This window comes from Quercus lobata, chromosome 4 (assembly GCF_001633185.2).
Source record: "Quercus lobata isolate SW786 chromosome 4, ValleyOak3.0 Primary Assembly, whole genome shotgun sequence".
Taxonomy (NCBI): domain Eukaryota; kingdom Viridiplantae; phylum Streptophyta; class Magnoliopsida; order Fagales; family Fagaceae; genus Quercus; species Quercus lobata.
In genome coordinates, this window is record NC_044907.1 from 52,781,843 (window position 1) to 52,853,931 (window position 72,089).

A 72,089-nucleotide genomic window follows, 5' to 3' on the forward strand; every position below is an offset into this window, starting at 1 on the left:
ACAAAGAATGTGATCATATAATCAATCTCATAAGGGATTTTTTAAAATTATTCATTGAGTTTTGTTTTTATTTATTTATTTATTTGGGTTTGGTTATTTTAAGTTTGGGTAAGACTTAAACACAGTACTTTGATACTGTTTCTTAGGTTTCATTTTTTAGATTCTGCCATGTGAATTTTTTCTTATGAGATAGAAGTGTATTTTTCAGTTAAATAGCCAAATGACTGAATCTTAAGAGAGAAATCTAAGGAACAACACTTAAAGTATTGTACCGAAGTTTTGTACTTTATGTTTTAATTCACATATTTGTAATATTTTATGAATAATGTAGGGAAAAAGGTTAGGTTGTGGATATAAATGGTATATAAGAGATATAAATGGTTTTAATTCACATGAAGTTTATTTTTTAATGCTTGCGAATCATTGTATACACAAAACCCCCATCTAATTAAAAAAACAAAAATACACACACACAATCATCTCCCCTAAACGACATCATTTAAAACATTAGCTTACATACACAATCATCTCCCCAGACATCATTTAAAGCGTTAGCTTCCATCCCTATGCTCACTAGTCACTATAATGCTCCATGGCGGCCTCACCCTTTCATCTCTTCACTTGATCCATTTTGCATGTAATATATATTTCAGGAAACCCTCTGTTTTGCTTCCTCAATGTCTTTATCTTCCAACTTTTTGGTTCCTCTCCATTGAGGCCTTAATGCTCCACAACTCGAAAATAATTACAAATCGTCAAAAGAAAATTGGATTCTTATTCTCGGATTAGAATATTTGTGTATTTTTCTCTATAGCCACTCAAAGCATTGGGCAACAGACTTGGGTTCATCTATATTCCATTTTTTTTCCCTTCAATTTCAGTGAATATATATGATATTTGTAATTAGATAGTTATTATGTTGCTCTGAACAGTACTAAAAATGCGGGTTAGAGCCATGTTTTTAAGAAATGTAGCTATAGACTTAACCAAAATTGCTGCTATAAGCCACGCTTTAAAATGGAGTTATAGACCAAATGGACCTATAGCCGCGTTTTTAGGAGCTACAGTCATGTTTTAAAAATGTGGCTATAACCTGCGTTTTTAGTAGTGGAAAATTGAAATTGAAGGTTAGTAGTGGTAACCAGAAGAGCTTCAACATTTGAGGGGGGGGGGGGGGGGGGAATCATGAGTGAGCAATGAAGCTATTCATAGACGTATTGAGATATCAATCCCAAAAATATGGAAAATGCAATCTGTGTCTCTCCATTCACACATGTACACTCTCCTTGTTATGTTAGGAGTATATGCTTACTAATAAGAAAGGGTTTGACTTATCTACAGTACTTTTTTAATTGGAGGTCTCTTTTTATTTTAAATACACAATGACAAGTGGTAGTTGGTTTAATCTCCATCTTTTATTTAGTTAGTGGGTGATGTGTCAGTTTCTCATTAAAACAAAAAGAGATTTTAGTTAAAAAAATATTGAAAGTAAGCCAAACCCACTAAGAAGTAATGTCTACATTTTTTGCATTTAAATACATAGTTCTAAATAGAGAATGTGCTTTACATTTACAGAATTTTTCAAAGATAAATTATTATTTATACTAATTTTGAAATAAAATAGTGATGAAAATATTTAATTAAGAGGTACCCGTAGGTTATAAGCTAGTAATATAGTACTAGCCTCTAAGCACGCATTCATGCGCATGCTCATAGATTTTTTTTTTTGGGTAAAATTTAATAATTTGCATAAATTATAATTTAATATTTGGTACAAACGCATAACACTTATCATACTCCTAAGTTTTTTTTTTTGTGATTGGAAAATATTATAATCTCAAATTAAAATTGATACAAATTATTAAATTTTACCAAAATAAAAAAATAGTAACCTTTTAACGTGGGTTTCTAAAATAAAAAAAATAAAAAAATTTAACGTTGGTTAAAAAAAAAAAATTTCGGCCAATTAAAAAAATAAAGAAAGAGAAAAGTTTAAACTTGAAGTTTGTTTTTGAATAAGTGGGTTAGTGGGAGATTGATTTTATTTTGTAAGTAATGTTTTAGTGGAAGTTAAAAGTGTATTTTTACTTTGTTGTCCTTTAATTCTGTCTCTACTTAAATCTAAGAAAATATGGGGTATTTTGGAAAAAAAAAAATTGATCCAAACAGGAGAAGTCTTTTAAATAATAGTATAGATAATAAAAACTTTTGAGAATTTGAGGTTTTAAAACTCAAAAAGTCTTTATTTTAAAAGTATGAGTTTAATAAGAACTTGCTATAAAAGCTTAGTTTTAACTTTACAATAAAATAATGATAAATAATGTATTTTTAAATAAAAGAGTAGGCACTGATATGCACCCAGTTATAATCAAATTAAAAACTCTATCACCCAAATATTTATAAAAAAAAGAAAAAAATTAGAACCCCAACCAAACTTCTTCCCCTATATGATGCCGGTGATGCCACTAGACCGAAAAACCTCCGTCAGTGAAGTCAGAGTCTGAAATAGATAGCCGGAGCTGTTGTAGACATGTTGATCTATGCTGAATCTTGAAGCTTTGATATCAACACTATTCATTAGAGGAGGGCAAAGAGATACTCCATAGAAATTGAAATCAATGTGAACCAACATCCTTTCCTCGAAACAAAAGGAATACAATAAACAATAAGAGAGAATAAATTAAATTACTTGTATTCCTTCCCAGCAAAAGAAAATAGAATGACATTTAAGTTCCGCTCGCGTACAAAGTTTGAATTGACTGACATTGATTTTTTTCTTGGAAGTGTGATTGTTAACGCATCTAATTTTTTATATAAAAATATAGGAAAAATTACGACTTACCTATTTGTGGTTTTGTCGAAATTTAAGTTTTTGATCTTGTATTTTTATGTTTTTTGTGTTTTTGAAGGAGTGAAACATAAAAATGAAGCAAAATCACATATTTAATCATGTTTTTAACAGATGTGGGTTAAAGAAATCTAATTGAACTAGTATTAAGTGGGTAAAGTGTCAAATTTCAAATTATAAGTAAACAATTTAAATTTCAGCCAAATCACGAGTGAGTAAATTGTAATTGCCCAAAAATATATGAGGTGCCATAATATTATTGGGGTTAAAAGTAGGCTTTTACATCGTGTGCTTATTAAACATAATCTCTTACTCCCTCCATCTTAAATTGTTTGGCCTTGTTAGAAAAATCTACTAATTATTTAGAAAAACATCATTAACTGTCTTATCTTTTAAAAAAAAAAAAAGTTAAAAATTTTCTAAATTACCCTTAGAAAAATTTATCAAAAAATTATTTTAAAACATTTTTTTTTAATAATTTGAATAAAGATGGCATGTATAGTGGATTTCAAAATTTAGGTTTTTAATTTAAAAAAAGCTCCCACAAATAAATTAAGGGCATAAATAAAATGTTAATAAATTAATGTTATTTGACTTTTCAAATAGGAATTCTTGTTTGCTATGCAAATTATGGAAAACTCATCCATAAGCTCCATAATGATCCATATATTATTGAATTTTGACAATGATCAAATATAATCATATATATAACAAAGAGAGAAAAATGAGGAAGGCAACCAAATTATATTGTCCTTTTAAGTCTTTAAGGCTATTTATTTCAATGATATAAATTATTCAAATAAATTGTGCTTCAAGTAAATGAAAATAATATTTGATGTGAGAGATAAATGATCGAGTGTTATGCAAATCAATTTCTTAAAGCAAGAATATATATGTATATAGGTTCTGCCATGTCATATGGTAACCCTCGTTTCTTATCCTTTTTTTTTTTTTAGAGAAAGCCTCGTTTCTTATCTTTGTTTTCTAATTTTCATTCTCTCTCGCTTTAGAGAGACAATAATAATTAAGGTCACACATAAAGTAATTTAGTCACATACTTTGGAGTATTCTTACATCATATTGAGTGGCAACTTATCGTCTGATTAGCATTTTTTAAATTATTCATTTTGTTAGAATATGACAAAGGTCATCACATTAGATGATAGTGACAAAGGCAAAATCTTTTTCCCGTTGGGTACAAAATCTAACCAAAGAAAAGAGATTGTTCAGAACAAGTTGTGTATTTATTCTTCGTTTATCACAATCATTTAAACGGTAATCTTGATTCTCACCACTACGCACTCTTGATGCGGTGGTCAAGTTTTCAGGAGGAAGTTTCACACACATATATACTAAGATTAGGCTAGAATAAAAGTTTTATCCTTGTATAAAAAAAAAATAATAATAATAAAAATCTTGATTCTCAATAAATAAATGGTTATATAAAACTGTTGCATTCAATACGGTAATTAAAATTTAAAAAGGAACGTAGATTAAAACAAATTTATTTTAGGGATTAATAGAGAAGTAGTATTGGCATTTTAACTTATTTCTATTTTTATAAACGGTCACTCTCGAATAATTTTGTCACATACTTTGTAGTCTTACCTCATATTGACAGAAGTCACGGAACCACGATTTTAGTTTAGGGGCAAAATTAAAAGGAAAAAATTAAAAGCAAAATTAATGAGAAAAAATCAATTGAAATTGACAAAAACAAATATAAAATTTATATACTCCTTTGTCAATACAATTTAATTTTCATACAACCTAAAGTTTTATCTAGAACCAATTCATAACTAATAACAATTAATTTAAAAGATTAATTTAAGTACATAATTTCAAGTATGTATTTTGATTACCCAAAATAAATAAAAAAGAGTAAAATGATTAAAAATATAGCAATATACCTAAAAAATTGTATATCACCTCATTGCCTTAATTGCTTTTAAAAAAATATTTCGAATTTAACTTTTTTTCTTTATTTGTCTTAATATTTAAATTTTGAGTTTCTAGCAAAAACTTAGGGCTCGAAATTACGTAAGAGCTCATAGAATAACTAGAAAAAAAAAAAAAAATCAGTGGAGGAATAGGGGCAATACGATGCTCTGTTTGTTTTAGTGGAAAACTTTGTGTAAAAATAGTTTTCCATGTTTTCCAATGTTTGGTAGTATAAAAAAAATGAGTCAATGAAAAACTATTTTTGATTAACTGAAAAAATATGGTTTATTTTTAGAGATTGTTCTCTACTAATATTTTTTGAAAAACAACTTTATCTTACATCAAACTAAATAAGGAAAGTTTGGAGATTATTTCTCATTTAATTTAAGGTTGCTACTAAACATAAAAAATAATATAATTTTATAGAAAATACTTTTTTGGAAAATAACTAATTTTCTAGAAAAAATGATTACCGAAACAAACAAAATGTGAGTGTCTGTTTTCTTTTTTAAGTTTTTTTAAAAAAAAAGTTTTTTGGAGTTATTTTTGTTAAAATATTGGTCCACTGCACCAACTTGATCTTTGGGTTATAGTATAACGAGAAAGACGATTTTTTTTTTTTTTTTTGGTGTGTGTGTGTGTGTTGTTTCCAGAAAGATGAATTTGATTTGGATTTAAAAGCTGTAGCGGCAGAGGAAAGTTGAGTTGAATTTCAACAAGTTTCTTTTAATTTTTTTAAATAATACATCATATTTATCTTCTTGTATTTTCCACATATATCATTTCTTTCATTCTTTTGTTGAATACATATCTATCATTCTATTTTTGAATAAATCTATCATATATGTATGTAACTTATCTTATATTTTTTCCATATGTGTCATACATATCTTTCATTCTTTTTTTGAATAAATCTATCATATATATGTAACTTATCTTTTATTTTTTCCAATTTTTTTTTTTTGAGAACTTATTTTTTTCCATATCTAATTATCTATCATACATATTTTTCATTCTATTTTTGAATAAATCTATCATATGTACGTAACTTATCTTTTATTTTTTCCATATCTATCATAACTATCTTTCATTCTTTTTCTGAATAAATCTATCATATTTATGTAACTTATTTTAATTTTTTTCATATATATATATATATATATCATACATATCTTTCATTCATTTTTTTGAAGAAATCTATCGTATGTATGTAACTTTTCTTTTAGAGAGGGGGGGGAGAGGAGGAGAACAAACTTATCTCCGCTAGTAATTTTTATCATAATTTTTTTTTTTGGGTCTTATTATCATTTTTAAAATTATTCTTTATGTTAGAAACTTAGAACATGACATGCTCATCACATTGGTCGAAGGATTGTCTTTTTCCCAATGGGTACAAATTACAAAATCTGACTAAATAAATGAGATTGATAATTATGATTTGTGTATATAACTCTTCTTTTAACGCGATCATTTAAATAGTAGGCCTCTTTTTATTTATTTATTTATTTTATCTTTTGAGAAATATATGAATGTTAATCTAAAATGATAAGTTGTTACCCAGTATGATATTTTCCCATTATATGCCCTTATTTATTTATCTATCTATATTGAGAACAATAGCCATAGTGGTCTAAGTCTAGACAAGTGACAGATTCCTTGAGAAGGAAAGAGAAATCTCTTTATTTTTTCTTCCGCCTTATTAAATCTTTGCATTTATGTTAATGCATTAATGAAAAATGTTACAAACACAACAAATTTCACAACTCCTTTTGTAACTTATTAGGTTTTTCCATTTTTGTCCCTAAAAAAAAAAAAAAAAAAAAACTTATTAAGTTTATTTTGTTATTTTTTTCACAACTTATTAAGTTGGTTGAATATAATTGGTGGTGATATCATTCTCATTTGGACCAACACTATCATTACTTTATAGCACACCATTTACAGATTGTCTCCTTAACAAGTGTGAAATTTGTTGTCAAAGTCTGTGTACTTAGACTTTGTATCAATTAACATCATTCTTATCTAGTTACCATTATCATCACTTTATGGCATACTAATTATAAATTGTCACCTCAATAGATGTGAAATTTGTTGTCAAATTCTTTGTGTACTTGGACGTAATTATTTTTTGGATTTTCCTTCATTTAACCTTCCACCTAATAGAAGGTTTTAAGGAATTTTTTTTAAATTTATTTCTATTCATCAATAATTTTATTTCCGTAATATTGAAATTAAAGAAATTGACCGTGGCGTATATCTAAAAGGACCTAACTCTTGGATACATAATAAAGACTTTAAATCTCTTTAATTCATACTCATTTTTCAATGTAGGATTAACCCACTGTTTTCTTTTGAGAATACTAAATAATTAACACAGGAAGAGGGGAGAAGGTCTTGAAGAAACTGACATGGTGCTTATCCAAAATGATCTAACTCTTAGATACAAAATATGGAAAAATAACCCTATATGATTTATTCTCCCTTTTATTTTTCTAAATATGAAAATTAATTGGTATTTTTTATGATTGTATTTGTATATAGAACTATAGATTGTAGCACCATGGACTACACATGTATTATGATTGTGTTATATATGGAACTATATATTCTAACATTTAAAGAAATATGATATGTTATGATTTAACGGAGGGAGTATTTTATATTATATAATTTTAAATTATTTTAAATTCTATTCTACATTTAGACACTTAATTAAAACTTCATCAAATCATGGTTTCTTTGAATGATAAAATATATACTTCTATATACAAAAACACAATCATAAATAAATGCCAAAATGTCAGAATATAATTCTATATAAACAATAAATATCTATTAATATTAATAATTAACATAATTATCATATTTTATATTTAGACAAAAATATAAAAGGGAGAAAAAATCGTATTATGTGCATTTTTTGAGCTATATTATGTTTAAATTTGCTGTGCATTGCAAGAATTACCAACAAGTTCTCTTTATGAAATCGTGTCATGGACAAACGAGTGTTCCTTGAAGAGTCCATTTACAAAGAGCTTATATATTGAGAATTAATTTAATAGCCTTGTTATTTTACAAAATAAAGTTTAAAACTGTAATATTTATTAAAATTCCCCTTCTGTTCAGCAATGTTTTGAGAGGATTTAGAGAATGTACCAATGTGTACATCTCCTTTCCTTCGGTGATGAATCTTTAGAGAAAAGTTTCAGTACGTAACAAGAGAGAAGGGGTTGCTAGCTTGCTGAATTCAAATTCTTCTCCATCAGTGGAAAAAAATAAGATGACTATAATGTACCAGAAAGGTCTGTCTAGTTGGCCTGGTTTTTTTTTTTTTTGGATAGACCATAATAAAAGTAGAATACCCTCATTGTAAAATGTTATTTACTTATGTGGTTTTTAAACAAAGACACCAAATTGTTACTAAAGTGAATAAGAAAAATGGATAAATATTTAAGCATTTTATTTTAGAGCTAATTCATTAACAAATCCATGCTTATTACACTCGTAAAACATATGAATTTAAACGAGGGGAAAAAAAAAAAAACTAAAAAGAAAAACACCAGATAGAGAGGAATTTCATTTTCCATCTTAAAGCTTTGTGCAATCCGTTGGCTTGAAAGACACAGTTCTCTTCACAACGTCATAGCCTACCAACACGTTGGCTTGGGCCAAGTTACCGAAAATGGAGATTGACCCTGGTTCATCTGATGCAGCAACGAAAGCCAAGCACACAACTTGCTCATCTACTCTGATGAAGGTAGTGCTCGAACTCAGATTCACATCTGCACCGGTGAAATGAGCTGTGATACTTGGACCGCTAAAATCATCTGATGATGACTCGTAGCAAAGGCTTAGAACTCCACTCGGGTCTTCAGTAGGTGCTAAATCAATTTCGGCTTTTACTGCTGATTCAAAATCGGGGTACAAGTCTGATGGCAATATTGTCAATGTTGTGCCTGAATCAATGATAATATTGCCCTCTGCTGAATCTCCGGATTGGGAAGGCTTGGTCAATTCGATTCTGTTTCTGCCTACACTAATTGCTTCGAGTGTTAGGTAGTAGAAGGTGTCAATATCTTTGGGGACTATGGGAGTAGACACGGCTCCAGAACCCGAAACCACGGCATTACTACCGAAATTCAATTTGCTTGTGGTATCGCCTTGGGAAGTTAATGGAATCAAGCAGTAGGAGAATTTGCCATCAATTGAAGAATCCAATTGGGAAACAAGAGAAACCGCGCCACCTCCAAGGCCAACAATCCCAGAACCGTTTGCATTGAAGGTTCCACCGTTATTGTGTCCACACCCTATGATAGTTTTAGGGAGAGGCACAGGACGGCTTGTAGTTGATCCCAGAGTGAGAGTGTCAACAGCAAGGTCTCCATTTGAGAAAGAATGATCGCCATAAGAAACGGAGTATGAGCAACTTGAATCATCGCTGCCTGAGCATGAGGTTCCTTTTAGAGACTGACATTGGGATGAAGAGCATGAAACTTCTTTGTACGTTCTTGACCTTGTAGGATCAAAAAGTGGAGCTGTTTGCTTGTAGCAGTCATTGCAAGGCTTGCACTGTAGCCAAATCAAATCACTACCAGTATCAGCAATGCCTAGGATTTGGACTGGTGGTGTACCAACAGAGTATTTCAAGAGGTATTCACCTCGATTTGAGATTATATCTGCTTGAGCTGCATTGGTAGAGAGTGAAGAAGTTGGCTTAAAATGATTGACACGGTTAATGGAACGACGCAAAGCCTTGACTATGCGCTGTGAAGGAGTTTCTGAAGGGTCATAGAAGGGAGAGTTTGGAGAGTCACGGTGGATTAGATCCACACTAAAGCCCCCATTGGAAGCCTCAATAAGAGAGAAGCTACAAAGAAAAACAACAGAGAATGTAGTTGCCAATGCAGCGAATGAGAGAAGTGAATGAAGAGATGCCATGACTAGTTGATTGTTTGTGGCGATGAAAAGGTGAAAGGATTTGAGTGTATATATAGCACTCTACATGGGGGGAGAACAGAGAAAATATTTAATGAGAGACACGAAATTGAAGATACGCTATTTGTGTTTTAAACAAAATCGAATTTCTTTCCATTATTGCGTTGATTTTCTTTGATTTTTTTAGTAAAGGCAAGATCTAATAATTTGATAATGGTTAATAGGAAAACATTTTTGGTAACGCGCGATATGCATGCATTTTTACAGAATTACAAGAATCAATTATTTCCATGTAACATTAGGGAATTGTTAGGGAAATTATTTAAATAATTTACAGATGGCAATATTAAAAGTATCAAATATTATTTCTTTTTTTTCTTTTTTTTTTTTTTTGAGAAACTTTTAGAACCAAGTCTTAATATGTAGATAAATGCATAAATATATTTCAAATATAATATCATTTTTTGGTTTGTAGTAAAACAAAGCCGTTAAGATAAGATAAGTAGTTTTCTCAAAAAAAAAAAAAAAAAGATAAGACAAGTAGTATTATCTTATGGGGAAATCATATTTTTCCACTCTAAACTATATTACTTTTTACACTTTGCCCCATGAACTATTGAAAAGCATGATACCCCCTTCCACCCAAAGTTATAACTCTATAACACTTAATTCCTTGCCATCTGTTTTGGGTAGAGGATAAATTAGTGTTTTAATGCTACTTCCCATGTGTATGTGTGTGTTACAATACTTAGTATTCTCAAAAAAAAAAAAAAGATGGTAATGGGTTAAGTGTTATAGAGTAATAGCTTTGAAGGTTTAATAATGTATTTCGATAGTTTAGGGAGAGCAAAATGTAAAATAGGGTATAGTTTAGGGTTAAAAAGTGTAATTACCCCTATATTATTGAATGCCAAAGTATGATAGTTAATGCGAGCTAAAGAAAACAATTCACAAAGTCTTAATCAAGTGATGGCAAGTCAGCAGTAGGTGAAAGGTGACAGTTATGTTACAGTAATTACTAGAGGGGTTTTTTGCTAACTTTTATGGAATTAGAGAAATTATAGTGTGACACATTGCAAAGAAACAAGAATAATAACTGTCAAGATTCATGTATAAATAAGAAGAACACCCTCTCACAAAACAAACACACACTCATCATCAAACCTGAGACATTGATTCTCTCATTCCCGAGGTCATCACTTCATTCTTTTAATAGTTAGACCTTATATAGAATCTGAGGTGTTTTGTAGGGGGTGAGATTCCAAGAGAGCTAAGTTGCAAAAAGAGGATATATTTGAAGTAATAAAATCTCAAAAAAATAAGTTAGAACATTTCTTATCGGTTATAATCGCACCAATAAATCTTGTAAGTTATTATTATTATTATTTGGTGTTAAGTTTTAGACCCCTGGAAAACATAATATGTTTAACTTTATTTATTAGCCAAGTAGTTACTTAGGTCAATTAATCAAATCTTGGTTAAACATTCATCACAGTCAACATGCACATCGGAAATCTAAATAACACATGATGTGATGACCCAAGAAAACCAATGAAACAACTTGTTTCAAGGTAAAAAAAAACCTGGGGGGAACCATCCCAAAAGAATAATCTACTATATTAAGTTTAGATTTACAATCAAGAATTCTAATTCAAAGTAAATCTAATACAGTTTCCAAACTGGGCTCTGAACTCCACAGACTTCCTTGATCTAGATTTGTTCTCACATGAACCACTTACTCATGCCTTGAGCTTCAGGACACTTGATAGCTGAAGGCTTGGCTGTAACTTTACTCCACTGGTACTAGCAATATGGATTTGATCACCAGTTGGTTTTTAATAGAGTTAGAAAGTATAAAACCTTATAAATCTCATAGAAGTAACTCTCAAGACTTGAAAAATATGTATTAGGGTTTTCCTTTTATACCTAGTAGTGTTGGACTCAAATCCAAAACGTTTTATTGTGCTATTGGGCTTCAATTAAAATTTTGCAGATCATAGTTCGATTGGTCGAGCCTAACAGATTTTCAATTCTTCTTTTTGTAGATTATACGTTCTTGAATCTTAACTTGTATCAACTTTAACAATGGTAAAACACTTCAAAGACACTAAGCTTTTATACTAGACATATTTTTGTTCTCAATTTGGCAACATACAACAAATATAGTTCCTAAACATTTTTGTTCTCAATTTGGCAACATACAACAAATATAGTTCCTAAACATTTATGACTAAATATTTAGAACCTAACATTCTCCCCCTTTGGCAATCTGTGACAAAACTTACATACAACATGAATTTCTCAATTCAAGAACTAACCCAATTACAATGAATTTCCCTACACAATTAAATCGCAACCTACTGTCTACAAGTTGCAATAATAGACAACATCATCATAAAAGAATTAACCTATAAATTCCTGAAATACTAAAAACAAACGATTAAGGTTTGTGTGGAAAATACAGTAAAAACATAACTTAGAACCACAAAACCAAAAATAAAACAAGGAAACTAAAGGAAAACACCATATTTCATAATCATCAAGTTTGCGAAACAAGTAAAATAAAAACAGTAAAGAAAAGGCTTAAACAAAGCTAAACAATAAAAAAAAATGTAAACACTAGAACTCCCCCTAAATACAAACAACTCCCCCTAAGTACAAGAATTCTTCTCTAAACCTACTCTACTACTGCCCCTTTTTGTTACGTGTTGCCAAAGGCAATCAACTCAGTCATTCGAGGGTGGAGGTGGTGGAAAAGAACTCTTATACTGATTGAACTCTTATACTGATTGAACTCAACACTGAAAATAGTAACATCCACGTTTAGTGAGTCCAAGAGCTATCCATGAGTTGCCTCAGTCGTAAAAAAGGTCTCCATCATGGTGTGATGTGATAGTTGTGTCTCAAGCACTCTCTCTATCATGGAGCGAAGAGATGGTGAATCTCTAGAAGTGCCAGTAGTAGGAGCATCCTCATCAGCGACAACTGTTGGATCAATCTGCTCATCTCCTTGAGGAGGATCCACTTTTTGTCACTTTCTAGTTCCTTCACTTGTTGCTAGAGTCTTCTTTTGTTCTTTGCTTTGCTTCAAAACCCATAGGTGCCATATGATGAACAAGTTCAGAAGAGGACGAACAAACAAACCCTAGATACTTTAAGATCCTAAGGATAGAAACAATTCTTAGACGTGTTTTTGTTGACCTCTACTATAGTTTGAATGAAAAGAGAATGGATAGAAATGGAGGCACCAATGATAAGGGCATACATGAATATACACCAATTAGTAGGAATTATATGCATATGAAAAATATGAAAAACACTATGACATGCGATCCTATACAACAAATAGTTCACTTCGGCCAGTTCACTAATGCCAATTCTAGGATTATTTGCCCATGTCATTGGTTTTCCATATAGAAGTGGCATGACATCATTGAGAGAGGGAGGATCAGTGTATGGATATGTTGGGTTGCGGACAATAGTAATAGAGAGAGCATCAACCACTACTTTCTTAGTGATCTGATACTCATCACCTTGAATTCATGTAGTTAAGAAGTGACCACCAGATATAGCAGAATGAACAAACAAAATAGAGTAGAATTCTTTAATTATAGCTGCAGGAGGAGACTCTAAACCTGTACAAATAGGGAACCAACACCTAGAATCTAGATTTTGCTGAGTGAAGGGATCCAACTCATCTAGATGTACTTTCCTCTCAGTCCAAATGGACCTAAATTTGACCAAGGTATCATATTTTTGAAGTTCTCTATGGTGTGATACCTAGTGGAATCAAAAGGTTCACTAGAGGATGATGTACCCCTAGACACTTTCCTTGCAATGGTTTTCTTAGGACCCATTTTTAAGATCTAAAGAGGAAGTAATAGAAGAGAAACACAAAGAAAACCAAGGGTAGACTACATTAGAGAGATAAAAAAGATATAGGAATGCAATCTTGAAAATCTATATGATGCATGATGCATTGGCTCAAATGATGCATGAAACTAATGCATTGAGGTGTTCAAAATCATAGAATTTTGAAAATTGACCAAGAAAATCCAATTTTATAAAAAATCCCCAATTTATGAACATAAACTCTAATTTTTTAAAAGCACACAAATTGAGAAATTGATCATCACAACAAGTATAGAACATGTTATAAATAAACAAACAATCAATCAATAACAAGGATCAATTTTACCCAATTTAGCCCAATTGAACAAAATCCCCAATTTCTTCAACAACACATGAACCCTAATTTCAAAAAATTTCAGGAATCATGTTAATATCATGTATACACAAAAACTCATTAATCATTTTAAATCAAAACACCAAAAATCATAAAAAGCCCTAAAATTTCTAAGTCTGAAAATTTCAAGAAAAATGAATGAATTATGCATGTATGAATGTAATTTTGATAAAAAAGAAAGGGTAAAAGTGATGTCTCAGAAGTCTAAAGAAAGCACACACGATGCTCTCTTTAATTGATAGAAACTAAACTGTTAGTTTCTGAGTAGTAAACCTCAAATTCACAAGGGGTTCCTTGAATCCACGAGTTGATAATCTGGAATCCACTAGAGAAAATATTAAAAAAAATGTATTTTATTAATAATAATAATTTGTTTTGCTTGTGACGACTACAAAATATATAAATATTGAGAAAGTAAAACCCTAAGAAGATTAAGAAATGTTTGAAACCTTAATTCGCATTAATTATGAGGTTAGGTGGCAAAATACCAAATTTTACCAAAAATGGTAAAATTGAGTTAAATGCAAAATCATAAATTACTGACCTTAAGGGTCATCCCAAAATAACCAGGGACCTTATTTTAATATTTGAGCAAAAAGTTATTAAGGAAAAAAAATTACTATAAATAGCAAAATTGCAGTTTTTAAGGGCCAAATGGAAGAATTCACCATTTTCAGGGGAGTAACTCATGGCAAAACAATGACTATTGCTTGGAAGGCTATTTCACTTTAGCTTACCAAATTTTATGCAATTCTGATTCTGTTGCCCACGATTTCTACTAGTGGTTTTTGGCCTTGCACGATGATTTCAAGCACACGTAAGAGTCCAAAAATGCCATGACGGTCTGTTCTACATCAAAAAGAGCCTTACTAGATGTGTAGAACAAAACCCTTGAAGCTTTGACTCAGAAAAGAGAAGAAAAAAAATATTCTTAGAGGGATCGAGAAAATTCAAAGAAAAGTAATAGAATAGGAAAAAAACTAATCTATCAAAGGCTTAAGAATTAGAAATTTTCGAGTTTTGATTAGTCGAGAGGAATTGAGCATCGATCGAAAGATATGTCTGAAAAATTTCGATTGATCGAGCCTTAACCGAACTTGGTAGAGAGTTTTGGCCTAAAAATTGGGCTTTTTTGATCAGTTGAGGATTAACTTTGATTGATCAAACTTGTGAAAAAAAATTCAATTTTGGAAAAAATCTGGAAATTTTGAAAAAACCAACTCAAGAGTGTTTTTCTGACATGAGAGGCACATGAAAACATTTAGAAGGTTTCAAAAACATTTTGCACTCAAGTTCTCGAACTTAAACACAAACAAGAAGTAAAAATCACTTGATTTACAACTTCTAAACCATTTTTCTTCAAATTTCACCCAAATAAAAAAAAGTGTATTAGACATCACTTCTCATGCAATTAAAGATGGCTAGACTAGAGAACACATACAATCTTATGAACAAAATTTAGTATCGATTTGCGTGTAGTGTGTGCAACTAGTAAGTGTATAAAACACAAAATATGTGATATGTAGATAGAATTTACTCAAATTTTCTACATTATCAGTCACATTAGTTTGAAAGTGACTATCATCTAAAGAGTTACATCCTATAACTCCCACATATGTTAGAAAACACGCTTGCAATCATTTTAAAAGCTTTTTGATTCTTTTTGACTTTTCTTTTTCTTTTGATTATTTTTTTAATTTTTCTTTTTGAGCACAATCAAAGATATGATGCATGGGTAAATAGGAGATGGAAAAGAAAATACCCTTTATATATATATATATATATATATATATATATATATATAATATTTTTAAACATCTTTTTCTTATTGTGCAAGTGCTACACCTTACCAAGCACGGCTTTTATGATTTGCACACAGATGTTTATGATTGGCGAGTTACAGTGGTGAAATGATTATTTATTTCTTTCTCCTAAGATTTTTTAGTCCTTATGATCAAAATATGTGACATCAAAATCAAGATCGTTTCATTAAAGACTAAATACAAATCACATAATAGAGCATAAAGTAGCATAAACAAGTGAAGTGCAAAATAAAGCTTATCAAAGCTAAATATGGTACACAATCATGAATGCAAATTTTTATTGGCCAACCTTAATCACACAGTAAATGGTGTGCAATGCAATTTTTTTTTTTTGAATTTTTAATTAAAAAAAAAAAAACTTAAAAACAACCTAATCAAACCTAGAATAAAATGCATGAATGTAATGTAGAAAATCAAACCCTAAACAAAAAATTTGTCCAAAGAATCCAAAGATGAAACACAAAGACCATGTCAAACAGGCTCATTTATGATGAGTCTTTTGCATCCACACCTTCTTTGATGTAGGCTTGAAGTTGGAGTTTTTAGACATATGAGATTTATGATCAGCTCCAGAATTGGCATAGAAGCTAAGAGCTTTTACCAAATCATGAATAAGTGTCATAGGATCTTGTGCTTTTGGCATAGTTTAGTTGCTTACTTGCTAGGATGCAACTTGAAGTAGTTTGGGTGAGTATGCCTAGCTCCACAACAAAAATGACTAAACCATTGAGGCTTGTGTTGTTTCTTAGCTACAAGATGAGTAGACTACTTAGGTTTGGTGTCACTTAGATCTACCCTAATTCTTCTAGTGGCTAGAATTTCTTCCTTTTGAACTCTTACTATTGGTTTAGGCACAGACACTAGAGGACACAAACTTAGTATGAGTCAATAAAGGAGAAGAACCATTCTCAACATATCCTAATCTAGTCTTGTTAGAAGAAGATTTTTGGACACTCAACATGTTATCAAGCTTAGAGCTAGAATTCCTACCAAGTTGTTCTCTAGCAAAATTCAATTCTGTTTCTAAATCCTTAACCTTTTCAGTCAAAGTCATGTTCTCAACTTTAATAGTATTAATCAATTCATTATCATCAAACAATTTGATTAAAAGGTTTTTCTTTTCAAGTTCAAGAGTGTCTATATTTTTTCAAGGCAAGTCAGTATTCATGGCATCTTTTGCTGCAATCTTGCACAACTTGTAGTAAGCTTATTGTAAGTCAGTATTCTCAGAGAGTTCCTCATCAGAAGGACTCTCATCTATAACCACAAATTCATCTACTACAGCAGTAGCAATGAAGGCCATGAACTTACTTTCTTGATCACTATTTGATTTGTGATTTGAATCCTCATCATCACTAAGAGTGATAGCCATATATAGCTTTGCCTTTAGACCTCAAGTATGTGGGACATTCAGTTTTGACATGCCCATAACCTTGACATCCAAAACATTGTTGACCTAAAGAGTTGCTAGAAGATTGACCAACCTTATCTTTACTAAAATTAGTTTTTTCAGATGAAACACCTTTAGGTTGTTCATTCTTCTTCACATTCTTATGGCCAACAAAGTTTTTTTTTTTCTTGCCCTTTTATTATTATTCTTCAAAAAGTTCCTAAATTGTTTGCCAAGATAAGCAATCTGATAAGTAGAAGAGATCTCATCAACATCATCTACTAATTTCGAGGCCATAAATTTGGACTTATTGGTCTTATGTAAGTCAGACTCATAAGTTTGTAGGGATCCAACAAATTCACCCACATGGATTGTATCCACATCCTTGCTCTTAATAATGGCAGTGACTTTTGGTCTAAAGTCTTCAGTTAAGGATCTTAAGATTTTTCTAACTATCTTAGGTTCCTCATAAGCTTCACCGAAGTTAAAAGTAGAGTTTACTATGTCATTGAGTTTAGCATAAAACTCATTAAAGGTCTCATCATCTTCCATTTTGATACTCTCAAACCTAGAAATTAATTGTAGCAACTTATTGATTTTCACAACTTTTGTTCCTTCATGCACAGTTTGTAAGATATTTCATACAGTGTGAGCAACCTCTACATTAGCTATCTTTTCAAATTCTTCTAGTGAAAAAACATTTAATATTGCATTCATTGCCTTGCTATTAAAGCTAGTCGCTTCCTTTTAGGCATCAGTCCATTGAGCCACAGGAGTGGTAGGTTTTTTCCATCTAGTTTCCACAGACAACCAAACTTTCTTATCCAAAGATTTCAAGACGACTTTCATCCTCACCTTCCAATAAACATAGTTATTCACATCAAAGTGGGGAGGGATAACCAGAGAGTGATCACGATCCATGACAGCAGGGGACAAGGATTAACTCTAGGGAAAACTACCAAATCAAGAGCTAACCTACTCTAATAACACTTGTTAAGTTTTAGACCCTTGAAAAACACAATATGTTTAACCTAATTTGTTACCCAAGTAGTTACTTAGGTCAATTAATCAGATCTAAGTTAAACATTCATCACAATCAACATGCATAGTGGAAATTTAAATAACACAAGATGTGATGACACAAGAAAACCAATGAAACAACTCATTTCAAAGTATATCAATTTGAGATTTATAAAATTGAGCTCCGAACTCCACAAACTTCCTTGATTTGGATCTATTCTCACATGAACCACCTGTTAATGCCTTGATCTTCAGGACACTTGATAGCTAAAGGATTGGCTACAAATTTACTCCACCAGTAATTGGAATATGGATTTGATCTTTGGTAGGTGCTTGATAGAGATAGAAGGTACAAAACTTCACAAATCTTATAGGAGTCACTCTCAAGACTTGAAAAATGTGTGTTAGGGTTTTCCTTTTATACCTAGTAGGTGTTGGACTCAAACCCTAAACATTTTCGTAGGCTATTGGACTTCAATCAAAATTCTGCAGATCACAGTTCAATTAGTCAAGGCTTCTCTTTGATCGGTTAAGCTTGACATATTTTCAATTCTTCTTTTTGCAGATTGTACATTCTTAAATCTTTAATTGTATCAACTTGAGCAATGTCTAAAACACTTTAAAGACACTAAGATCTTATACTAGACATGTTTTTATTCTTGGTTTGCCAACATACAACAAATTTAGTTCCTAAACATTTATAACTAAATATTTAAAACCTAACATTTGGGAAAAAATTTTCCCCTTCATCCAAACAAATTTCTTATGTCAACCAAAATTCAAATTAGAGATAGAAAAATTGGACTTGACTTTAACCCAAAATTTTTGACCTGGAATAAAAACAAGTTAACCCGACCTGATCGACTAACCTATGACCCAAACTTTTATTTTAAACTATAAATAAATAGAAATTAGACCTTGAAATATCATTGACGTTGTTTGTGAAGAAAAAAGATTAACATTTTTAATTCTGAAAAATAAATTCACAAATACCTTACTTCTTGGCAATGTAAAATGAACATCAAAAGGAAGAGGCCTATTATTGTTGTTGTTTATATTGTTGATACCATATCTTGTACGGCTTTGATTTGCATGCCAAAATTACTAATTTAATCCCTAAAAGGCCAAAAATTGCATTATTAATATGAAAAGAAAAAAAGTAACTACATGAAATAATTTGTTCAAAACATATATTGAATAATTATTTTAATTGTCCAAGAGTTTAAAATCCTAAAATCATTATTTTTGACTAAGTTTTACCGCCCATGATTAGGGTTTAGTCAAGGTTTGACCGAAAGTCCAAACATCCCATCATGAAAAATTTATGCCTATGTTAAAGATCATGAAATTCCTGTTAAAATGACAATTAATTCACTAGTCCAAATCAGAATTGAAACATAAACAATATCACAAAAATATCAAATCTTTGATTAAAAGCCTTAGCCATTTTTGTGACGTGTGATTATAATTTAATTTTGATTAAATTATAATTAAACAAGCACTAATTAGTTCAAGTGGGGAGTCATTGTAAAGGTCTCATGATGAACTTTAATTTATCGTTTCTTTTTTTTGAGAAGAAAAGAAAAAAATTAGCCAAAATAAGCTAAGAGAACATCATGAAGATTTGGAGGAAAATCCTCCATCCACACTAAATAACCGCTAACATGTCTCGCATGTTTAGCAATGCTATGAACTATAGAATTACCGATCCTATGGGCATGAGAAAAAGAAATAGAGCAAAAAAAAAATGAAAAGAGTACACAATAATTTCCTCATGACAAGTTATGATTGATGAAATATAAAATGGAATACAAAAAGTGGTACAAAAGATTTCTATTCATAATCGAGAGGGGAAAAAAATAACAGAACTAACTAACTGCCTAAAGTCAGTTACAGCAACAAATTAATCAAGTCAAGACACACGTATTAGTTGATCACGTGTGTAGCACATGTTGCTTTATACAGTATTGTAAAACAGTAGCTATTTACGACAGGTAGTTTCTAATAACAATACAAACAAATGAATGAATGAGTTTCTAATAACAAAATTCAATTCATAATTTATTAGAACAACGATCCAGCAATTTCTTTTTATTTTATGCTCAAAAAACTAACGAATGAATTTGTAAGAGTGAAAAAAAGAAAAAGAAAAACATAAGATAGGTAGAGAGGCATTGTTAAGCCTTGGTGCAATCCGTTGGCTTGAAGGACACAGTTTTCTTGACAATATCATAGCCTACCAACTGATCAGCTTGGGCCAAGTTACCGAAAATGGCGACTGAGTCACCTGCAGGAATGAAAGCCATGCACGAAATTGTTTCATCTCCAATGTAAGTGTAGGGCGCACTCAGTGTCACATCTGCACCACCGGTGAAATGAGCTATGATAGTTGGAACTTTAAAAGTAGATTCGGGGGAGTCGAAGCAAAGACTGAAGGTTTGATTCGGGTCTTTAACGATTGGTAATTTAATTTGGGCTTTTAATGCTGCTTCAAAACCGGTGTACAAGTCTGATGGCAACAATGTCAATGTTGTACCTGAATCAATGATAATATTGCCCCCTGCTGCTTTGGCAAAAATCGAGGTGATTTTTGTTGGGCCAACACTAATTGCTTCAAGTGTTAGGGTGTAATAGACGTTAGTTTCACCGGTAGCTAGGGGTGTAGTCACGGCTCTAGGACCTGATACCACGGCATTTGTACCAAAATTCAATTTGCTTGTGGCAGTGGGTTTGTCAAATGGAACCAAGCAGTAGGAGAATTTGCCAGCAATAGAAGTGCTCAATTGGGAAACAAGAGAAGTCGCGCTGCCTCCAAGGCCAACAATCCCAGAACCTTTTTTACTATAACTTCCATTGTTATTATGTCCACATCCTATGATAGTTTTAGGGAATCTTGCAGTTGATCCCAATGTGATAGTGTCGAGAGCAAGGTCTCCGCCTGAGGTAGATCCATCGCCATATGTCAGGGTATATTCGCAATTATTAGAGTGTACACAATGTCCTGATACAGTCCTACATTGGCGTGCAGTGCATGGAACTTTTTTATATGTGCTTGACTTTGCAGGATTAAAAATTGGATCTTTTTGTTTGTAGCATTTAGTGCAAGGCGCGCATTGTAGCCAAGTCAAATCACTGCCCGTGTCAGCAATTCCTAAAACTTTGACGGGTGGGGTACCGACAGCGTATTGCATGAGGTATTCACCACTATCTGGGACTATTTCTGAACCAACTGTGTTGGTAGAGAATGAAGAAGTTGGACTAAAATGATTAACACGGTTAATGGAACGACGCAAAGCATTGGCTAACCGTTGTTGAGGAGTTTCAGAAGGGTCATAGAAGGGAGATTTTGGAGAATTGCGGTGCATTAGCTCCACGCTAAAGCCGTCATTGGAAGCCTCAATGAGAGATAAGCCACAAAGAATGACAATGAAGAATGTTGTTGCCAATGCAACCAAGTAAGGAAGTGAGTGAAGAGACGCCATGACTTATTGTTGCCTGTTTGTGATGATGAAAAGGTGAAGGATTTTGGTGAAGAATAGAGAAATATTTAATGTGAGAAACGAAATGAAGAAATGTCGAAGGCAATGCTAGAAACAAAATTCAATTTTTTCCCAAGGATCTGATAAGTTGAGAATGGTTAATAGGAAGATGAAAACAAATTTGATGATCATATGAAATATATAGGGAATTGAAACACATTGACAGCAAATTAACTATTTTCTACCAAGAGAAACTTTGAGATCGTTCAACAGGTCAACATCATATAAAATTCTTTATGACCTCATATATGTGCCGGATAAATTGTTATTTGGATTAAAAATGCTTAAATTTGGAATTAGTGATAAATAAATAAGGTGGAAATGGATTAATTTTGAAATTTATTTATATTCAAATTGATTCCTATGTTTTTAAATAAATTTTTTTTCTATATTTAGGTAAGTCAAGCACATCACGAGATTTAAGGAAAAAATGAACCAAAAATATCTATTTGCTCTCTCAAATTCAGGAGATTGGTCAACACAAATTGACTACATTATCAATTTACTAGCCTCATCGTAAACATGACCTGTGACTTTTCTTTTTTAAAATGTTAACATTTTCGTTCATTGTAATAAGAATTTTTTTTTTTTTTTAATTTTCATTCATCAAGGAACCATAAAAAATAAGCTGTTTAAAACAAAGGCAACTCCCCTTATGAAGAGCGTAGGTTTTAAAAACAGTTTAAGGAAAAATTTAGGAGTTGGAGAAAAATAAAGCAACACAAACCAAACTAAAAAATAAGTTGTGGATACACAAGAATACAAATATTCTCTCTTTCAATAGATGTAAACTTGATAGTATGTGACCCATGAATAGATGTATGCAAACACTTCCAAGCACAATCAGTTAATACCATACAATATCGATCTCAATGATATAAAAATTGAACATGCACATTTATTATATGTCAAGGTGTTTTGAACACAAATCAACCTTAAGAGTAGAGAAAATATTTGCACATTTATTATCAACCAGATCTTTAAAACAAATATTCCCAATTTTTAGTAGTTCACAAATAAATAAATAAAAAATAGTGTATACTAAAATGTACAGAACTTAAAAATTAATCAATCAATTTTTAAATCAAGTTGAGTACCCAATTTAGTAAAGTGTATGTGTTGTGTGTGAAAAATAATGAATGATATGACTACAAAAATGCAAGATGGATAAAGAAAACAATACAATGCATGTGAATCCTATCATAAACGAAGCATGAAAAGACTGATTGGACAAGAATTTAAACATTGAAAATTTTCCAGTTTCGACCAGTCAAACATTAATCATGCATCGATCGAGAGAGACAGAAAGTTTTGAACCCAAAAACTCACAATTTTGATTGGTTGAAGCAGTTAAAAATTTTAAAACTGAAAATTTTAGAAATTTTAAGGAGAAAAACAACTTGAAAAGAAGTTTTTAAGAGATGTAACGCATATGAACAAGATCCCAAAAGTTTAAAAAACTTACAGGCACTCAAAGGCATATATCAAAACCAATCAATAAGTTAAAATCACAAAATATAAACTTCTAAAACATGAAAATCTCATTTTTCTTCAAATTCTCACCCAAAACAAAAATTTGCATGTACACACTAGATGCTATGCAATTAAAGATGGCCCTATTAGATAACACACACATTCTCATGTACTTGATTTAGCATTGATTTGTGTATAGTGTGTGCAACTAGTAAGTGTACAAAGTACAGAAAAGTTTATATGTAGATAATAAAAAAAAAAAAAATTCTACATCATCAATCACATTAGTTTGAAAGTGACTATCACTTAATTACGTCATATAACCCTTAAAATATCCTAGAAAGCACGCTTGTAATTATGTAAAAGTATTTTGATTCTTTTTTCCTTTTCTTTTTCTTTTGATTTTTTTGTATTTATTTTACTTTTGAGTACGATCAAAGATATCATGCATGGACATATTGGAGATAAAAAAGAAAATACCCTTGTTGCACATTTAAAAAAAGAAAGAAAGATAACACCTCGTTTTATCTTACTATGCAAGTGCTACACTTTAGAAGACTGCTTTTATGATTAGCACATAGGTGTTTATGATTGGCAAGTAACAGTAGTGAGATGTTTATTTATGCTTTTCACCTAGGATTTTCTAGTCCTTATGGTCAAAAGAATGTGACATTAAAACCAAGATCGTTTATTTAAAGATTATAAACAGCTCACACAATTAAACACTAAATAGCACAAACTCGTAAAGTGCAAAAAATAGCTCATCAAAGCTAAACAAAGTACACAGTAATGAAATTCAAAAGAGAGATATTATAATTCATGTAATCCTCAAGAAAAATAAAACAAGACCCAAAATAAAATATTTTTGTCTTTTTGAAAATTTTCAATGTTTTTGGATTTTTTTTTTTTTTGAATAATCAAAACAACCTAAGAAAACTAAACAACCAAAAACAAAAAATAAACATGTCCTCAAATAATTGAAAGAATTAAATCAAGGACAAGTAAACAACACTCACTTTAGAAAATCTTTTCTCACCCATACAACAGATGTCTTTAGCTTTGTAGGTGAAAAACCATGAGAAATAGAGTGTATTTTGGGGATTACAAAGTTCTTATGAGAGAGACAAAAATCTTGCAATTTCCTTTCACAAGCCTACAAGTTTTAATTTTTTAAAAGCATATGAAACAATTTATCAGAACTTGTGGTAGGAGAAATATCATCACATATCCTAGACTAAAACAATGCTTAAATTTCAATTTAAGACAGTTAGGACGAATGTGACCAATAACACCCCAAAAGTGATAGACAGGAACAAATTTGGGAACATTAGTATTCCTAGAGATAGATCTAGTCACTTGTTTTGGTTTTTGCCTCAACAAAGAACAATTTGGTCTAATATGACCAACAACACCACAAAGGTGATAGGTAGGCACAAAAACATATTTATTTTGTACTATAGCAGTAGGTTTAGAGACAGGTTTAGAAACTTTAGCGTCTACATTAGAATTTTTACCTTTGTCTTACCTAGAAAAATAATCATTTTCTTCATAATTCCTCTTAAATGGAGGAATATAAACTTTTTCATCTTTAGGCTTAATGGAAAAAGAAATAGATTTGTCATCAATAACAGCAGCTTTGGTACAAGACAATTTTTTCAATTCAGCTTTAGACTCGACTAACTCTTGCTCCAAACTTTTGGAAAAATGATCTCTCAAAAATTCGTTCTTTTTATCGGATTCATCCAATTTCACAATCAATTCCTCTTTTTCAAGATTAGCTAGTTTTAACTCTTTTTGAAATTTTTTATCAATTTTCAAAGATTTAGATAATTTCTTACAGTGAGTTTCACAAGCATTAATATATCAATAGAAATATTAGCATTTTCTTTATTCAAATTTTCATAAATATGAGTAGAAAGACACTTAAAATTGTTCATGATAATAGGGATCAAGGATCTCACTCAGGACGTTAATCCAATCAAGGCAAACCCGTTCTGATATAACTTGTTAGTTTGTTTAGGAACCTGAACACTTAAATTGTTTAACCTAATTAATTAACTAAGTTGTTACTTAAGTTTATTATTCAGATTTAGGTTAAACACACAATCATATCAGTAAGTGCAGAAAAGTAAAGAAGACAACGATATGATAACCCACGAAAGCAATGAAACCAACAGTTCCAAGGTAAAAAACTTGAAGAGGATTTAACCTAAACTATCCTCAAGGCAACAAATTCACTATGATAAAATGGAAGTCTTACAATAGATTTTTCCCTAAATCTAAAGCTACCTCTTGTAGTACTTACTCACGTGACCACACGCAACTCCGAGTTCATGGATTCTTCTATTTGAATTTGCTAAAAAAAAACACCCACATTTGTGGCTCTGAGATCCCACTCAAATATTTAAATCATCAGCAATAGTTGACCATGTATGCAGCAAATTATCTCACTAGTTCTTGTATATGGATCTTCTTTCCAGTAGATGCTTGTTGAGTTAGAAGACTTTAGAAACCTCATAAATCTCACAGGAGTAACTTTCAAGACTTCCAAGAACTTCTAAAACGTATTTAGGGGTTTCCTTTTGTACTAGATAGTGTTGGACAAAAACCCTAAATGTTTTTGTGGGCTTTGAGCCTGATTAAAATTCTACAAAACATGATGTTTGATTGGTCGAGATTTCTTCTCGTTCAAGCTCCATATCACTGAGCTTCTTGTTGGCCCTCCTATACAACTTCTCATGCTTTTCTGAGACTTTGTATAATTTTGCATAGGCTGTGTGGATGTCATCTTGTTCATCCGTCTTTTCAAACTTAGACTCCACCAAGTCTTCTTCTTCATCAACTTCTTCAACAATCCCTTCAGTAGGATTTACAGTGGCAATGAAAGCATTTAGGATTCCATCATTCTCATTATCGGAATAATCCTCGAGTTCGGTGTCACTCAAGGTAGCAGCAAGGGCCTTTCTTTTACCAATGGTCTTGAGATAAGTTGGGCACTCCTACTTTATGTGTTCAAAGCCATGACACCTAAAGCACTTTGGTCTTGAAGGAACAGTGTACTAACCGCCATCCCTAGCATCCTTCTTCCCTTTGTCTTGGCTCTTGAACTAAGACGAACTGGACTATTTACAGTCTTTATCAAATCCTTTAGCATTGGCATTCTTCATAAACTTTTTGAATTGCCTTGTAATGTAGGATTTTATTTTAGAATCTTCATCATTAGAAGACTCATTTGTGCCATTGCTTTTGGCTTTCAGTGCCATGTTCTTACCCTTACTCGATTTCCCAATCCTGGTCAAACCTAACTCATAGGTCTGCAGATTGCCAACCAGCTCTGTCAAAGGAATTTAGTTAATATCCTTTGATTCCTCAATTGTGGTGATCTTGGCATGAAATCTCTCGGGTAGAGATCTAAGCACCTTTCTAACAATCATAGGGTCGGGAATGGTTTCCTTAAGATTAAAGGCTATGTTTATTATGTCCTTGAGCTTGGCATAGAATTCATCGAATGACTCATCATCCTCCGTCTTAATATCTTCAAAGCTTGTGGTGAGCCTCTGAAGCTTTGAATCCTTGATAGCCTTGGCTCTTTCATAGTTGTCTAGAGGATGGTTAATACTTCCTTTGCAGTTTTGGTAGAGGATATCTTCTTAAACTCCTCAGTTGTGACCGCACTGAATAAAGCATTTAATGCCCTGCTGTTGAAGTTAGCTGCCTAGATTTATGCATCATCCTAATCGGTCGGCACTTCTTTTGGCTTGGTCCAGCCTATCTTCACAGCTTGCCACACTTTTTCGTCTAGTGACTGTAAGAAAGCTCTCATGCATACTTTCCAATATGCATAATTAGTGTTATCAAATAAATGAGGTATAATCAACGATTGTCCTCTATCCATGACAACAGGGGTCAATGGATCACACAGCAAAGATTAACCCTAATCAGAGTATGCTTGTGTAAACACAAATTTTTTTCAATGAAAAAAATCAAGCAATTGAAAAGAAATATGGTTTGCAAATAATAATTTGTATTGATGAATAACAAGTACAATCTCTATTTCAATTATTTTACAAAAGAATACCCTCTGATTCTATCTTCATTGAACTTGACTCGAACAAGAATCCTCTTGACTTTAGTTGAAAGATGGATTGAACGGTCTCCACAACAAATCTCTAGCTTCAAGCTTATTAGAGATTTATTGTTCTTTAAGTCTTTGAATATGAAGGCTTTTAGGTTGAAGTTCTTTGGGGCTTTAGAGGCTTGATCCGTAGAGCTTCAAGGATTTGAGGTTTGTTGAAGTTTATGGGGGTTTTTTCAGCTTAATTTCAATAGAACTTCAAAGAAATTATTTGAATGTTCTTCGTATGTTCTTGAGACAGAATTTCTCCAGAGCTTTGACGTCTTGAAAACTTCGTCCTCAAAATGAGAAGGGATGTCCTCTATTTATAGTGATTTTAGAGAATAAGCTCCACTTCGAATTGATATACTTGGAAGTATGTAGTAGACTTTTGATTGGCCCAAATTCTTCTTAGAGATAATTATCTTTATTTATCTATTTTGATAAACATCATATTTTGATAAAGATAATAATCAACAAAGATAAATAATTATCTCTATTTAATTTATTTAATAAAGATAATTATCTACCAATTTTGAATAGAAAATTTATCTTTATTTTATTTATTATTTATTTTAATAAAGATAATTGCCCATAAAATTTGAATAGGAAGTTTATCTTTATCTTTTGGGTCAAATGACATATGGCAAATTTTGGTATGCCAATGTGATGCCAATTTGGATGACACATGTCGTCATTTGATTTAATTAATTTAATGACATATTATTTTAAAATTTGTTACTAAATTTTGATGTGGCATTTTATAATTGGCTTAAAATTTTGCCTCCTACAGCTTGCTCTGATACTGTTTGATAGGCCAAGAATGTATTGACCCTTTGTGATAAATTAACCTATTACTTAACCAAGTTAATTAATTAATTCAATTAGCATGCAATACTCGTGGTAATACAAACAAATCACTAACTAAGTTAATATGCAACGGAAAATAAAGTTGACATGATGATTTGTTTATGAATAGGGAAAACCTCTAGGGTAAAAACCCCATCGGGTGATTTTAAGGTCACCACTCCCAAGAATTCACTATTATCACAAGCTGTTACAAATAAAGGAATCCTAGTACTTTATACCAACCTACAGTTGAACTCTTACCCCAATATACAATTAGACTTGTTCTATAGTGACAATCTCTTCATTCAATGCACGACTCCCAATACATGACCAACCAACTTGACTAACCACCAACTTGAGAAGGATGTTAGCTGCAAAGTTTTTCAGTTCATCAACATGATGAAGATCACGAAACTCCTTGGTTACAAAACCCTACAGTGTACAAATGCATCAGCTTCTTCGAGAGAAAGATGAATTAGGGCAAATTTGTCTTTAGTCACAATTTGCTTAAACAAAACCTTTGCATTAAGTTTCATCAGCTACGACAGCTCTTAAAATAATCCTTATATATGTTTAGGGTTTTGAGAAAAGAAAGCCTAAACAAGTATACACAGATATGTGTGAAATCAGATTTGAAAAAATGATTTTCGTAAATCTCAATAGATAGGTTATCTATTGAGCAGATGTCGAGCATTGGGCCAAAACTGCCTTTTAAACCTCGATAGATGCTATCTATCGAGCTTTAAAATATAGCACATCTTCACTTGATTCTTGGACAGATTTGCATGACTTTAATACTTGGACTTGAACTCTTGTTCTTTGAATATTAAACACATCCTAGATCTATCCAATTACGAGTAAAATGCGTTTTGTCAAAAGATTAGCCAATTCTAAATGACATACGTTCCTAACATGATTCACATATGTCCTAACAACCTGCTAGAGAGAGAGTATTCAAGCTAGAAGGGTCACCAGTGTGGTGCCAACCATTGAGCCTTCGATGACAAAGTCAGATGACTAGAAAAGGAATAACTATGAGCTCTGTTTGTGTTATAAGTGTAAAATCAATTGTAAACTCGTACCTCTTCTTGGAGTCTAGTGTCGCCTATATATAGGGCTTTCCTTTCTAGCCGTTGGCATTCAATTAGGTCATCAATGTCATTCTTGTAACCCCCCTTAAGTGATTTGAATGGTGGGATTCGGTGTCTCTCCAACGTCTGTGTTGCCTACATTTATTAATGTGTAATGGCATTCCATTCATTGTAACTTAAATGGTATTTATCCTCGCCAGCGTAGACTCATCTAGATGAAGGAAATTTATTGGACTCATTAATTACTATGCTTGAAGAATGAGGCACTCCTTGGTAAGTGCCTAGACTGCCTACCTCAACAATTAAAGGGTACATGATGTTCACCTATTACTCTTAAAAGTGTTCACCAAAAAAAAAATTGAACTATATGATGACTTGATCCTTCTTAAAAGGTACGTAGGCAGCTTGGCATTCTATTCTAAGTTCAGTCACATTTCCTAAAAAAAAATAAAAAATTCTTGAACCACGTGATGACTCGATCTCTCTCATGTGGTACACAGGCAACTTGGTATGTCACACTAAGTACAATCACAGTTTTGGGCGAACGTGCTTATGAGAAAGTCACTACAAGTAGACAGTGCTACCGTATGAAGGCAAACATCATTGTAACACTTTAGGAATGCAAAATCACCATGAAAGAAAACATCATTGTGAGAATGTAGCTTAGCATCTGTAAAATGTACTTTCTTTCTCATCTTTGAGTATAAGTAGTTCCACCTTTCATGTTTAAAGTCTTGGTGGTATCTCCATGCATCTTCAAAGACTTGGTGGTATCTCCTTGCATTTTTGAAGTCTAGATTGCATTGCCTCTCTTTTGAATTTCATATACTTCCTTCTAAGTTGTGTTGCCTTACATCTCTAAAGTATGCATAATGCCACCTTTCATCTTCAAAGACTTGGTGGTATCTGCTTGCATCTTCAAAGACTTGATGGCATCTCCTTGCATCTCTAGAGTTTGGACTAAATTTCTTCTCTTATGAGTTGGCTCACCTCAAATCCTCAAAGTTTTGGTGTCATCTTCTCACATCTTTAAACTTTCAGTGGTGTCACCTCGCATCTCTAAAGTCTAGTACTCGTCATTCTACATCTCTAAAAAGTATCATAGCAAGAAGCAGACTTTTGAAAGACAAAAATATGGGAGAATGTATGTTACATATTAAAGAAAGCCAAAAAAGACATGTACAAGCAAAAAAAAAAAAAAAAAAAAGGAATGAGAGAGGTGATGATTCATTTTCTTTAGTCAATGCCAATGTTGCTTTATTGCAGCTTTAGATCTTTGCATCAACAGTTGCTCCATTGCAAAGATGCCAATGCACATCCTTGCATGGGCAATCTCTACCTTCAAGATCCTTTTTGTCTTCAAGATTGTCTTCATCTTCAAGATTTTCTTTGTAGTCTTCATCTTTAAGATTGTCTTCATCTTTAAGATCTGCATGAGACAAACTTCATCTTCCACATCTTCGTCTTCAAGGTCTTGCATAGACAATCTTCATCTTCAAGGAATTCTTCGTCTTCAAGATTGTCTTCATCTTCAAGATCTTGCATGGGCAAACTTCATATTGAAGATTGTCTTCGAGATCGTTGCATTGGTAGCCACTTGGCTTGGGGGAACAAAATAAACACTTACAAGGTCTTTGTTGTGCCAACAAGTCATCATATGATTTGTTCTAAATGGAGACGAAACAACACACACACACACACACACACACACACACAAAAGACATGCAAGAAAAGAAATTCACAAGTAAGAAAGTTTTGTACAAGAATGTACCTCCAAAGATTTGGGTGATGGAACCTTTGATGCACCGATACGGCAAAAATTCCATCATATCGGTATCTGATACATATTTGATACGGATACGGGTGGGATAATGGTACAAACGTACTAGGAGAGTATCGAGCAGAAGAAAATCATTTTTTTTTATTTAGATACATTCGGGATACGTTCGAGGTATGGCTAGTATCCGATTGGATATGGGAGAAGGAAGAAAGAGTGAATAATTTTGAAACTTGAATTATTTCTGACCATTGATTAGCCCAACTGGGTTAAAATCCCTAATTTTGCTTCACTTTAACTCGATCTATCACTCTTTCCTTTCTGCTCTCTTAATCGCTCACTTTTGAAGTCTCGACTCTACTCTGACCTAGCCATCACAGACCCATGACAAGAGCTCCTCCTCCTCCTTGCCGCCGGTAATTCTCTCAAACTCTCACTCTCTACCTCGTCTCTCGCTTGCCTTTGTTCTAAATTAGAAATCGGAATCGTCGAGAGGAATTTTTTTTTTCTTTCCCTTTTCACCTTCCTTTCTCTATGTTTTTTCGTTTTTGGTTTTGGGCCCTTTGGCTCATGTTTGTTGTGGCTCGTTGTCGGTCTATGACTTAAAGACCAAGGTATATATATAAATACATATTTGCTAAGAATGGGTATGTGTGTCTGTAGATCTGTGATATCATATGTATAAAAGAAACATTAGAAACATCAAACATTAGATAATAAAAATATTAGAATGTGATATATTGTTACTTAATTTTTAAAACTTAAAATAAACATAAATTATGTACAAAAATATTTAAATATACCTAAAAATAAATATTAATTAATTTTTCAAAAAGTGTTATATTCTCGTACCCATATCATACTGACTGGTATAAATGCATAATAGGATGGGACTCTTGCAAAATTTGAGGCTAAAGTATTTTAAGATAGACCCAAGGATACACGAAAAAGGGGGCAAAGAATAAATTAGACTAATATTAAAAAATAAATAAATAAAAGAGCATGCGTAGAAATCAAAATCACGATGAAGTAAAAAGGGTAATGGTCTCATAAAGAACCTTTGAAGAAGAAAGGAATATGTGCTTAGCAAGAAGAATATCTCTAGCACTTTGCGGTATGCCACGATCTGAAGATTAAAAAAAAAAAAAATTGAAAATGAAAAGCAAGCAAAAGAGAAGAAAAGAGAATAAAACCATGAATATGATTTATACAAATATAAACATGACGGTAAACATGAGATCTTTCTGCACTCACGCACTATACCGGAGAGTGTGAATTCTGTCTAATGCGGCTGTGGCTATCCTTTTATAGGGCTGGTCAGAGAGAGTTTAATCGCAATTAAAACTCATCTAGTCAAAACCAGATTGGCCAGGAAAAGAAGTCAAAATGAAGGAGAATTCTTGTATCTGATGGAAGGGATAAGGCATTGTGAGTTCCAACGTCCTACTTGGAATTAAACTCTTAAATACTTTTAAGTTGCAACAGACACTAACTCCTTGTCATAAGAAGATACGAAGATAATCATCATTGCAAGTTGGGACTTCTCCAAAGGATAGGTTCTCTCTAACTCCTTTTGTAGCCATCTAGTCATAGTTTGACTAGAAAAAGAAATCCTGCTCACATCCAAGTTGATATTATTAAAAGAATATTATCCAATGTCCATTATTATTAATATTCACGTGAAGCCATATTGGCATGTGAATATTTGATGATATTTAGTAAAAGACCAATTTGGCTAGGAAAAGGAATCGAAATTATCAGGAGATTTATCCTTTATCTGATGTTGGAATCTAGCAATCCACGCTGTTCACCGTTATGAGGAGTCACTGCTCTATAAAGCATTATAAGTTAAGTGTCAATTTAGAGTAGAGATCTGAAGTGGTTAAAGATACTTATCTGAAATCCAGTGCTACTAGAACTCAATGAAGGAGTAATATTAGAATTCTTTTGAGTCTCGATATACCTCGGCCAAGGGATGTAAATGTGACTACTATTACGTTAGACAATTCCTACTTGGGCAGCGAACCAACAGAGGGATCACTGTGATATGGAGCAAAAAGATATGTATATATGAAAGGTGTTGAAATTAATTGCATCAAAGCAGGAAGTTGTCGAGACTTGATCACTTTCCAAACTCAAAATTGTGAACAAGACAGAGTCTCAAGGGGGCATTTGTAAGAGACAATTTTAAGCCAATTATAAAATGCCACATCAAAATTTAGTAACGAATTCTAAATTAATATGTTATTAAATTAATTAAATCAAATGATGACATATGTCATCCAAGAAACCACACTGCCACCAAGGCCAACAATCCCAGAATCGTTTGCATTGAAGGTTCCACCGTTATTATGTCCACACCCTATTATAGTTTTAGGGAGAGTCACAGGGCAGCTTGTTGTTGATCTGAGAGTGAGAGTGTCAACAACAAGGTTTCCGTTTGAGAAAGATCGATCACCATAAGACACGGAGTATGAGCAACTTGAATTATCGCTACCTAAGAATGAGGTTCCTTTTAGAGACTGACATTGGGATGAAGAGCATGGAACTTTTTCGTATGTGCTTGACCTTTTAGGATCAAAAAGTGGAGCTCTTTGCTTGTAGCAGTCATTGCAAGGCTTGCACTGTAGCCAAATCAAATCACTACTAGTATCAGCAATGCTTAGGATTTGGATTGGTGGTGTACCAACAGAGTATTTCAAGAGGTATTCACCTCAATTTGAGTTTATATCTACTTGAGCAGCATTGGTAGAGACTTAATAGCACTCTACATGGGGAGAGAAAATATCTAATGAGAGAAACGAAAATGAAGATACGCTATTTATGTTTTAAGAAAAATTGAATTTCTTTCCATTATTGCCTTGATTTTCTTTGTAAAGGCAAGATCAGATAATAATTTGACAATGGTTAATACGAAAACATTTTTGGGAACGGGTGATTTGCATGCATTTTTACATAATTACAAGAATCAATTATTTCTATGTTCGTTAGAACACTAGCAATTGGAAACGTTAAAAAACACATATTTTACATCTTCAAATACAACTTTATCTATTTTACCACCGCATCCAAGAATACACTCCAATATCCCAATTTTTATAACCACATGAATAGTAAGAGCACTAGCATTGGGGGTGTAAACAACCCACAATTGTTATTTTAGTACCAAAGACATCCAAAACCCACTTCATCTGGGTTTTATAATTGAAAGAATTTGAAACCTTGCTATAGTAAGGTTACATATATGCAACTTTGTTGTTCAAAGGTTGTAAAGAAAGAGAGTTTTATTATTTTATTAGACAGTTTATATTATTTTATTAGGTTGTATGTAAAAACAAGAACTGAGATGTTAGGTGAGTTGTGAAATGGGTTGGTAAAATAGATAAAATGGTATTTGATGATGCAAAATAGGTTTTTCTTGCATCCTCAAATGCTAGTGCTCTCAGGTTGCAACCTTACTATAGCTAGGATAGAAAAAATGTTGGGTTTGCATAGCAACTAGGGGGTTTATTCGAGAATTGAGATGTTAGGTGAGTTGTGAAATGGGTTGGTAAAATAGATAAAATGGTGTTTGATGATGCAAAATAGGTTTTTCTTGCATCCTCAAATGCTAGTGCTCCCAGGTTGCAACCTTACTATAGCTAGGATAGAAAAAATGTTGGGTTTGCATAGCAATTGGGGGGTTTATTCGCCCCCAATGCTAGTGCTCTTAGGCAATTGTTAGGCTAATTATTTAAACTAGCCTCTGAGCATGCTCTCACGCTCGTGCTTAGAGGCTCTTCTATTTTTTGAGTAAAGGTTAATTTAGAGTACTTATTATAATTTGGAATCACTTCCAATCACAAAAAACAAAAAAAAAAAAAAAAAAAAAAACCCTAAAGTGTGATGAAAAATTTATTTCACCACACGTACTATTCATTAAACCCCTAGGTTTTTTTTTTTTTTTTAATTGGAAAATGTAGTAATCCCAAATTATAATAAATGCTCTAAATTAACTCTTACCCAAAAAATAGAAGAGTCTCTGAGCACGCGCGTGAGCGTGTGCTCGGAGGCTAGTAAAATAGTAATGGTGTTTACATGGTATCAAATTTGGTTTCAGGCAAGTGTGGACTGCATCTTATTGGTGTTTATATTAATATTTTATTATTGGGTCATTATACTGTTAAGCCTTGGTGCAATCCGTTGGCTTGAAGGACACAGTTTTCTTGACAATATCATAGCCTACCAAGTGATCAGCTTGGGCCAAGTTACCAAAAATGGCGACTGAGTCACCTGCAGGAATGAAAGCCATGCACGTAATTGTTTCATCTCCAGCGTAAGTGTAGGGCGCACTCAGCGTCACATCTGCACCACCGGTGAAATGAGCTATGATAGTTGGAACTTTAAAAGTAGATTCGGGGTGGTCGAAGCAAAGACTGTAGGTTTTTTGCGGGTCATTAACGACTCGTAATTTAATTTGGGCTTTTAATGCTGTTGCAAAACCGGTGTACAAGTCTGATGGCAACAATGTCAATGTTGTGCCTGAATCAATGATAATATTGCCCCCTGCTGCTTTGGCAGAAGTCGAGGTGATTTTTGTTGGGCCAACACTTATTGCTTCAAGTGTTAGGGTGTAATAGACGTCAGTTTCACCGGTAGCTAGGGGTGTAGTCACGGCTCCAGGACCTGATACCACGGCATTTGTACCAAAATTCAATTTGCTTGTGGCTGTGGGTTTGTCAAATGGAACCAAGCAGTAGGAGAATTTGCCAGCAATAGAAGTACCCAATTGGGAAACAAGAGAAGTCGCGCTGCCTCCAAGGCCAACAATCCCGGAACCTTTTTTATTAAAAATTCCAGTGTTATCATGTCCACATCCTATGATAGTTTGAGGAAATCTTGCAGTTGATCCTAGTGTGATAGTGTCGAGAGCAAGGTCTCCGCCTGAGGTAGCTCCATCGCCATATGTCATGGTATATTCGCAATTATTAGAGTGTACGCAATGTCCTGATACAGTCCTACATTGGGGTGCAGTGCATGGAATTGTTTTATATGTGCTTGACTTTGCAGGATCAAAAATTGGATCTGTTTGTTGGTAGCATTTAGTGCAAGGCGCGCATTGTAGCCAAGTCAAATCACTGCCCGTGTCAAAAATTCCTAACACTTTGACTGGCGGTGTACCGACAGCGTATTGCATGAGGTATTCACCAGTAGCTGGGACTATTACTGAACCAACTGCATTGGTAGAGAACGAAGAAGTTGGACTAAAATGATTGACACGGTTAATGGAACGACGCAAAGCATTGGCTAACCGTTGTTGGGGAGTTTCAGATGGGTCATAGAAGGGAGATTTTGGAGAATCGCGGTGCATTAGCTCCACGCTAAAGCCTTCATTGGAAGCCTCGATGAGAGATAAGCTACAAAGAATGACAATGGAGAAGGTTGTTGCCAATGCAACCAAGTAAGGAAGTGAGTGAAGAGACGCCATGACTTATTGTTGCGTGTTTGTGATGATGAAAAGGTGAAGGATTTTGGGGAAGAATAGGGAAATATTTAATGTGAGAAACGAAATGAAGAAATGTCGAAGGCAATGCTAGAAAAAAAATTCAAGTTCTTCCCAAAGATTTGATAAGTTGAGAATGGTTAATAGGAAGATGAAAACAAATTTGATGATCATACGAAATTTATAGGGAATTGAAACACATTGACAGCAAATTAACTATTTTCTACCAAGAGAAACTTTGAGATCGTTCAACAGGTCAACATCGTATAAAACTCCTTATGACCTCAGATATGTGCCGGATAAATTGCTATTTGGATTAAAAATGCTTAAATTTGGAATTAGTGATAAATTAATAAGGTGGAAATGGATTAATTTTGTAATTTATTTATATTCAAATTGATTCCTATGTTTTAAAATAAATTTTTTTCCTATATTTAGGTAAGTCAAGCACATCACGAGATTTAAGAAAAAAATGAACTAAAAATATCTATTTGCTCTCTAAAATTCAGGAGATTGGTCAACACAAATTGACTACATTATCAATTTACTTGCCTCATCGCAAACATGACCTGTGACATTTAAAAAAAAAAATGTTAACATTTTAGTTCATTGTAATAAGAATTTTTTTTTAAATTTCATTGATCAAGGAACCATAAAAAAATAAGCTGTTTAGAAAACAAAGGCAACTCCCCGTATGAAGAGCGTTGGTTTTAAAAACAGTTTCCGGAAAAATTTAGGAGTTGGAGAAAAATAAAGCAACACAAACCAAACTAAAAAAAAAAATAAGTTGTGGATACACAAGAATACAAATACTCTCTCTTTCAATAGATGTAAACTTGACAATATGTGACCCATGACTAGATGTATGCAAACACTTCCAAGCACAATCAGTTAATACTATACAGTATAGATCTCAATGATATAAAAATTGATCATGCGCATTTATTATGTGTCAAGGTGTTTTGAACACAAATCAACCTTAATAGTAGAGAAAATATTTGCACATTTATTATCAACCATATCTTTAAAACAAATATTCCCATTTTTTAGTAGTTCACAGATATAAATAAAAACATAAAAAAATAGTTTATACTAAAATGTACAGAACTTAAAAATTAATCAATCAATTTTTAAATCAAGTTGAGTACCCAATTTAGTAAAGTGTGTGTGTTGTGTGTGAAAAATAATGAGTGATATGACTACAAAAATGCAAGATGGATAAAGAAAACAATACCATGCATGTGAATCCTATCACAAATGAAGCATGAAAAGACTGATCAGACAAGAATTTGAAAACTAAAAATTTTCCAGTTTTGATCAGTGAAACATTAATCAAGCATCGATCGAGAGAGATAGAAAGTTTTGAACACAAAAACTCACAATTTTTATTGGTTGATGCAGTGAAAAATTTTAAAACTTAAAAATTTACTTGAAAAGAAGTTTTTGAGAGATGTAATGCATATGAACAAGATCCCAAAAGTTTAAAAAACTTAAAGGCACTCAAATGCAAATATCAAAACCAATCAATAAGTTAAAATCACAAAATTTTAACTTCTAAAACATGAAAATCTCATTTTTCTTCAAATTCTCACTCAAAACAAAAATTTGGATGTACACACCAGATGCTATGCAAATAAAGATGGCCCTATTAGATAACACACACATTCTCATGTACTTGATATAGCATTGATTTGTGTATAGTGTGTGCAACTAGTAAGGGTACAAAGTACGGAAAAGTTGATATGTAGACAATTATCAAACAAATTTTTGACATCATCAATCACATTAGTTTGAAAGTGACTATAACTTAATTACATCATATTACACACAAATATCCTAGAAAGCATGCTTGCAATTATGTAAAAGTAATTTGATTCTTTTTGCGTTTTCTTTTTCTTTTGATTTTTTTGTTTTAATTTTATTTTTGAGCACGATCAAAGATATCACGCATGGGCATATAGGAGATAAAAAATAAAATACCCTTGTTGCACATTTAAAAAAAGAAAGAAAGATAACACCTTGTTTTATCTTGCCATGCAAGTGCTACACTTTACAAGATTGCTTTTATGATTAGCAAATAGGTGTTCATGATTGGCAAGTAATAGTGGTGAGATGGTTATTTACGCTTTTCACCTAACATTTTCTAGTCCTTACGATCAAAAGGATGTGACATCAAAACCAAGATCGTTTATTTAAAGATTATAAAAAGCTCACACAATTAAGCACTAAATAGCACAAACTTGTAAAGTGCAAAAAATAGCTCATCAAAGCTAAACAAAGTACATAGTCATGAAATTCAAATTTCATTGGCCCACCTTAATTACACACTTAGTGGTGTGCAATACAAAAAAAATGATAATAATAATAATAAATAATAAATATTTTTGTATTTTTATATTACAACCAAAAATCAAAAAGCACACATTATACTAAATGAATAAAATGCAACAACAATGCATGATAGTGCTCAACTAAGCTATAAAGGGCACATAAACAAGAAATAGCAATTTCTTAATTAACCCATGTGTACATGTACAAACTAGTATATACTCATACAAAAATAAAAATAGCTCATGAACTCTATCATGCAACACATATTTTCTGTGTTTCTCCACAATATCAAGTATGTTCTAAGTCAAAAGAGAGATATTATAATTCATGTAATCCTCGAGAAAAATAAAACAAGACCTAAAATCAAATATTTTTGTTTTGAAAATTTGCAATGTTTTTGGATTTTTTTTTTTTTTTTTGAATAATCAAAACAACCTAGAAAACAAAAAATAAACATGTCCTCAAATAATTGAAAGAATTAAATCAAAGACAAGTAAACAACACTCACCTTAGCAAATCTTTTCTCACCCATACAACAGGTTTCTTTAGCTTTGTAGGTGAAAAACCATGAGAAATAGAGTGTATTTGGGGGATTACAAACTTTTTATGAGAGAGACAGAAATCTTGCAATTTCCTTTCATTAGCCAACAAGCATTAATTTTTTTAAAGCATAGGAAACATTTTATCAAAACTTATGGTAGGAGAAATATCATCACAAAAACATATTTATTTTGTACCATAGCAGTAGGTTTAGACACAGGTTTGGAAACTTTAGCGTCTACATTAGAATTTTTACCTTTGTCTTACTTAGCAAAATAAGCATTTTCTTTATAATTCCTCTTAAATGGAGGAATATAAATTTTTTTATATTTAGGGTTAATGGAAAAAGAAATAGACCTGTCATCAATAACAGCAGGTTTGGTACAAGACAATTTTTTCAATTCAGCTTTAGACTCGACTAACTCTTGCTCCAAACTTTTGGAAAATCGATTTCTCAAAAATTCATTCTTTTTATCTGATTCATCCAAATTCACAATCAATTCCTCTTTTTCAAGATTAGCTAGTTTTAACACTTCCTGAAATTTCTTATCAATTTTCAAAGATTTAGATAATTTCTTATGGTGAGTTTCACAGGCATTAATATATCAACAGAAACATTAGCATCTTCTTTATTCAAATTTTCATAAATATGAGTAGAAAGAAACTTAAAATTATTCATGATAGTAGGGATCAAGGATCACACTCAGGACATTAATCCAATCAAGGCAAACTCGTTCTGATATAACTTGTTAGTTTGTTTACGCCCCTGAACACTCAGATTGTTTAACCTAATTAATTAACCAAGTTGTTACTTAAGTTTATTATTCAAATCTAGGTTAAACACAAACAATCATATCAGTATGTGTAGAAAAGTAAAGAACACAACGATATGATAACCTAGGAAAAACAATGAAACCAACAGTTCCAAGGTAAAAAACCTGAAGAGGATTTAACCTAAACTATCCTCAAGGCAACAAATTCACAATGAGAAAATGGAAGTCTTACAATAGATTTTTCCCTAAATCTAAAGCTACCTCTTGTAGTACTTAGTCACGTGATCATACGCAGCTCCGAATTCACGAATTCTTCTATTTGAATTTGCTAAAAAAAAAAACACCCACGTTTGTGGCTCTGAGATCCCACTCAAAGATTTAAATCATCGGCAGTAGTTGACCTTGTACGCAGCAAATTATCTCACTAGTTCTTGTATATGGATTTTCTTTCCAGTAGATGCTTGTTGAGTTAGAAGGCTACAAAAACCTCATAAATCTCACAGGAGTAACTTGCAAAACTTCCAAGAACTTCTAAAACGTATTTAGGGGTTTCCTTTTATACTAGATAGTGTTGGACACAGCCTAAATGTTTTTGCGGGCTTTGGGCCTGATTAAAATTCTACAAAACATGATGTTTGATTGGTCGAGATTTCTTCTCGTTCAAACTCCACATCACTGAGCTTCTTGGCGGCCCACCTATACAACTTCTCATGCTTTTCCGAGACCTTGTATAATTTTGCATAGGCTGTGTGGATGTCATTTTGTTCATCCTTCTTTTCAAACTTAGACTACACCAAGTCTTCTTCTTCAACAGTCCATTCAGTAGGATTTACAGTGGCAGTGAAAGCATTTAGGATTCCATCATCCTCATTATCGGAATCATCCTTGGGCTCGGTGTCACTCAAGGTAGCAGCAAGGGCCTTGCTATTCCCAATGGTCTTAAGATAAGTTGGGCACTCCTGTTTCATGTGTTCGAAGCCATGACACCCAAAGCACTTTGGTCCTGGGGAATAGTGTGCTAACTGCAATCCCTAGCATCCTTATTCCCTTTGTCTTGGCTCTTGAACTGAGACAAACTAGACTTTTTACAGTCTTTATCAGATCCTTTAGCATTGACATTCTTCATAAACTTTTTGAACTGCCTTGTAATGTAGGATTTTATTTTAGAATCTTCATCGTCAAAAGACTCATTTGTGTCACTGCTCTTAGCCTTCAGTACCATGTTCTTACCCTTACTCGATTTCCCAATCCTGGTCAAACCTAACTCATAGGTCTGCAGATTGCCAACCAGCTCTATCAAAGGAATTTTGTCAATATCCTTTGATTCCTCAATTGCGGTGACCTTGCATGAAATCTCTCGGGTAGAGATTTTAGCATCTTTCTAACAATCTTAGGGCCGAGAGTGGTTTCCCTAAGATTAAAGGCTGAGTTTGTTATGTCTTTGAGCTTGGCATAGAACTCATGAAATAACTCATCATCCTCCATCTTAATCTCTTCAAAGCTTGTGGTGAGCCTCTAAAACTTTGAATCCTTGACAGCCTTGGCTCCTTCATAGGTTGTCTAGAGGATGGTCAATGCTTCCTTTGCAGTTTTAGTAGAGGATATCTTCTTAAACTCCTCATTCGTGACCGCACTGAATATAGCATTCAATGCCCTGCTATTCAAGTTAGCCACCTTGATTTTAGCATCATCCCAATCAGTCGGCGCTTCTTATGGCTTGGTCCAGCCTATCTCCACAACTTGCCACACTTTTTCGTCTAGTGACTGCAAGAAAGCTCTCATGCATGCTTTCTAGTATGCATTGTTCGTGCCATCAAACAAATGAGGTATAATCAAAGATTGTCCTTTATCCATGACAACAGGGGTTAATGGATTACACAGCAAAGATTAACCCTAATAAGTGTGTACTTGCTCTGATACCACTTGATAGGCCAGGAATGTATTGACCCCTTGTGATGAATTAACCAATTAATTAGTCAAACTAATTAATTAATTCAATTAGCATGCAATACACATGGTAGCACAAACAAATCACTAACTAAGTTAATATGCAACAAAAAATAAAGTTGACATGATGATTTGTTTACGAATAGGGAAAACCGCCAAGGCAAAAATGCCATCGGGTGATTTTAAGGTCACTACTCCCGAGAATCTACTATTATCACAACAAGCTGTTACAAGTAAAGGAATCCTAGTACCTTATACCAACTTACAGTTGAACCCTTACCCTAATATACAATTGAACTTGTTCTATAGTGACAATCTCTCTATTCAACGCACGACTCCCAATACATGACCAACCAAGTTGACTAACCACAAACTTGAGAAGGATGTTAGCTGCAAAGTTCTTCAGTTCATCTACACGATGAAGATCACAAAGCTCCTTAGTTACAAAACCCTACGGTGTACAAATGCATCAGCTTCTTCGAGAGAAAGATGAACTAGGGCAAATTTGTCTTTAGTCACAATGTGCTTGAACAAAACCTTTGCTTCAAGTTTCATTAGCTGTGATAGCCCTTAAAATAATCCTTATATATGTTTAGGGTTATGAGAAAAGAAAGCCTAAACAAGGATACACAGATATGTGTGAAATTAGATTTGAAAAACTGATTTTCGTAAATCTCAATAGATAGGTTATCTATTGAGTAGCTGTCGAGCATCGGGAAAAAATAGCCTTTTAAACCTCGATAGATGCTATCTGTCGAGTTTTAAAATACAGCACATCTTCACTTGATTCTAGGACAGATTTGCATGGCTTTAACACTTGGACTTTGACTCTTTTTCTTTGAATATTAAACACATCCTAGATCTACCCAATTACAAGTAAAATACGTTTTGTCAAAGGATTAGTCAATTCTAAATGATATACGTTCCTAACACGATTCACATATGTCCTAACAACCTACTAGAGAGAGAGAGTATTCAAGCTAGAAGGGTCACCGGTGTGGTGCCAACCGTTGAGCCTCTGATGACAAAGTCAGAGGTCTAGAAAAGGAATAACCAAGAGCTTTGTTTGTGTTATAAGTTGAAAATCAATTGTAAATTCGTACCTCTTCTTGGAGTCTAGTGTCACCTATATAGGGCTTTCCTTTCTAGCCGTTGGTGGCATTCAATTAGGTCATCAATGTCATTCTTGTAAACCCCCTGAGTGATTTGAATGGTGGGATTCGGTGTCCCTCCAGCGTTCGTGTTGCTTACATTTATTGATGTCTAATGGCATTCCATTCATTGTAACTTAAATGGTATTTATCCTTGTCCAGTGTAGACTCATCTGGATGAAGGAAATTTATTGGACTCATCAGTTACTATGCTTGAAGAATGAAGCACTCCTTGGTAAGAGCCTAAACTGCCTACCTCAATAATTAAAGGGTACATGATGTTCACCTATTTCTCTTAAAAGTGTTCACAAAAAAAAAAATACATATATATATATATATATATATTGAACTACGTAATGACTTGATCCTTCTTAAAGGGTACGTAGGCAGCTTGGCATTCTATTCTAAGTTCAGTCACATTTCCTAAAATAAAAAATAAAAAATAAATAAAAAAATTCTTCTTGAACCATGTGATGACTCGATCTCTCTCAAGTGGTACACAGGCAACTTGGTATGTCACACTAAGTAAAATCACAGTTTTGGGCGAACGTCCTTATGAGAAAGTCACTACAAGTAGACAGTGCTACCATATTAAGGCAAACAACATTGTAACACTTTAGGAATGTGAAGTCACCATGAAAGAAAACATCATTGTGAGAATGTAGCTTAGCATCTCTAAAATGTGCTTTCTCTCTCATCTTTGAAGTATAAGTAGTTCTACCTTTCACGTTTGAAGTCTTGGTGGTATCTCCATGCATCTTCAAAGACTTGGTGGTATCTCCTTGCATTTTTGAAGTATAGATTGCATCACTTCTCTTTTGAATTTCATTGCCTTCCTTCTAAATTGTGTTGCCTTATATCTCTAAAGTATGAATAATGCCACCTTTCACCTTCAAAGACTTGGGGGTATCTACTTTCATCTTCAAAGACTTGATGGCATCTCCTTGCATCTCTAAAGCTTGGACTAAATTGCCTCTCTTATGAGTTGGCTCACCTTAAATCCTCAAAGTTTTGGTGTCATCTTCTCACATCTTTAAACTTTCAGTGGTGTCACCTCGCATCTCTAAAGTCTAGTATTCGTCATTCTATATCTCTAAAGAGTATCATAGCAAGAAGCAAACTTTTAAAAGATAAAAATAAGGGAGAGTGTAAGTTATATATTAAAGAAAGCCAAAAAAGACATGTACAAGCGAAAAAAAGAAAAGAAAAGAATGAGAGTGGTGATGATTCATTTTCTTTAGTCAATGCTAATGTTGCTTTATTGCAGCTTTAGATCTTTGCATCGACAGTTGCTCCATTGCAAAGATGCCAATGCACATCCTTGCATGGATAATCTCTACCTTCAAGATCCTTTTCGTCTTCAAAATTGTCTTCATCTTCAAGATTTTCTTTGTCTTCAAGGTCTTGTATAGACCATCTTCATCTTCAATGCAGTCTTCATCTTTAAGATTGTCTTCGTCTTCAAGGTCTTGTATAGATCATCTTCATCTTCAAGGTAGTCTTCATCTTCAAGAATGTCTTCATCTTGTATAGATCATCTTCATATCCAAGGTAGTCTTCGCCTTCAAGATTGTCTTCATCTTCAAGGTCTTGTATATAGATCATCTTCTTCTTTAAGGCAATCTTTGACTTCAAGATTTTCTTTTTCTTCAAGGTCTTGTATAGATCGTCTTCATTTTCAAGGCAGTGTTCGTCTTCAAGATTGTCTTCATCTTTGTATAGATCATCTTCATCTTCAAGGCAGTCTTCGTCTTCAAGATTGTTTTCATCTTCAAGATTTTCTTTGTCTTCAAGGTCTTGTATAGATCATCTTCATCTTCAAGGAAATCTTCATCCTCATCTTCAAGGAAATCTTCATCTTCAAGATTGTTTTCATCTTCAAGGTCTTGTATAAATCATCTTTATCTTCAACGAAATCTTCGTCTTCAAGATTGTCTTCATCTTCAAGGCAGTCTTTGTCTTCATGATCTTGCATGAGACAAACGTCATCTTCAACATCTTCTTCTTTAAGGTCTTGCATAGACAATCTTCATCTTCAAGGTAGTCTTCATGTTCAAGATTGTTTTCATCTTAAATGAAGTCTTCGTCTTTAAGATTGTCTTCATCTTTAAGATCTGCATGAGACAAACTTCATCTTCCACATCTTCATCTTCAAGGTCTTGCATAGACAATCTTCATCTTCAAGGAATTCTTCATCTTCAAGATTGTCTTCATCTTCAAGATCTTGCATGGGCAAACTTCATATTGAAGATTGTCTTCGAGATCGTTGAATTGGTAGCCACTTGATGTGTTCTAAACGGAGGCGAAACAATACCAAAAAAGAAAAAAAAAAGAAAAAGAAAAAGAAAAAAAAGAGACATGCAAGAAAAGAAATTCACAAGTAAGAAAGTTTTGTACAAGAATGTACCTCCAAAGATTTTGGGTGATGGAACCTTTGATGCACCGATACGGCGAAAATGCAATCATATCGGTATCTGATACATATTCGATACGGATATGGGTGGGATAATGGTACAAACATACTCGGAGAGTATCGAGCAAAAGAAAATCATTTTTTTTTTTAATTTAGATACATTTGGGATATGTCCAAGATATGACTAGTATCCGATTGGATATGGGAGAAGAAAAAAAAAGTGACTAATTTTGACACTTGAATTATTTCTGACCATTGATTATCCCAACTGGGTTAAAAGCCCTAATTTTGCTTCACTTTAACCCAATCTATTACTCTTTCCTTTCTACTCTCTTAACCGCTCACTCTTGAAGTCTCGACTCTACTCTGACCTTGTTGTCACAAACCCATGACAAGAGCTCCTCCTCCTCCTTGCCATCGGTAAGTCTGTCAAATTCTCACTCTCTACCTCGCCTCTCGCCTACCGTTGTTCTAAATTAGAAATCGAAATCGTAGAGCGGAATTTTTTTTTTCTTTCCCTTTTCACCTTCCCTTCTCAATGTTTTTTCGTTTTTGGTTTTGGGGCCTCAGGCCCTTTGGGTCATGTTTGTTGTGGCTCGTTGTGGGTCTGTGACTTAAAGACCAAGGTATATATATATATATATATATATATATATATATATATTTATTTATTTATTTATATTTGCTAAGAATGGGTATGTCTGTCTGTAGATTTGTGGTATCATATGTATAAAAGAAACACTAGAAACATCAAACATTAGATATAACATTAGATAATAAAAATAATAAAAATATTAGAATGTTATATATTGTTACGTAATTTTAAAACTTAAAATAAACATAAATTATGTACAAAAATATTTAAATATACCTAAAAATAAATATTAACTAATTTTTCAAAAAATGTTGTATCCTCGTACCCATATCATACCGATACTCGTATCGGTATAAGTGCATTATAGGATAGAACTCTTGCAAAATTTGAGGCTAAAGTATTTTAAGATAGACCCAAGGATACACGAAAAAGGGGGCAAAGAATAAATTAGACTCATATTAAAAATAAATAAATAAATAAAAGAGCATGCGTAGAAAGCAAAATCAAGATGAAGTAAAAAGGGTAATGGTCTCATAAAGAACCTTTGAAGAAGAAAGGAATATGTGCTTAGCAAGAAGAATATCTCTAGCACTTTGCGGTATGCCACGATTTGAAGATTAAAAAAAAAAAAAATTGAAAATGAAAAGCAAGCAAAAGAGAAGAAAAGAGAATAAAACCATGAATACGATTTATAAAAATATAAGCATGAAGGTAAACATGAGATCTTTCTGCACTCACGCACTATATGAGAGAGACTGTGAATTCTGTTCAATGCGGCTGTGGCTATCCTTTTATAGGGCTGGTCAGAGAGAGTTTAATCGCAATTAAAACTCATCTAGTCAATACCAGATTGGCCAGGAAAAGAAGTCGAAATGAAGGAGAATTCTTGTATCTGATGGAAGGGATAAGGCATTGTGAGTTGCAATGTCCTACTTGGAATTAAACTCTTAAATACTTTTAAGTAGCAACAGACACTAACTCCTTGTCATAAGAAGATACGAAGATAATCATCATTGCAAGTTGGGACTTCTCCAAAGGATAGGTTCTCTCTAACTCCTTTTGTAGTCATCTAGTCATAGTTTGACTAGAAAAAGAAATCCTGCTCACGTTCAAGTTAATATTATTAAAAGAATATTATCCAATGCCCATTATTATTAATATTCACGTGAAGCCATATTGGCATGTGAATATTTATGATATCTAGTAAAAGACCAATTTGGCTAGGAAAAGGAATCGAAATTATCAGGAGATTTATCCTTTATCGGATGTTGGAATCTAGCAATCCACGCTGTTCACCTTTATGAGGAGTCACTGCTCTATAAAGCATTATAAGTTAAGTGTCCATTTAGAGTAGAGATCTGAAGTGGTTAAAGATACTTATCTGAAATCCAGTTCTACTAGAACTCAATGAAGGAGTAATATTAGAATTCTTTTGAGTCTCGATAAACCTCGGCCAAGGGATGTAAATGTGACTACTATTACGTTAGACAATTCCTACTTGGGCAGCGAACCAACAGAGGGATCATTGTGATATGGAGCAAAAAGATACGTATATATGAAAGGTGTTGAAATTAATTGCATCAAAGCAGGAAGCTGTTGAGACTTGATCACTTTCCAAACTCAAAATTGTGAACATGACCAAGTCTCAAGGGGGCATTTGTAAGAGACAATTTTAAGCCAATTATAAAATGCCACATCAAAATTTAGTACCAAATTCTAAATTAATATGTCATTAAATTAATTAAATCAAATGATGGCATACGTCATCCAAGAAACAACACTGCCACCAACAACAATCCCAGAATCGTTTGCATTGAAGGTTCCACCGTTATTATGTCCACACCCTATTATAGTTTGAGGGAGAGTCACAGGGCAGCTTGTTGTTGATCTGAGAGTGAGAGCGTCAACAACAAGGTTTCCGTTTGAGAAAAATCGATCACCATAAGACACAGAGTATGAGCAACTTGAATCATCGTTGCTTGAGAATGAGGTTCCTTTTAGAGACTGACATTGGGATGAAGTGCATGGAACTTTTTTGTATGTGCCTGACCTTCTAGGATCAAAAAGTGGAGCTCTTTGCTTGTAGCAGTCATTGAAAGGCTTGCATTGTAGCCAAATCAAATCACTACTAGTATCAGCAATGCCTAGGATTTGGATTGGTGGTGTACCAACAGAGTATTTCAAGAGGTATTCACCTCAATTTGAGTTTATATCTGCTTGAGCCGCATTGGTAGAGACTTAATAGCACTCTACATGGGGAGAGAAAATATTTAATGAGAGAAACGAAAATGAAGATATGCTATTTATGTTTTAAGAAAAATTGACTTTGTTTCCATTATTTCCTTGATTTTCTTTGATTTTCTTTGTAAAAGCAAGATCAGATAATAATTTTACAATGGTTAATACGAAAACATTTTTGGGAACGGGTGATTTGCATGCATTTTTACATAATTACAAGAATCAATTATTTCTATGTTTGTTAGAGCACTAGCAATTGGAAACGTTTAAAAACACATATTTTACATTTTCAAATACCACTTTATCTATTTTACCACCGCATCCAACAATACACTCCAATATCCCAATTTTTATAACCACATGAATAGTAAGAGCACTAGCATTGGGGGTGTAAACACCCCACAGTTGTTATTTTAGTACCTAAGACATCCAAAACCCACTTCATTTGGATTTTATACTTGAAGGAATTTGCAACCTTGCTACAGTAAGGTTGCATATATGCAACTTTGTTGTTCAAAGGTTGTAAAGAAAGAGAGTTTTATTATTTTATTAGACAATTTATATTATTTTATTAGGTTGTATGTAAAAACAAGAATTGAGATGTTACGTGAGTTGTGAAATGGGTTGGTAAAATAGATAAAATGGTGTTTGATGATGCAAAATAAGTTTTTCTTGCATCCCCGGATGCTAGTGCTCTAAGGTTGCAACCTTACTATAGCTAGGATAGAAAAATTTTTGGGTTTGCATAGCAATTGGGGGGGTTTATATGCCCCCAATGCTAGTGCTCTTAGGCAATTGTTAGGCCAATTATTTAAACTAGCCTCTAAGCATGCGCTCACACTCGTGCTCAAACGCTCTTCTATTTTTTGAGTAAGGGTTAATTTAGAGTACTTATTATAATTTGGAATTATAACATTTTCCAATCACAAAAAAAAAAAAAAAAAAAAAAAAAAAACTAGGGTGTGATGAAATAATTATTTCACCACACCTAATACTCATTAAACCCCTAGGTTTTTTTTTTTTTTTTTTTTTGGTGTGATTGGAAAATTTAGTAATCCCAAATTATAATAAATGCTCTAAATTAACTCTTACCCAAAAAATAGAAGAGCCTCTGAGCACGCACATGAGCGTGTGCTCGAAGGCTAGTAAAATATTAATGGTGTTTATATGGTATCAAATTTGGTTTCGGGCATGTGTGGACTGCATCTTATTGGTGTTTATATTAATATTTTATTATTGGGTCATTATACTGTACCCCTTATATTTTTTAATGGGTACAGTACCCACCCCAATTTAAACCATTAATTAGTATTATTTTAATAGTGACCGTTGATTAGATGGGAATTTTGTTTTTAAGAATAATAAAAAAAAAAAAAAGTGGACAGATGGGGATTTTTTTTTAAAAAAAAATTTATTGTTGAACCTACTTAATTGATTTGATAATTCATAATCTATTTTTATATTTTTTTAAAAATATATATATAAACATATAGTTGCATTGAAAAAGTGGGTTATTGGGGGAGTGTTCCTACTTTGTAGGCAATATTTTAGTACAAGTTAGACATGTTTTTTTACCGGACTATCCTCTAGTTTTGTCTCTACTTGAACTTAGGGGTATAGGGGTACAGGTGGCAATATTAAAAGTATCAAATTATTATTATTATTTTTTTTTTTGAGAACCAACTCTTAATATTTAGATAAATGCATAAATAAATGAATCTGAATTTGGTAAGGATGGAGTGTAAAATCCATGTTTTACACCATTCCATAAGCGATTGTTACATTAGCATTTTATTTAAAATTCGATACATTCTACCATACCTAATAACATGTCAATAAACCTCTAATTTGGTTGGATTTATATATGTGTATTGGAATTGATTGGGTTTAGTTGTGTTTATTCTTAAATATTTGATAAAATGATGAGACATGTAGGGATTGGAGGGGTAAAACATGAGTTTTACACCATATCCTTTCAGAATTTGATCTCTAAATATATTTCAAATATAATGTCATTTTTTGGTTGGCAGTAAAACAAAGCTTAAGATAAGAAAAGTAGCATTATATTATGTGAAAATTATATTTTTCCACTCTAAATTATATTTCTTTTTACACTTTGCTCCTTGAAGTATTGAAAAGAATGATTATTCACCCCGCCCCCCTCTTACCCAAAGTTAAAACTCTGTAACACTTAATCCCTTGTCATCTATTTTGAGACTAACTCTAATAGAATTTAACATTAAAAAACTAATTTATCCCTCTCCCAAAAATAGCTTGTAGAGAGTAAATTAGTCTTTTAAAGCTACATTACATTAAACTTAACACCAAAACAGACGTTAATGGGTTAGGTGTTACAAAGTTGTAACTTTGGAGGTTTAATCATGTATTTCGATAGTTTAGGGAGAAAAATGTAAAATAGGGTATAATTTAGGGATAAAAATTGTAATTATCCCTTGTATTATTGAACACCAAAGTATGGCAGTTGATGCAAGCTAAAGAAAACAATTCACATGATCTTAATCAAGTGATGGCAAGTCAAAGGCAAGTGAAAGGTGATGGTTATGTTACAGCAATTTCCAGAGGGATTCTTAGCTAAGTTATGGAATTAAAGCACTTATAGTGTGACACATGGCATAGAAACAAGAATAATAACTGTCAATATCCATGTATAAATAAGAAGAACACTCTCTCACACAACCCACGCACACTCATCTATCAAACTAGCGACGTTGATTCCCTCATTCTCGAAATCCGAAGGTTATCACTTCATGATTATAAGTGCATCATTGCTTCGCATGAATTAGACTTGTAACTTGGGATTTGTAATCTTGTTACTATTATTAATATAGTGTCTTTACTTCCCTTGTTCTCATTGTTAATCTACATATTTCACAAAATATCATATCAAGTTAGACTATACTGAACTCATTCTTTTGTGCGAAGTGAATTTTCTACCTCAAAAAGAGTTTAATTTGTTCAAGTGGACATAAATTTTTTTTTTCCCCAAAATATAATCATTTTGGCAATGATCATACAAAATATGGAAAGATTAAAATATGATCAATGATTATACAAAATATATATAGGGAATTGAAACACATTGATATCATATTCACTCTTTCCTGTACCATAAAAACTAAGAAGACATTTTCTAACAAGAGAAACTTTGAAATCTTTTAATAGCTTGTCCTCATATAGAATTTGAGGTGTTTTTTAACGGATGATATTCCAAGAGAGCTAAGTTGCAAAAACGAGGATATATTTGAAGTAATAAGATGTTGAAAATTTATCCAAACAATAAGTTAAAACATTTCTTATAGGTTATAATCCCACCTATAAATCTTGTAAGTTATTATTGTAATTATTTGGGAACGAATTTTCTGGTTCATCTAGACAAATTTCTTATACCAACCAAAATTCAAATTAGAGATAGCAAAATTGGACTCGAACTGAACCCAAAATTACCAATTTGGGCCCTAAAAGGCCAAAACATGCTTTATTCATATGAAAAAGAAAAAATAATTATATGAAATAATTTTATTTTATTTTTTGTTGGTCCTGTACATATATTGAATAAATCATTTTAATGGTCGAAGAGTTTTAAATCCCCAAATTACTATTTTTGACTAAGTTATACTAACCCTAATTGGTGTTTAGTCAAGGTTTGACCGAAAGTCCAAACATCATATCACAATAAATTTATGCCCATGTTAAAAATCATGATATTCCCGTTAAAATGATCTAGAGTATCAATGCAAAAATATATAAATACATTTATCAATTTTTATTGCGTATCGTGTGATTTATGGCCAATTTATTTATTTAATTTTTTTTAGGAAAATTCAATTCATAATTTATTAGAACAACGATCCAGCAATTTCTTTTTATTTTATTCTCAAAAAACTAACGAATGAATTGTAAGAGTGAAAAAAAGAAAAAGGAAAACATAAGATAGGTAGAGAGGCATTGTTAAGCCTTGGTGCAATCCGTTGGCTTGAAGGACACAGTTTTCTTGACAATATCATAGCCTACCAAGTGATCAGCTTGGGCCAAGTTACCGAAAATGGCAACTGAGTCACCTGCAGGAATGAAAGCCATGCACGTAATTGTTTCATCTCCAGCGTAAGTGTAGGGCGCACTTAGCGTCACATCTGCACCACCGGTGAAATGAGCTATGATAGTTGGAACTTTAAAAGTAGATTCGGGGTGGTCGAAGCAAAGACTGTAGGTTTTCTGCGGGTCATTAACGACTCGTAATTTAATTTGGGCTTTTAATGCTGCTGCAAAACCGGTGTACAAGTCTGATGGCAACAATGTCAATGTTGTGCCTGAATCAATGATAATATTGCCCCCTGCTGCTTTGGCAGAAGTCGAGGTGATTTTTGTTGGGCCAACACTAATTGCTTCAAGTGTTAGGGTGTAATAGACGTCAGCTTCACCGGTAGCTAGGGGTGTAGTCACGGCTCCAGGACCTGATACCACGGCATTTGTACCAAAATTCAATTTGCTTGTGGCTGCGGGTTTGTCAAATGGAACCAAGCAGTAGGAGAATTTGCCAGCAATAGAAGTACCCAATTGGGAAACAAGAGAAGTCGCGCTGCCTCCAAGGCCAACAATCCCGGAACCTTTTTTATTAAAAATTCCAGTGTTATCATGTCCACATCCTATGATAGTTTGAGGGAATCTTGCAGTTGATCCTAGTGTGATAGTGTCGAGAGCAAGGTCTCCGCCTGAGGTAGCTCCATCGCCATATGTCATGGTATATTCGCAATTATTAGAGTGTACGCAATGTCCTGATACAGTCCTACATTGGGGTGCAGTGCATGGAATTGTTTTATATGTGCTTGACTTTGCAGGATCAAAAATTGGATCTGTTTGTTGGTAGCATTTAGTGCAAGGCGCGCATTGTAGCCAAGTCAAATCACTGCCCGTGTCAAAAATTCCTAACACTTTGACTGGCGGTGTACCGACAGCGTATTGCATGAGGTATTCACCAGTAGCTGGGACTATTACTGAACCAACTGCGTTGGTAGAGAACGAAGAAGTTGGACTAAAATGATTGACACGGTTAATGGAACGACGCAAAGCATTGGCTAACCGTTGTTGGGGAGTTTCAGAAGGGTCATAGAAGGGAGATTTTGGAGAATCGCGATGCATTAGCTCCACGCTAAAGCCTTCATTGGAAGCCTCGATGAGAGATAAGCTACAAAGAATGACAATGGAGAAGGTTGTTGCCAATGCAACCAAGTAAGGAAGTGAGTGAAGAGACGCCATGACTTATTGTTGCGTGTTTGTGATGATGAAAAGGTTAAGGATTTTGGTGAAGAATAGGGAAATATTTAATGTGAGAAACGAAATGAAGAAATGTCGAAGGCAATGCTAGAAAAAAAATTCAAGTTCTTCCCAAAGATTTGATAAGTTGAGAATGGTTAATAGGAAGATGAAAACAAATTTGATGATCATACGAAATTTATAGGGAACTGAAACACATTGACAGCAAATTAACTATTTTCTACCAAGAGAAACTTTGAGATCGTTCAACAGGTCAACAGGTCAACATCATATAAAATTCCTTATGACCTCAGATATGTGCCGGATAAATTGCTATTGGGATTAAAAATGCTTAAATTTGGAATTAGTGATAAATTAATAAGGTGGAAATGGATTAGTTTTGTAATTTATTTATATTCAAATTGATTCCTATGTTTTAAAATAAAATTTTTTCCTATATTTAGGTAAGTCAAGCACATCACGAGATTTAAGAAAAAAATGAACTAAAAATATCTATTTGCTCTCTCAAATTCAGGAGATTGGTCAACACAAATTGACTACATTATCAATTTACTTGCCTCATCGCAAACATGACCTGTGACCTTTTTTTTAAAAAAAATTGTTAACATTTTCGTTCATGGTAATAAGAAACTTTTTTTAATTTTCATTCATCAAGGAACCATAAAAAATAAGCTGTTTAGAAAACAAAGGCAACTCCCCTTATGAAGAGCGTAGGTTTTAAAAACAGTTTTAGGAAAAATTTAGGTGTTGGAGAAAAATAAAGCAACACAAACCAAACTAAAAAAAAAAATAAGTTGTGGATACACAAGAATACAAATACTCTCTTTCAATAGATGTAAACTTGACAATATGTGACCCATGACTAGATGTATGCAAACACTTCCAAGCACAATCAGTTAATACTATACAATATAGATCTCAATGATATAAAAATTGAACATGCACATTTATTATGTGTCAAGGTGTTTTGAACACAAATCAACCTTAAGAGTAGAGAAAATATTTGCACATTTATTATCAACCATACTTTAAAACAAATATTCCCAATTTTTAGTAGTTCACAGACAAAAAAAATTTAAAAAATTTAAAAAAAAAATAAAAAAAATAGCGTATACTAAAATGTACAGAACTTAAAAATTAATCAATCAATTTTTAAATCAAGTTAAGTACCCAATTTAGTAAAGTGTATGTGTGTTGTGTGTGAAAAATAATGAGTGATATGACTACAAAAATGTAAGATGGATAAAGAAAACAATACAATGCATATGAATCCTATCACAAATGAAGCATGAAAAGACTGATCGGACAAGAATTTAAAAACTGAAAATTTTCCAATTTTGATCAGTGAAACATTAATCAAGCATCGATCGAGAGAGACAAATAGTTTTGAACACAAAAACTCACAATTTTGATTAGTTGAAGCAGTTAAAAATTTTAAAACTTAAAAATTTAGAAATTTTATGGAGAAAAACAACTTGAAAAGAAGTTTTTAAGAGATGTAATGCATACGAACAAGATCCCAAATGTTTAAAAAACTTAAAGGCACTCAAATGCAAATATCAAAACCAATCAATAAGTTAAAATCACAAAATTTTAACTTCTAAAACATGAAAATCTCATTTTTCTTCAAATTCTCACCCAAAACAAAAAATTGCATGTACACACCAGATGCTATGCAATTAAAGATGGCCCTATTAGGTAACACACACATTCTCATGTACTTGATTTAGCATTGATTTGTGTATAGTGCGTGCAACTTGTAAGTGTACAAACTACAGAAAAGTTGATATGTAGATAATAATCAAACAAATTTTCTACATCATCAATCACATTATTTTGAAAGTGACTATCACTTAATTACATCATATAACCCTCAAATATCCTAGAAAGCATGCTTGCAATTATGTAAAAGTATTTTGATTCTTTTTGCCTTTTCTTTTTCTTTTGATTTTTTTTTAAATTTTACTTTTGAGCACGATCGAAGATATCATGAATGGACGTATAGGAGAAAAAAAAAATACCCTTCTTGCACATTTAAAAAAAGAAAGAAAGATATCACCTCATTTTATCTTGCCGTGCAAGTGCTACACTTTACAAGACAACTTTTATGATTAGCACATAGGTGTTCATGATTAGCGAGTAACAGTGGTGAGTTGGTTATTTATGCTTTTCACCAAGGATTTTTTTAGTCCTTACGATCAAAAGAATGTGACATCAAAACCAAGATTGTTTATTTAAAGATTATAAACAGCTCACACAATTAAGCACTAAATAGCACAAACTCGTAAAGTGCAAAAAATTGCTCATCAAAGCTAAACAAAGTACACATTCATGAAATTCAAATTTCATTGGCCCACCTTAATTACACACTTAGTGGTGTTCAATACAAAAAATAAAAAAATAAAATAAAATAAAATCTTTTTGTATTTTTATATTACAACCAAAAATCAAAAATCACACATTATGCTAAATGAATAAAATGCAACAACAATGCATGATAGAGCTCAACTAAGTTATAGAGGGCACATAAACAAGAAATAGCAATTTCTTAATTAACCCATGAGTACATGTACAAACTAGTACATACTCATACAAAAATAAAAATAGCTTATGAACTCTGCCATGCAACATATATTTTCTATGTTTCTCCACAATATCAAGCATGTTCTAAGTCAAAAGAGAGATATTATAATTTAAGAAATTCTCGAGAAAAACAAAACAAGACCCAAAATAAAGTTTTTTTGTCTTTTTGAAAATTTTCGATGTTTTTGGATTTTTTTTTTTTTTTTTTGAATAATCAAAACAACCTAAGAAAAAAAAAACAACCAAAAACAAAAAATAAACATGTCCTCAAATAATTGAAAGACCCCAAAAGTGATAGACAGGAACAAATTTGGGAACATTAGTATTCCTAGAGACGGATCTAGTCACATGTTTTGGTTTTTGCCTCAACAAAGAACAATTTGGTCTAATGTGACAACAACACCACAAACGTGATAGGTAGGCACAAAAACATTATAAGGTTGAATTTAATCAACCATATTGTTGGCTTTATTTCGTGCCAAATTTGCTTATATTTCAGCATTTAGTAACCCTGTATTTAGGTGGGTTTGTTGTAAGGGTAGTGAGTGATATAGAGTGTTGAATGCTCAAGAGTGTGCAAGAAAACAGAGTCTCGTGGCTGGATCTTGCGAGTGACTCACGACAGCAAGCCGGCAGAAGCAGCACATATGCCAAGCATGCCAGAAGTTAAACGGTCATGCTAGCTGGAGCACTATAGGATAAAATAAGACAACTGGCCATTCGGTTATCTCGCGACTAGATCTCGCGACTCAATCAAGTCGCGAGGCCAAGCCACGAGCCAGCCTTGTTTTGAAAAACCTGACGTTTCACATTCCTCTCTCACCCTAGTATATATACCCCTTATACCCACAAAAGAAAGAGAGCTTCCAGAGAGAATTTTGAGAGAGAAACCCTAGAGTAAAACAAGATTGATTCATCCACAATCTTTACATAAGAGTCTCTTCAAATTCCTCAACTCTCTTCCTCTCCATTGTCAAATCTTTGAGAGACATTTTAACAAAACCTTTTTCTCACCATATCCATTACTGTGACAGGGCTGTTTGGTGTTCTGGGAAGCAGTTAGGAAGGAACCAATTTACATTAGTTGATACTATGGTCAAGTAGCGGAATTCAGGAAGCTAGAAAAAAAATAAGTTCGGCGCAACCTTGTTGGAGCAAGAAGCTTGGAGGGCTTAGGTGCACTAGGTAGATTAGGCTTGGAAGGTCTATTGCTGTTCATGTATCCCAACTACATTTTCTAGTGGATTGTTTACCGCTTGGAGGGCGGCGAAGAGGTTTTATGCCGAGGGCTTCGGTTTCCTCTTCGATAACACATCGCGTGTTGTCTTTATGTTTGCATCTTCCTTCCCTTTTATCTTTGCCTTTTATTATCTGCTGTGGGTTGTGATTTTAAATTGGCTTAGATTGTTTACCAATTCTGTTTTATAGTTTTTGTTCATTTTCCGCACACTAGTTGTTTGACATAAAACTTGAATTGGTTAATTTGTAAATTGGGGGTCTAAACGTTCAAGGGTGTTTTTACACTATTTGAACTTTCAATTGGTATCAGAGTGGGTACACTTTTAGTGGTTTCATTACCATAGTGTGATCCTTGACTCCTTATTGAGATGGATTGGTCTCAATCCCTAAATGTACCTCCATATTTTGATGGTAGTAATTATGCTTTTTGGAAGGTTCGCATGAGAGCATTTCTGTGTTCCATTGATGAATCTGTTTGGGATGATGTTGAGATAGGTTGGACCAGACCTGAGGCAGCCAAATCCACATAGGATAAGGCAGCACTTTCCGCATCTAATGCTAACAGTAAAGCACTCAATGCTATTTTTTGTGGTGTGTCTCCAGATGAATTTCACAGGATCTCTCACATTACTGTTGCCAAAGAAGCATGGGAGATATTGGAGATCACTTACGAAGGGACGAAGAAAGTAAAAGACACCAAGCTGCAGATGCTAACCACTCGGTTTGAGGAGTTAAAAATGAGTGAGGATGAGTCCTTTGACTCTTTCTATAACAAGCTGAATTAGGTGATTATAAGCAAGTTCAATTTGGGAGAGAAAACGGAGGATTCTAAAATTGTAAGGAAGATACTTTGATCATTGCCGGAAAGTTTTTGTACCAAAGTGACAGCGATTGAAGAGAGCAAGGACCTTGATGACATAAAAGTCCAAGAACTGGTTGGTTCCCTTCAGACTTATGAAATGTCGCTGCCCAATCAACGAAAGAGTAAATCTCTTGCTCTTAAGACCATTAATAAAAAGGTGGAAGACCATGACTCATCGGAAGAAGATGTGGTTGACAAAGATGTTGCATACCTTGTAAAAAATTTCCGAAAATTCTTGAAATTCAAGAATAATGGCAAATTTGGTGATAAAGGAAAATTCCAAAGTTCAGGAAGAGAGAAAAGGGAATTCAAAAAGAAAGATGGAAAAGAATCCCAATCTACACAAGGTGTCACTTATTTCAAATGCAACGGGCATGGACACTCTAAGAAAGAATGTCCGAATTATTTAAAATTGAAAGGCAAAGTGTATGCCATGACATTGAGTGACTCAGATTCATCTGACTCAGATTCTGAGGAAAGCTGTGACGGAGAAGGGAATTATTCAGTTTTTATGACTATTGCCCATGTTGAGTCTTCAGACGAGTTGAATCTGCTTGTACAAGAGTTTGGAGTACATAGTGATGAAGAACCATTTGGAGCTATTGGGGAATCAGATGTAGAAGAAGATGAAAACACAGCCAATCTTCAAGACAATTATAACTCACTCCTGAAGAGGTTAGGTGAGTACACAAGGGTGGCAAAGGCAGCAGTGAGAAAAATGAAGAAGGCAGAAGAGGACTATAAAAGTCTCCTAATTCGCTATAAGGAGGCCAAGTGTGAGATAGAAACACTAAATGGTGAGCTATCAGAAGCCTACACAAAAGTGAGATTTCTTGAGCAAGAGGTTATGCAAGCAAATGCCAAGATAGATAGGGTCACCACCAAGAAGCTTGATGATGTTATTTCATCACAAAAGAGCTTTTCAAACAAATCCGGGTTGGGATATACCGGAGGGAGTAGCTCATCTGGCAATGTCACAAAAGAAGTGAAGTTTATAAAGTCCGAAGAGCCAGTTGAAGTTGGCCCTACTGTTGAGAAGCCCAACATAGAGGAGAAGAGGAATGTGGAGAACGAATGGTTGTTGGATCCCCATAATCAATCTGTGGGCAAGTCTGAATCCCGAGCCAAGTCTCATCCACGACCACAAAGAGGTCCTAGATCAAATTATGTGTGTCATCATTGCGGACTTCAAGGGCATACTCGACCAAATTGTCAAAAGCTGAGAGCAATAAATAGTGCAACTCCTTAAAGGTCACAAGGACCTAGAAATGATAGGAGAAATTGGGCTGGTGAACCATTAAGAGATCAAAATGGTGATCCCAAAATGATGAACGTAATGAAGATGATTGGTGCATTCACCAACTGCTTGGAAAGCTTCACACGAAGGTTTGAAAGCCCTAACTCCCGTACCTAATCTTATAAGGAAATCACCCCAAACGCAACTGACGTGTGGGTGAAAAAGGGTACTCATGCATAAGCATTACAACATGTCCATGCATCAATACTTCCTATGCTTTGTGACGGCGTTTGATTGTTTGCTTATTGTTTATGTTGGTGGTTGTTTGTTTATCTGTTTGTGCATATTTTTGTTCATTTTTGTTTTGATCAATCTTTTTCTTCTTATGTGTCAAAAATCCAAAAACCACATAAAAATTGGAAAATCAAAAAGTTTGATTGACATTGTTGAGTTTTGTCTCAAAACTTGTTTTGCCTTGTACCTTTGTGCTAATAGCCTTGTGCATTTACGAACGTAGCTTGTTCCTTTGCACTCTTATCACTGTAGGAGAAATCTTGAAATCTATGTGATTGTTGTAAATAGATCTTCAAACTTGTCATGAATGATTAGTGAATGGTTTTGTTGATCTTAAGACATGCATAGACTTGTGTCTATATATCTTCCCACTTTTTATTTTTATTTTTGTTTTTGCTAAAAAGAGCTCACCAAATGTAAATCTCCAAATGAAAAGAGATATTGAGCTGCAAAATCCTATCGCACATACTAGTATTCGACTAGGAAAAAGGGAAAGCGACCAAAAAATTAAAGTGAATGTTTATTCAAAAAGCCAAAGGCTATCTCTTCAAAGTGAAATATCAAATATCACTCTCACAATGAGATATGATTGTCTCAAAAGGATCAAAAAGATCAAATGTTATGATTGAAAGTGGAGTCAAATGTATGCATGCTTCTACAATTGAGATGGGTCACATGATCTAGTACTAATTGTGTATGCCTTGGTTGAATTGATCATTGAAACTTCACATTAGACTAAGGACTGTCTCATTGTTGCTATCCACACACAACACGTTTATGTTCAATAAATGCCATATTCATTTGTGTGATTGTACTTGATGAAATGTGTTTTCACATGCTCAATCTTTGTTGATTCAAGAACAAAAAGATTTTTGAGTGTTTTAGGTATTTTTGGAAAATATTTTGTTCTTCAAAAGCTGAAAATTTCTAAAAACATTTTTGCCCTGTTTTGGCGACTCAGTCGCTGCTAAGTCAAGTCGCATGCCACAGCCGCGAGCTTGCGGGTCAATTTTGGTGACTTGTTCATGAGTGGAAGGTCCAGTCGCAAGAGGTACATAGAGATTTTCGCAACTCAGCTCGCGGCTCCCTCGTGAGTAAGACTTCCAGTCACGAAAAACACTTAGAAAATTTTTCAAAATTTTGTCTTTGAGTGTTTTGGCGGCTTGACCTGGCGTCTTGTTGGCGACTCATTTCAGTCGTGAAAATCGCGTGTTTTGTAAAATGAGCTCATTTTCAACACTTTTCTCAAAAAGGGGTTCTCATTTGCTTGTCTTGCACTCTGTGTCTGCTCACTTTTTGGTCTTACTTTCACTAGTTCAACATCACTGTGGTAATCTTCAAATTCTCTCACCGACTTGTTACCATTCAATCTATCTTCAAGGAAAGGTGTGGGTTTTGTCCTCTACTCTTTATTTTTCTCAGTTATTGCCTTTTCATCATGATTTTTGTGTTCTATTTGGTATTCATTTATCTCTTACCCGTGTTTGGTTACTTGAGTGTCTGATGTTCTCATTTTTGTGTGGTTTTAATTTGATCCACTCTATATTGTAGCTACATTTGGGTCATTGTTGTCCCTCATTGTTATTTTCTGGCCATTTCCATCTAGCTCTTAGGGTGTTCTTCATTATCCCTAATTTGACACTAACTCACTGCTAATAATGTCTGTTGGATTGTGTTCTTTCTTTTCCTCTATTACATGATACAGACTGGAAATGTCTCCATTCAAGAAAGTAGCTGTGAAAGGAGGTAGTTCCAAAGGGAAGGAACCTGTCATTGATGTCGATGGCTACTCACCTCAAACAAAAGGGACTCGTTCTTCATCAAAAGGGTTCGATCCCAACAAGTTCAAATTCTATGCTACCTTTCAGTCTCATGAGAATTATTTCCGAAATGCTACACCATTACTGGAAAGACCTGTTGACCAATCATCACTTCATGACACTAACAAATATTGGAATTACCTTCTCTCTGATCTGGATGACGCTTATGAGAATTTGGTAAAGGAATTTTATGCCAACACGATTGTGGAAGGAGAAGAACTTAAGTGTTGGGTTAGGAAAAAGAGTTTTTCAGTCTCTCCTACATATTTGGCAGAGATCCTTCACATCAACCGACCAATGCTTCAACACTCACCGGTTTATGATGATCTTTGTCCTGATGAGGAACTCCTTAAGGAGGGTCTTGGACAAGACTTGGAATTCTCATCCAATGAAAACTCTGTAAGTGTTTCCTCTCTTCCTCCCAAATTGAGAGTGCTTACAATTGTGATGTTTCACAATATGTACCCCCTATCAAGCACTGGACGTGCCTTGTTTCTTCATGACCTAATCTCTGATGTAGAAATTGACATCTGTGCTCATATCTTTCATGTTCTGCGCAAAATGATTCTACAAACTGAGTCCCGAATATGCATTCCTTTCTGCTGTCTCATTTCAAGGATCTTGAAGCTCAAAGGAACTTATCCAACAACAGATGAATCTCCTTGCTCAAAATCGAGTCTAATCAACATGCGTACATTCAACGCAAGCATTGGTCATAGTCGGAAGAGAGCCAAACCAGAAACTTCCACATCTCACAGTGGTTCGCATTTCAGCACCCTCTCCCTTGACAAAAAACTTAATCACATTGTATCCTCTGTACACGAGTTGAATACCAAGATGTCCAGACTCACATCTACTCTACACCATCACAGCACTCAATGGGATATCAAGTTTACCTCACTCCAAACTCAATTGGATCAGATTCAGAGGAAGCTAGAAGAGAATGTGTAGCTATTCCATGACAAAAAGAGGGAGATGATGTCATAAGGGATGAAAGGGGGAGTGATAGCTTGATCAGAGGGGGAGGATATTACCTAAGGGGGAGTGTTTTTACAAGCAGTTTCAATACTTTACTTTAAGTTGTTTTTCAGTTTAAGTTGCTATTCTGTATATATTGTGTTTGTACCCATGTTGCTTCTATAAGCTTTTAGGGTTATGTTTTATGCATATCTGTAGGCTTTACGGTCTGTACCATGCTTTATGCAGTCTTTTATGTTTTGTTTAAATTAGTACTTCTATCTAAATGTCATGCATTTTCTTTTAAGTACTGTCACTCTTGTGCCCTTGTAGGATTGTTCCTAGATGCATATACTTAGTGTATCATGCATTGGTTGAGTATTGGGCATTCAAGTAACTTGCATTGTTCTTGTTAGCTTGTATGTTCAAGTGTTCATTCCAAGTGTGAATGAGCACCATGATCACTACCTTGTAAGTGATTACTTGTTTGATCAAGCCATGATTTGGTTCTTAACTTCATCTTTGCTTGATCACTTTATGCTTGTTTTATATGCATTTTAGATTTTCTGCATACAATGATCATGGTGTATTGTTGTGTTTCAGGAGTTTCATGTTCATATGATTCAAGTGCCTCACAGTTTCTAGAATTAGGTGTGAGTGAGTTTTGCTCAACTGTTCCCAACTCACATGTTAAGTCTAGAGTCTATTTTAGGGTTTTGTCACGGAATAGCCAAAGGGGGAGACTGTAAGGTTGAATTTAATCAACTATTTTGTTGGCTTGTATTTCAGTATTTAGTAACCCTATATTTAGGTGGGTTTGTTGTAAGGGTAGTGAGTGAGATAGAGTGTTGAATGCTCAAGAGTGTGCAAGAAAACAGAGTCTCGCGGCTGGATCTTGCAGGTGACTCACGGCTGCAAGCCGCCAGAAGCAGCACACGTGCCAAGTATGCCAGAAGTTGAACCGTCATCCTAGCTGGAGCACTACAGGACAAAATAGGACAACTGGCCATTCTGTTATCTCGCGACTGGATCAAGTCGTGAGGCCAAGCCGTAAGCCAGCCCTGTTTTGAAAAACCTGACGTTTCACATTCTTCTTTTACCCTAGTATATATACCCCTTATACCAACAAAAGAATGAGAGCTTCCAGAGAGAAACCCTAGAGTAAAACAAGATTAATTCATCCACAATCTTTACATAAGAGTCTCTTCAAATTCCTCAACTCTCTTCCTCTCCATTGTCAAATCCTTGAGAGACATTTTACCAAAACATTTTTCTCACCATATCCATTACTGTGAGAGGGTTGTCTGGTGTTCTGGGAAGCAGTTAAGAAGGAACCAATTTACATTAGTTGATGCTATGGTCAAGTAGCGGAATCCGGGAAGCTAGAAAAGAAATAGGTTCGGCGCGACCTCGTTGGAGCAAGAAGCTTGGAAGGCTTAGTTGCACTAGGTAGATTAGGTTTGGAGGGTCTATTGCTGTCCATGTATCCCAACTATATTTTCTAGTGGATTGTTTACCACTTGGAGGGCAGCGGAGAGGTTTTACACCGAGGGCTTCGGTTTCCTCTTCGATAACACATTGCGTTTTGTCCTTATGTTTGCATCTTTCTTCCCTTTTATCTTTGCCTTTTATTATTTGCTGTGGGTTGTGATTTTAAATTGGCTTAGATTGTTTACCAATTTTGTTTTATAGCTTTTGTTCATTTTCCGCACACTAGTTGTTTGACATAAAGCTTGAATTGGTTAATTTGTAAATTGGGAGGCTAAACGTTCAAAGGTGTTTTTACACTATTTGAACTTTCAAACATTTATTCTGTACTATAGCAGTAGGTTTAGACACAGGTTTAGCGTCTACATCAGAATTTTTACCTTTGTCTTACCTAGTAAAATAAGCATTTTCTTTATAATTCCTCTTAAATGGAGGAATATAAATTTTTCATCTTTAGGCTTAATGAAAAAGAAATAGATCAGTCATCAATAACAGCAGGTTTGGTACAAGACAATTTTTTCAATTCTGCTTTAGACTCAACTAACTCTTGCTCCAAACTTTTGGAAAATTGATTTCTCAAAAATTCATTCTTTTTACTGGATTCATCCAATTTCACATTCAATTCCTCTTTTTCAAGACTAGCTAGTTTTAACTCTTCCTGAAATTTCTTATCAATTTTCAAAGATTTAGATAATTTCTTATGGTGAGTTTCACAGGCATTAATATATCAATAAAAACATTAGCATCTTCTTTATTCAAATTTTCATAAATATGAGTAGAAAGACACTTAAAATTATTCATGACAGCAGGGATCAAGGATCTCACTCAGGACGTTAATCCAATCAAAGCAAATCTGCTCTAATATCACTTGTTAGTTCATTTAGGCCCCTAAACACTTAAATTGTTTAACCTAATTAATTAATCAAGTTGTTGCTTAGGTTTATTATTCAGATCTAGGTTAAACACAAATAATCACACCAGTAAGTGCAAAAAAGTGAAAAAGACAACGATATGATAACCCAGGAAAACCAATGAAACTAACAGTTCCAAGGTAAAAAACCTGAAGAGGATTTAACCTAAACTATCCTCAAGGCAATAAATTCACTATGATAAAATAGAAGTCTTACAACAGATTTTTCCCTAAATCTAAAGCTACCTCTTGTAGTACTTACTCACGTGACCACACGTAGCTTCAAATTCACAGATTCTTCTATTTAAATTTGTTAAACAAAAACACCCATATTTGTGGCTATGAGATCCCACTCAAAGATTTAAATCATCAGTAGTAGTTAACCTTATATGCGGCAAATTATCTCACTAGTTCTTGTATATGGATCTTCTTTCCGGTGGATGCTTGTTGAGTTAGAAGGCTACAGAAACCTTATAAATCTCACAGGAGTAACTTTCAAGACTTCCAAGAACTTCTAAAATGTATTTAGGGCTTTCCTTTTGTACTAGGTAGTGTTGGACACAAATCCTAAATGTTTTTGCGGGCTTTGGGCCTGATTAAAATTCTACAAAACATGATGTTTGATCGGTTGAGTCTTTCTTTTGATCAGTCAAGCCTTGCAAATTCTGAATTCTTCTTTTTGATGCTTGAATGTTCTTGAATCTTGACTTGAACCATCATGAGCAATGTCTAACACTTAAACTAGACATATTTTTGTTCTCGGTTTTCTAACTTACATAAAATTAGAACCTAAACATTTATTCCTAAATATTTAGAACCTTACAAAAATCATAATAAATGTTTAAAAATACTAGAATATATAATTCATATGCACAAAAAATTTCTATTAAAAGTAACATGTATAATTATCAAATTTTATAATCATAAAAAAATAAAAGACAAAAAAATATATTATTATTATATTATTTGATTTGAAGTCATAATATTAATATGTTAAACTTTCTCATGCTTAACATGAGCTACCAAATATACATACATATATATATATATATATATATATATAACAAAAACTGAGAGAAAATTCAATGAGATTTTCAATTAGAGTCAAATTTTGCCCCACATTTTTCATATAGTTTGTTTAATCTTTGTTTCCAATGAGTTATTACTTATTAGTTTAAAAGCTGAAAAGAAAATGTATTGATGTAATTTTTGTATCAAATTTTGGTTTGATTTTGAGAATGTATTGACGTGGTTGTGATTGCAACGGGAATTTGAGAAAAATTAAAAATAAAATAACGGAAATAGAATTTATATTTATGTTGGACTTAGTCTTTAGCTTAGGTTTCATTCTCATCTAGACCAAATCTTAATCAACGTTAACTAAATTCTAGCTCAATATAAAATTAATAACATATGCTGTTAATATATATTTTTTATTATATCATTATACAAATAATGGTTGGAAAAAATATTTTGAGAATATAATGGATAACAATTTAAAAAATGAATTTTCATTTGTTTCAATTAAATTTATATTCATTTTATAAGTAGCTATTTTATATTTTCAAATATAAATATCTTATAAACATTATGTTTATTTATCCCATGCATATATTTATATATATATATATATATATATGGTTACAAGCGAATTACCTTTTTAAAATCATCTCTTGGAAATATGAGCTTTTTTGAAGAACTCATTTACAAAGATGATATATATATATATATATATATATATATTAATTTGTAGCAGTGCTACTTTTGAAAATATTTTTTAAACCTATATTATTTGTCAAAAATCCCATTCTGTTCAGCAATGTTTTGAGAGGGTTTAGAGCAAGTACAAATATCTAAAGCTCCATTTCTCCGGCAATAAAGCTTTAAAGCATATATAAAAACAATTCCGTAGTTAAAAAGAGAAGGGGCTGCTTGTTTAACTAGAGAACAAGATGACTATGAAAGCGATAATGTACCAGGATCGTCTTTGTAGTGGGCATGGTTTTGTTTGGATATAGAGTAAAATTGTAGAACACCCTCATTGTAAAATGTTACTGTATTTATTTATGTGGCTGTTGGGAAATTTAGACCCCGGTTGATAGAATTAACAAGTTAAAAACCTAAGTTGTTAATTAGATTTATTATGAATAAACTTTATTAAAACAAACAAACATCAATATCATGTTTGTAAGGGTAAAATTCCCAAGTCAAACAACGGGCCTTGGGCTCCATACAGAGTCCAGCCACAACCAAGGAGAAAATGGGGTGCCAAAAAGACTTCCAGCCCAACCCTAATAAGTCCAAACTTATTTAAAAAGACGACCGAGGAGGAATGTCTCCTCGGACGTGCCAAATATGGGCCCAACGTGCACCCTATCCATAATGAGGAATCATTCCAAACAAACATTGGTAGTAAGGATGAGCCTCACAAAGCAGGGAGAAGAACGAGAGTATAGGATGTCCAGGGAGAGACCACAACTGCCGCATTAAATGCAAGGAAACTACTTTTCTGGCCATATTAATGTGGAGAGGATAGGTGAACAGTGTTGCCTTGGCCACTGCAACTCACAAAAAGGTAGGGTGGATGTCCGATGGGATAGGTACTCAAGTGAAAGTCTAGATGATCAACAAGTGTAAGGCTCTTATTACTTTAAGGAGGCTATATAAGAGAAGGGCATCCCCATGAAGAGGGGATCGAAAGGAGAGATAGAGAGAGGAAGACTATAGCTTTTAATCAGAAACAGAGGTGCACCCATATGTCTCCTAGGACTGAACATCCAGTGAACATAAAAGAGATATTCTTACGTTCAACCGCTGCATGGCCTAAAATTAACTATCATTCACTTCGTCAAGCCTTAGTTCTGTAACCCGCACTTTACAAATTCATTGTCTAGGGTTCTTTGGGCCAAAATCAACTACTTGCTGGGCTTGGGCCCCAAAAACCGACCCTACAATTGACGCTGTCTGTAGGAAGAACTTGTGTCTCGATAAGTGAAACTGTAAGAAATGGAAGGATCAGGTCTGCGCCAAACCGGACACGCAGATTCCCAATGGCAGGACAACTTTTTGAATCTCGAACGGGAGAGAGATCAAGACAAGTAGCGAGAAGGCAGTGTGAACACCTCCCACACGAGTAGAAGTCACTCGAAAGGGAAAGGTCATGCATCCCATAAGCGAAATGATCGCAAGGCTTTACAGCAAGAAATTGATGACTTGAAGAAGAAGCTGCGTCGAGCGCAGCAAAAACGTCCTTCACCCGGCTCGGACACTAGTAGTGATGAGGACAATGAATACAGGCGGAGATCAAAAACCCCTCCAAGTGAGACTTTTTCCTATGAGGAAGAGCAACCCCGCAAACGCGGCCACAAAAGCCCATCTTACCAAGGCCTGGCCAACGATACCATGACCAAGGCCTTGGATTGCATCTCCTAGTCGCCTTTCACGCGCAAAATAGAGGGGGCAGAGCTTCCTCGGCGGTTCCATCAACCAACCTTTGCCATATACAATTGTCAGACAGACCCAGTAAAACATGTAAGCCAGTTTAATCAGAGGATGACCGTCCATTCCAGGGACGAGGCGTTGATGTGTAAGCTGTTTCCGTCCAGCTTGGGACCTATGGCGATGAGATGGTTTGATAGCCTTAATCCAAATTCCATAAATTCCTTTAAGCAGCTGACACAGACTTTTGGTTTCCGCTTCATTACCAGCAGCAGAGTACTTCGGCCCCTAGATTCCCTCATATCCTTGTCCATGCGAGAAGGAGAGACACTGAAAGCCTATTCAGACAGGTACTGGGAAATATATAATGAGATAGAGGGAAATTACGATGACGTCGCCATTAGTACATTCAAGAGGGGCCTGCCGACAGAGCATGGCTTAAGAAAGTCTCTGACGAGGAAGCCGGTCACTAGTGTGCGCTAACTCATGGACAAAATTGACAAGTACAAAAGGGTCGAGGAAGACCAGCAAACGGGGAAGGGCAAAGTGAAGGTTTTCCCTCAGGAGAGGAGGGACTTCAGGTTGGACCGCATTATCAACAGTAACAGGCCGAGAAGAGATTACTCGGAATAATCTGGATCCATTGGGGCACAGGCAGTCCATGCTGTGTTCCGAGAACCATTACACAAGATCCTAGAGGAGGTAAAGAGCGAGCCGTTATTTCAATGGCCAAGCAGGATGGCAGGTGACCCCTCAAAGCGTAACCAGAATCTGTTTTGCGCGTACCACCAAGAGTCGGGTCACACCACTGATGATTGCAGGAATTTGAAAAGCCATTTGGACCGGCTTGTTCGAGAAGGGAAGTTGAGGCATCTATTACATCACCCTGTGGGATGGTAGGAACAGTCAAACACCAAAACCAAACAAAGCACATTGAGGCCACCCATTGGCACAATAAATGTCATTCTTTCCGCACCTAGAAGGACTGATTCCAATCCTTTCAAAGTAATGTTAGTGGGCAGGCTCCCGGCTGAAGTAGACGACAGGTAATCCAAGAGGGCCAAAGCAATTGCCACGCCCTTAATCGAATTCTCGGATGAAGACAAACTGGGAACCTTTCAACCCCATGATGATGCCCTAGTCGTCACGCTCAAAATTGGAGGCTATGACGTGAAGAAGGTGCTAGTCGATCAAGGCAGCGTCGTGGAAGTAATGTATCCCAACTTGTATAAAGGATTGAACCTGAAGCCAGAGGACCTGTCGGCATACGACTCCCCTTTGGTCAGTTTTGAAGGAAAAAATGTCACCCCGAAAGGCATGATTAGGCTGCTTGTACAACCAGATTCAGACGTGGTGGAGGTGGACTTCATTGTGGTAGACGCATACTCCCCCTACACAGCCATCGTGGCCCGACCGTGGCTTCATGCACTAGGGGTTGTATCATCAACCCTACACCAAAAAGTGAAGTATCCATCAGAAGGTCGAGTGAAAGAAGTAATAGGGAACCAGGGGATGGCCCGACAATACATGGTGTCAGCAATCTCACGACGACCAAATAGTGAACCCTCAACCTCAGCCGAGAACGGCTTATAGCAATTAATGACCCCGGTCCCAACCTCGGGTAGTGGAGGACCAGCCATGGAGGTGAGTTGCGAGGATCTGGAGAAAGTACTTGTCGGATCAGACCCAGAGAGGTTTTTTCAAGTCGGCTCAGAATTACCAACCCAAGAGAAGTTAACACTAATTGATTTTCTCAGACAGAATGTGGACGTATTCGCTTGGGATGCCTACGAGGCCCTTGGGGTTGACCCAAATTTCATCTATCATCACCTTAATGTTAACCCAGCTGTAACACCTAAGAAGCAGCCTCCTCGGCAACCGTCTAAAGAACATGCAGACGCCGTGAGAGAGGAGGTCATAAAATTGAAGAAAGCGGGGGCTATCAAGGAGGTATTCTACCCCGAATGGTTAGCCAACACAGTTGTGGTAAAAAAGAAGAATGGGAAATGATGGGTATGCATAGATTTCACGGACCTAAATAAGGCCTGCCCGAAGGATCCCTTCCCTATGCCACGGATAGACCAATTGGTGGATTCGACTGTCGGACACCCTCTTTTAAGTCTACCATCAGATACCCCTGGCTACTGAGGACCAAGAAAAAACTGCTTTTGTCACCTCCGTCGGAAATTATCATTATAAGGTGATGCCCTTTGGTTTAAAGAATGCCGGGTCGACCTACCAAAGGATGATGACTAGGATGGTTGAACAGCAGATGGGTAAGAGCCTTGAAGTTTATATAGACGACATGGTGGTCAAAAGCAAATTAGTGGCCGACCACGTCAGAGACCTCGGTGATATCTTTCGAATTCTGATAAAGTACAGGCTGCACCTAAACACGTCCAAGTGTTCAATTGGGGTGGGATCAGGAAAATTCATAGGTTACATGGTGACCCACAAAGGCATCGAAGTTAACCCTGACCAAATTAGAGCTATACACAGCCTGCAGCCTCCTCGGAATCCCAAAGAAGTCCAAAAGCTCACCAGCATGATTGCCGCTTTAAACCGTTTCATTTCCCGCTCAGCGGACAGATGCAGGCCTTTCTTCCTCCTATTGAACAAGTGGAAAAGCTTCGAGTGGACTGAAGAGTGTGCTTTAGCTTTCCAACAACTTAAGGAATATCTCGCCCGACCACCAATTATGTCTAGTCCTGAGGCTGACGAGATGCTGTTCGCATACATTGCTGTAGCCTCTCATACAGTGAGCTTAGTTCTAATCTAAGAAGACAATGGCACTTAATGGCCCATTTACTACGTAAGCAAATCGCTGCACGAGGCAGAGATTCGTTACCTCCCCCTCGAAAAGGATGTCTTGGTAATCGTATAAGTCATGTGAAAGCTCCCCCACTATTTCCAAGCACATACTGTAGTTGTACTCACCCAACTTCCGCTGAGGTCCATTCTCTAGAGTGCCAACTACACGGGCAGAATTGCAAAATAGGGAATGATTCTGGGCGCCTTCAACATTAGGTACATGCCTCACACCGCTGTGAAGGGTCAGGTCCTCGCAGATCTAGTAGTTGAATTTGCGGAGCCCACACCAGAAGGAGGGGGAAGGCCACTAAGCCCTGACGGGAAACTGATCAGCGCAATCTCTTAGCAAGAGCCCAGTTGGTGGAAAGCACACATTGATGGCACAGCCAACCAAAGGGGCTCAGGTGTGGGGCTCGTTCTGGTCTCCCCCAAAGGGATCACCATCGAAAAATCGATAAGGCTTGGTTTCTCAGCCACGAATAACGAAGCAGAGTATGAGGCACTATTGGAAGGAATGTCAATGATCCAGAAACTGGGTGGAAAATCCGCGGACATGTTCTCGGATTCGAGACTCGTCATAGGACAAGTAAACGGGGAGTTGTAGGCAAAGGATGAAAGAATGCAAGAGTACCTAGTCCAAGT

At 34.2% G+C, this 72,089-nt stretch overlaps 3 protein-coding genes across 3 annotated transcripts; all 3 read right to left on the bottom strand.

Moving 5' to 3' along the window:
- Nucleotides 1-8,377: 8,377 nt before the first annotated feature.
- On the bottom strand, nt 8,378-9,768 carry LOC115984064 (aspartic proteinase CDR1-like). The gene has a single exon (XM_031106941.1). It carries the CDS (start codon nt 9,725-9,727, stop codon nt 8,378-8,380), a length of 1,350 nt encoding a protein of 449 aa, XP_030962801.1. The 5' UTR covers nt 9,728-9,768.
- A 10,570-nt stretch (nt 9,769-20,338) lies between these two features.
- Nucleotides 20,339-36,661, bottom strand: LOC115987761 (aspartic proteinase CDR1-like). The gene is made up of 2 exons (XM_031111358.1): nt 35,215-36,661; nt 20,339-20,386 (listed from the first exon to the last, which is right to left on the bottom strand). The coding sequence occupies exons 1-2, from the start codon at nt 36,511-36,513 to the stop codon at nt 20,381-20,383; spliced, it is 1,305 nt and encodes a 434-aa protein (XP_030967218.1). The 5' UTR covers nt 36,514-36,661; the 3' UTR covers nt 20,339-20,380.
- A 15,708-nt stretch (nt 36,662-52,369) lies between these two features.
- LOC115983184 (aspartic proteinase CDR1-like) lies at nt 52,370-53,938 on the bottom strand. The gene has a single exon (XM_031105826.1). The coding sequence runs from the start codon at nt 53,788-53,790 to the stop codon at nt 52,486-52,488; it is 1,305 nt and encodes a 434-aa protein (XP_030961686.1). The 5' UTR covers nt 53,791-53,938; the 3' UTR covers nt 52,370-52,485.
- Between the last annotated feature and the right edge of the window lie 18,151 nt (nt 53,939-72,089).

What these genes read in the sequence shown, in the direction of transcription:
- LOC115987761 (XM_031111358.1), bottom strand. Translation starts at nt 36,513, where the DNA reads ATGGCGTCTCTTCACTCACTTCCTTACTTGGTTGCATTGGCAACAACC.
- LOC115983184 (XM_031105826.1), bottom strand. Translation starts at nt 53,790, where the DNA reads ATGGCGTCTCTTCACTCACTTCCTTACTTGGTTGCATTGGCAACAACC.
- LOC115984064 (XM_031106941.1), bottom strand. Translation starts at nt 9,727, where the DNA reads ATGGCATCTCTTCATTCACTTCTCTCATTCGCTGCATTGGCAACTACA.